Source organism: Salvelinus namaycush, chromosome 2 (genome assembly GCF_016432855.1).
Source record: "Salvelinus namaycush isolate Seneca chromosome 2, SaNama_1.0, whole genome shotgun sequence".
Taxonomy (NCBI): domain Eukaryota; kingdom Metazoa; phylum Chordata; class Actinopteri; order Salmoniformes; family Salmonidae; genus Salvelinus; species Salvelinus namaycush.
The window spans coordinates 21,359,596-21,431,684 of NC_052308.1; the positions used below are offsets into that span (position 1 = coordinate 21,359,596).

The following is a 72,089-nucleotide window of genomic DNA, read 5'->3' on the forward strand; positions in this document are numbered from 1 at the left end:
AGATATCGTAATATCTCCTTGGATCGGATTCTGCACCATTAGGTTTCTAAACGTCTTCTTCCCAAGGGGTGCTTTCGACAGATACCCCTCGTGAATGACTGCGTTGCAGCTAGCATTAGAGGAAGACAGTGTGGTCAGTGGAGAAGGCACTGTGGCCTGTGACCATACCTGGATGGTTTTCCAATCCATCAATGGGAGTAACCAATCCATCAAGTCTGCTCTAAGTAGCAGAGGTACAGTTTCGAGGCTGGTAAAATACACAGGGTGAACGAGCGATACGTCCTTGAAGTGTAGTTTCAGCATGACTCTCAATGTAAGAGGCGAGGTAGTCTGAGTGACCCCTCAAAGTGTAGTGTCGCATCGTTCCACTTTTAACCAACGTTTAGTTGGCTTCAAAGCTCTTTTGAGATCATCGAACAATGTTTGAGAGATGAGTGATATTGCCGCACCCGTATCAATTAGCGCATGACAAGTTAAGCAGTCCTCCAGGACTGTTTCCAGGTATGGTCGTTTCGGTTCGTGTTTAGTGGACACATTCCCGACAAATTGGAGTGGTCGTTCGCAACGACGTGATGTGTCATTTCTGTTCAAGGTGGAAGCAGATCGACTTTTCAGATTTTGAGTGGGCTTGGCTTTAACAAAGCATTTTACCTTTTTCTTCGCAACCTTTGTATCAGAGTCTATAGACAAAGCCTGTGGGCTTGTTTCTTGATCAAGCGGGCCCTGGATAGGGTCTCGAGTGAGAGTGGGAGAGATTTGAATTTTAACGTCCTTGCTATGGGTGTTAATTCCTGCGGACCTGGTGTCCGGTAATTCCCCGTCTAGTCCTTGTGACTTATCTTTTATCCTTTTCTCAAATGTTTCTCGCTTTAGTTCTTCGCGTAGTGGAACTTCTGGAGAACATTGGTCTACATTTTGATCGTCCTTCAACCCTTTGTTACCCTTGTGCTCTGACACTTTGTGTGTGTTGGGCGCAGGAACGTAGCGAACAGGTCGATTATAGCGGTAGTCGTTTTGATGGTGACGTACTTTACAGTTATGTCGACCGCGGTGGTTATTGGATTCGTGGTTTCGTGGTAGAAACCGTTGTTGTGCGTCATCTCTCAACGCTCCAATACCTGATAATGCACCCTCTAACTGGAGTGAGTGCTCCCGGTCAAACTTCAAAACCGAGTGGTCAGGGCTCTTAGCGTTGCGAGCTTTTGATGCCTCAAAAGCTGTGCTTGCAAGCTCTCTGAGTTGTAAGGTAGGCAAGCCAACGTGGGCTGCAGGGCCCAAGTAGGTAATGAAGGTGGGTACATGTTCGACAGAAACATTTGTTTGAATGGTAACAGCTCTTCCATTCCTGTTTCAGTGAGTAGGCGAAAGTAAGCTGAACGAAGCCTATGATAGTAAGCTTGTGGGTGTTCGTTCCGAGCTTGTTTGACCGTGTTTGCAAGTCACAGAACCATTGGATTCTAATTTCAATGCTGTGGCAAGTTTAGCGTAGTCATTTAGCACGTGTTGCTGTTGTAGGCGATTTAACCTCGTCACGTGTCTATTCGATGTTCGCTTCAACAGGTAAACCCTGTCAGAACCCGTAGCGTTCGGGTAGCCACCCAACGCGTCCTCTATGTCAGCTAGGAACGTCTCAGTATTGTTTGGCTGACCTGGAACGGGGTCAAAGGTGGGGAAATTCTTGACGAGTTTGTCAAGGTATTTCGCGTCAAGCGGGCGGAGAGGGTTGGCTTCATCCTGTGGGGAAAGTGGGGCCGAAAGGCCAAGAGGAGAAGCCAAGCGTTGGCTTTGTTGGCCAAGAGGTGCCATATTCCTCAGTGCCGAATGGCCAAGAGGAGAAGACTGAGGGACACATGGAGGCAATGTCTGAAACCTATCGTCTTCACTCCTTTGAGTACCGGACGCCGGTTGCTTGGATGGATAGTCATGCTGTAGAGCGTGACCATTCTGGACTTCCTCCAGATGGTATCTAAGGGTGGTATTCTGCTGCATTGCAGAGTCCACTTGAGCGCTTAGAGTACTGATTTTGGACATGTGAGTGTCGCACTTGCTCCTTTCGGTCTAAAACTTATCTGTCATGGTTTGCAGATAGAGGTCTTGAGTATGGAGCGAGAGATTCAGTGATGAGATTTCTTCTGCTTGCTTGGAAATCAATAATCAATTAATCTTGATCACCCGAGTTCTCTCAACATTCATTTGGTCAGCGACTTCAATGAGTTCTGCTGATTTGTCATCCAACTTAGTCATTGTGTTCATCAACTGATCGTCTTTGGTCTGCAGAATTTGGAGTAGAACATTGTTACCTTGAGTAACGTTCAACAAAACTGCCTGCATGTTATCAAATTGCGCACTCCTGTTTGTAGATAACTCGACAGATTTCTCTAGTTTGGAGTGGACTACATCGTATTTAGTCTTGGCTAAATAGAGTTGTTCCTGGAGACAACGATTTTGTTGAAGAGTTTGTGCTCGTTCATCGTCATGAGTATTTGCAATTACTTTTAATTGTTCAGATTTCAAACGCAGTTCCTCGACTAGCAGAATGTTTTAATTTCCTGCTTTTGTCAATAGTTGCTCAGTTCTCTCCACCTGTGCCCTCATGTTAGTCATGTCTTGCACGTGCTTCAGCTGTGCACTGTGGTATTGGACCGATGACAACCTTTGATGGCGATACATAAGTGCTAAAGTGGAGAGAACCGTCACAAAGCCTGTGTTTGATGGTTGAGTTTTTTCGCTAATGGCATAATTAGGGTTCGTATCGCTGCTGAGGTCAGAGATCAATCCTTTTATGGGTGGAGATTCGCTAATTAGCGGAGGAGTGGTGACCACCTCCTTTGATAGCTTGCACATTATTAGAAAAATTTAGAGGAAACGTGTTCCTATTTTTTTCCAAAGTTTTGGTTTGGAATTCATTGGAAGCTGTAAAGACAAGTTTAATCGATTTATAGATGTTGACGAACCATCAGTACCGTACCAGTAATGTGGAAGTTGGACGTGAATGAATTTGCAAAAGCAAATTGAATTAATTAATCAATGCCAATGATTAATCCTTCCTTGGTAGGCTATCTGGGTATTAAACTTTAATTAACCTGATATGTTGCTTTATCCAGGTTAATATGAGAAGTTTAAGTGTCTCATTTGATTGGAAGAACATTAAGGTATGTTCAACAATTTAATTTATTAAATTCCTGCTGGGGTGGGACTTCTGTCAGTACTGTATTACTGAATGGGTTTTGCAAAAACCAAATTTTACTGATTGATCAATTTAATGATAAATCAAACCTGTACAGGCTATTTGGGAATTAAACTTTAATTAACCTGAAAAGTTGCTTCATCTAGGTTAGTTTGGAAAAAGTTTACAATGTCTCATTTAGAAAACTCATCAATTTGGATATTATTTAAAAGATCCACTTGAGAATGTAAATCTGGCAATTTCACTTATTAGTTCAATTGAATAAGACATCGATATCCGTCTGGATATCATAAGTAATGACTTGAGTGTGACCTGAATAATTATTCTTGAAGGAATGTACTGGCACACTTCAGCGGTCACTGATTGCCCACGCTGAAATCAAGCGGAAGTACCCAGGGCGCGACTTCCGTTCCGCAATGCGGAGGAATTACAATGTGGCACCAAACAAAATGGCTGTTTTTCCCTTTGTTAGCTTAACATCTCGTGCAAGCTAATCCTACTTTTTACGCTTTCAGCACAACATAGGATGGGAAAGGTTTTACTTATAACTATTATGTTCAAACCCTTTTCGGCGTTATTTTGACGATGTTTTAACCGGAACACGCGGCAAACAACGAAATGCACCGTGGTCTACTCGCGTGGAACCGCGAGAGACAGAGAGATACTTATCGCTGGTCAAGCTAATATCTCCTGAATTTCAATCGGCTGGCCCTTTGTCCTCGCTCGAGAAATTAAATGACTGAGCCTACACGCGTCTGAAACGCGCGAGGCAGAAATAGCCCTGCGTTTGGCCAAACGCTCTATTTCTCAGATTTCTATCATTAGCTTTAACAGCCCTTATACAGAACTGTATAGCTTACGCTACCCACTGACAACGTCAGAGAACAACATGGAGGCGGGGAATCTTCAGCACACACACCACCAATAATTCCTGTCTCCAACTCCCATAATGTGTTTAATAAACTTGGTATATTATGTAATCTGCTTTTCAATTTTATACAGGCTAAATCAAAATGAAAGCGTCACCCATTTTAGATTCCTCACAGGGGGCACCATATGTGTCGTGTCTTTGGCTATGCCGGATTAAGTTATATGACATGCTATTCTATAAAATCCTTTCTCTGTAATTAATATTACCTGATTGAGCTAATCATGTAAATGTAATTAACTAGAAAGTCGGGGCACCACGAAATAATATTTATAGAGCTGTTATCTTCCGAATAAACTCTTAAAGACCTAGTAATATTTTACATCAATAGCAGTCAATATTAATCGTCAACCTTATTTCAGTCTTATCTGAAAGTTGTAAATTCTTGGTTATCTTCACGAACCCTGGCTAACAAGTTGAATCAGCAATACAAATTTGGGTTTAATTATTTATTTATCTAAATACCTAACTAATCACACAGAATTACATATACACAGAATGAACCATACATTGATTACAAATTACGTCATAAAGGAAAACGTCCCTAGCGGACGGAGCAGATATGACAGCTGGTTGCACAAAGAAAAGGGGGTAGGGTTTGAGTGAAAGAGCGGGAAGACTGAAGAACAAAGGGAGAAGCTATGTCTCTATCGGGCCGTAGGCAGCTACCCTATCGTAAATACAGAATCTTATGCATTCTAAATTACCGTCCATTTGGAAAAGGAAAATGCAATAAATATTTACTCTGAGCTGCGCTTCAATATGTTGATGGTAGATGGAAGGCCATGTTGCCCAACAGAGTCCTTTGTCCTTTGAAGAGTGTCTCTGGTGGTGAACGGGATACGTTGTAGTGTCGTCGTTGTGTGGTAGACGGGGTACTCTGTCTGTCCTCTCCTAGCCCACGTTTACAGCGGCCGCTGCTAACTCAACGGCTAGGAGGTATCACTTCTGTAGCAAATAAGAGTTCAAAGTTCATACCATTCGCAACCAAAGCTTACGCTGAGGTTGGCTTCATTCTGTAGTTATCATCTGAATCCTTCTGACATCGGACCGTCGTCCTAATGTACCAGGAACAGAAGGTTACATTTTCGTCAAGGGCTTATATAGTGGAGGGAGAGAAGGGTGTGTTTCATAGTTTATAACCCATGTCTCTTCACAGGGGCGGGCCACTGATTGAGCAGAGTTCTAATCTTATGAAAACCCAATTCTCTAATTTTAAGCTAAAATTACATTTAATCTTTTCACAAATAGTTTCATTTAAATTGCATTTAAATTGCACAACAATTCCATGTGAATCTGGAATTGAATAACTATAATGTGTAGACTTTCCCAGATACAGTTTATGTCGTCCTGTCATCAGTCATAATGTCTCAGATGACAACCGAACTGACATCATATTCATTAACTTCTTACGGCTGAGATCCCGTTAACGGGATCGATATGACAACAGCCAGTGAAAGTGCAGGGCGCCAAATTCAAAACAACAGAAATCTCATAATTTAAATTCCTCAGACATACAAGTATTTTACACCATTTTAAAGATAAACTTGTTGTTAATCCCACCACAGTGTTCGATTTCAAAAAGACTTTACGACGAAAGCACACCAAACGATTATGTTAGGTCTGCACCTAGTCACAGAAAAACCCAGCAATTTTTCCAGCCAAAGAGAGGAGTCACAAAAAGCAGAAATAGAGATAAAATTAATCACTAACCTTTGATGATCGTCATCAGATGACACTCATAGGACTTCATGTTACACAATACATGTATGTTTTGTTCGATAAAGTTCATATTTATATCCTAAAATCTTAGTTTACATTGGCGCGTTATGTTCAGTAATGTTTTGCCTCCAAAACATCCAGTGATTTTGCAGAGAGCCACATCAATTTACAGAAATACTCATAATAAACATTGATAAAAGATACAAGTATTACACATGGAACTTTAGATAAACTTCTCCTTAATGCAACCGCTGTGTCAGATTTCAAAAAAACTTTATGGAAAAAGCACACCATGCAATAATCTGAGCACAGTGCTCAGAGCCCAAATAAGCCATACAGATATCAGCCATGTTTTGGAGTCAACAGAAGTCATAGATAGCATTATAAATATTCACTTACCTTTGATGATCTTCATCAGAATGCACTCCCAGGAATCCCAGTTCCACAATAAATGTTTGTTTTGTTCGATATAGTCCATCATTTATGTCCAAATATCTCCATTTTGTTCGCGCGTTCAGTCCAGTTATCCAAATTCATGACGCGCAGGTCAGACGAAAAGTCAAACAATTCCATTACAGTTTGTAGAAACATGTCAAACGATGTATGGAATCAATCTTAAGGATGTTTTTAACATAAATCTTCAATAATGTTTCAACTGGAGAATTCCTTTGTCTTCAGAAATGCAATGGAAAGCAGGTCGCTCTCACATGAGCGCGCATGTTCAGCTCATGCCAGACACCTGACTCAAGAGCTCTCCTTCCCTCATTCTTCACAGTAGAAGCATCAAACAAGGTTCTAAAGACTGTTGACATCTAGTGGAAGCCTTAGGAAGTGCAATATGACCAATATCCCACTGTATATTGGATAGGCAAACCTACAAACCTCAGATTTCCCACTTCCTGGTTGGATTTTTTTCTCAGGTTTTTGCCTGCCATATGAGTTCTGTTATACTCACAGACATCATTCAAATGGTTTTAGAAACTTCAGAGTGTTTTCCATCCAAATCCACTAATAATATGCATACCTTAGCCTCTGAGCCTGAGTAGCAGGCAGTTTACTCTGGGCACCTTTTCATCCAAGCTACTCAATACTGCCAACCAGCCATAAGAAGTTTTAAGTACCAACGCATATTTTCCACTGGTTGGATTACCGAAATATGGTTCCTTTCCCCCCACCGTTTGATGGTCCCAGACTCTCTATGTTTAACAAAGGCTATTCAAGAGTCCTTCAGTAGAGTCAAGAGAGAGAGAGGGGAGAAAGGTATTTATGGGGGGTCATAAACCTTACCCACAGGCCAACGTCATGACACTGGCATATTATTTCTATACAGGTGATGCAGTTCTTCTTCTGCTGTTTTCTTCCTTACCAGTGCCTTGATATGTGCAATGATGAAAGAGTAGTGATAAGTCAGGGAAGAGCAGCACTCTGGAAGGATGCATGCCAAGTCATTTCACCTCCTGGCATTCAGTCAGTGTTGGCATTAAAAACAGTCTACCCTGCAGCTTAAACTTACTGCTGTCTCTGTGTTTGTCTCTCTCTCTCTCGCCCCTCCCTTGCTCTCACCAGCTATTACAGGACCAGTGGATCAAATCTCAAAGGTACATGTCAGCCATTCATGTGTTCACCTTGGTTGGTATTCCCCATTGAAGGACTGAAGAAAATGAGTTGGAAAATGCAGATGCTCTTGAGTGACAACCGTCGTTCATATTCTGCTGTATTCAGAGTCACACTGCTTCAAGAGAAGCCTGTCATAAATTAGAGTGCTATCCCACTCTAGACCTTTGGTCCTCATTCCCGAGGATGGGACCTTACTCTTGGCTTCCTGTGTGACTTAGTTAGCTGTGTCACTGTGGCTCTGTCAAGTCCTTACCAACTGATGATGGACAGTTCATCCACTGCAGCTGACTGGACTCATCAGCTGGTAACACTTGATGTCTCTATTCTGGAACAGATGCAAGCTAAACAATTACATTTATTTGATTGAAGCAGGAGAACACATTTTTTGTGTCATCATTCTTTTAAATCTAACAATTGAATTGACATTGCTCCTTTTGACGTGTCCCTGGGTAAAAATATTTTATAAAATCACCACCTTTCATGTTGGAGAGGAGACCTTGAGTTGTAGTCATGACAACCGTTCAAATAGCAGATTGACTATTGGCAGTTTACCCACACGTACAGTATGGCCTTGGTGCATAAAAAAGCATTAAACCCTGTACTCTCCTGTACTCATTCAGTTGGCATGAACATTTTCATTGGAGTGGCATTATTTTAGTGACGATATACATTTGTTTAAACTTATTGCACCAGAGCTACGGAGTGTGTGGCTTTTCTTTTCCCACCATATCATTTTAATACCTGGCTGTGTATTACTTGAAGAGTGGAAATTGATATTTTGGAAAAAATAAGATATAATGCTTCATCGTCTGCTTACTTGGTGCTTACGATAATATTTCAAACGGACGGTAAACTATTCAATACTACAGAGAAAGAAAATGTCGAGCTACATCTCTCGCGCGCAGGAACTAATCAAAGGACATCTGACACGTTTTGATAAATCTCGCTCATTTTTCTAAATAAAAGCTTGAAACTATGTCTAAAGCCTGGTCACAGCCTGAGGAAGCCATTGGAAAAGGAATATGGTTGATACCCCTTTAAATGGAGATTAGGCAGGCAATGAAACAGGGATTTTTCCAAATAAAAGGCACTTCCGGGTTGGATTTCCTCAGGTTTTCGCCTGCAAAATCAGTTCTGTTATACTCACAGACAATATTTTGACAGTTTTGGAAACTTTAGAGTGTTTTCTATCCTACTCTGTCAATTATATGCATATTCTAGCATCCGGACCTGAGAAATAGGCAGCTTACAATGGGAACGTTATTTTTCCAAACATAAAAATGCTGCCCCCTAGCTTCAAGAGGTGACAAAACAACAACAGGTTTGAGACCACTCAAAGGATGAGTATGGTAACGGTGGAGAAGAATGGGAAGAATTGGCGTCACCATAGAGAATGCCAGAGGGATATTGTCGTGTTGAGCCTTACCTTGGGGCTTCTCTTTTTTTCTCCTGAGGCAATGCTGGTGCTGAGTGACTCATTGAGACTGTGAATGGAAGGCTGGGTTTATAAACCTCTCTCTGCCCTCAACACAAGAGTTTGGAGGCCACCTCTCTTTCCAAGTCAATCTAACAAACACATACACACTCAGGTACACACAGCAGACACAGCATTTCTTTCACCCTGTAGAACACAGGAGCTGGAGAACTATTCTTCTTCACCATGCAGTCCAGCTGCTACCTACTATTCTGTCTACTGCTCGTGTCCCATGGCTCCTCAGCAGTCATCACAGAGGTAAATGGAAGCCAACAGGTTTTGGGAGCCAACTACACTCTTAGAATAAAAAGGTACTATCTGGACCTTAAAGGGTTCTTTGGCTGTCCCAATAGGAGAACCCTTTGAACCCTTTTTGGTTGCAGGTAGAACCCTTAGGTTTCAGGTAGGAACCTTTTGGGAGAACCCTCTGTATAAAAGGACAGCCGAAGAACCCTTTTGGAACCCTTTGTTCTAAGAGTGTAGTTATGAGTGAATGATAATATAGAAAATGTAATATTCTGTTATGGGAAGCTTGATTTGGATGAATATGAAATAATTATTATAATTTATCAAAATCTAAATGGGGGGGTGCACAAAATGTAATAGATTCTTAGTAGATTATCTCAGTGTAATGAGAAGCCTCTCATGAAGACACAATACAGTTATAGCCTGCCTTTATAACATCATGTTTGATTTACATACATCATTATAAACTCTAGGCTGGCTATACACAGAGAAGAACATTTGCATTATGTTGCAGCAAGTCTGCATATTTTTCTCTGTCAATGTGAGGCTAGCCAACTGTGAGATTGCCTTAGGAACTCATATTGAAGAGCACAATCATTTCGTTATTGCTGTAAAACAAATGTTGTTATCATGTTTTTTAAGTTAATATTTTACATTAACTGTGTAACCATAATAGTTCCTTCTGGTTGAAGTGTCAAATAATGTGTCAAATAAGGTTTTATTTCTCCAACATAGCTCTACCTATGTATAATGGAATAATTTTGTCAATTCATGTTCCTTGGAAAAGTTGAATGTGATGGCTTTAACAAGGAAACAGGTTTTAATATAATATTGGTACAACTTTATATAACTTAAAATAAGCTTTTGGAGTACGATGCAGGTACGTACGTACACATTGTTGCATAGTACCTATGGTACTTCAGGTACCATGCAACGTGTTTGCTATTTGTGTAGTTGCATTGTTTAATATATATACAGTACCAGTCAAAAGTTTGGACACACCTACTCATTCCAGGGTTTTTCTTTATTTGTACTATTTTATACATTGTAGAATAATAGTGAAGACATCAAAACAATGAAATAACACATATAGAATCATGTAGTAACCAAAAATGTGTTAAACAAATCAAATATATTTGAGATTTTTGATTCTTCAAAGTAGCCACCCTTTGCCTTGATGACAACTTTGCACACTCTACAATGTAGAAAATAGTAAAAAGAAAAGAAAAACCCTTGAATGAGTAGGTGTGTCAAAACTTTTGACTGGTACTGTATATATATAGTTTTAGCAGAATTTCCTAGGGGTTCCTAATATCTCTAGGTTTAAAAACCTGGGCAACCATTGTTTTATCAGTTTCAAAGGCGATTTGGTATCCAATTTGTGTATGGAATATAATAGATTTTTTTTAAATGCCAGAACAGTGCAGGCATAGGGATGCTAATATGAACTGAGATAGGTGCACGCAGCCATGAAACGGAAACAAATTTTCCTCAGAGACTGTCACAATAAATCAGCTCACTCCTCCCTCATCTCTCTCCTTCGTTTCATTCGAAGTGAGAGCAGTCACTCAAGTTGTTCATATCCTTCTGAGCAATTTCCGGATCGTTTTTTAGAATACTCATGATAGCCTTCATGTATTATACAGTGGGCTCCAAAATTACTGGCACCCCTGACTGGCAATGCACAAACAATGCTTTAACAAATATAAACAATATAATTATAGAGATAAACTCAAAATACAAACATGTGAGAAATGCTGTACTTTATTAATGTTTCAATGGGAACCAACCAAAATCATACAATTATTTAATACAAAATACATTTGACCAAAATCAAGGTTTCATAATTATTGGCACTCCTCATTTAGTACTTAGTGCAACCACCTCTGGCAAGGATAACAGCATGGAGTCTTTTCCTGTAATGTTTGACAAGGTTAAGGAAAACATTTGGAGGGAGTTTGGACCATTCCTCTATGCAGATCCTTTCAAGATCCTTCACATTCTTGGGTTTGCGCTTATCAACTGCCCTCTTCCACTCAGCCCACAGGTTTTCGATTGGATTGAGGTCCAGCGACTGAGATGGCCATGGCAGAACATTGATTTTGTTGTCACAGAACCGTTTCTGTGTGGATCTTGAGGTATGTTTTGGGTCATTGTCTTGTTGGAAAGTCCACCTACGGCCAAGTCCCAACCTTCTGGCAGAGGCAACCAGATTGTCAGCCAAAATTGCCTGATACTTGGTGGAATTCATTATGCCATCAATCTTAACCAGTGCTTCTGGACCTCTGGAATTAAAACAGCCCCAAAACATCACTGACCCCCCTCCATATTTCACCGTGGGTATGAGGTTCCTCACCTTGTATGCATCTCTGTTTCGACGTCAAACATGCCGATGCTGTATCTGACCAAAACGTTCAATTTTGGTCTCATCTGACCAGAGCGCTTTCTTCCAGTCATAATTTAAATGACATTTGGCAAACTCCAAGCGCTTGCGTCTGTGTCTTGGGGTCAGAAAGGGCTTTCTTCTGGAAACCCTTCCAAAGAGCCTGTGGTTGTGGAGGTGACGTCTGATGGTGCTTTTTGAAACCTGGTGACCCCAAGATGCCACCAAGGCCTGGAATTATTTCACAGTGATTCTTGGGGATTTTGTTGCTTCTCTCACCATCCTCCTCCCTATCCTGGGGGGAAAAATGCATTTGCGTCATCTATCCGTGAGGTTTTCAACTGTTCCATATCTTTAGAATTTTTTTATAATTGCCCTGACAGTGCTCAGTGGTATATTCAATTGTTTGTGGATCTTCTTGTAGCCATTACCAGATTTATGAAGGTCTACGACCATCTGTCTCTTTTGAACTGCCAGTTCTTTTGTTTTCTTCATGGTGTTGGATGACAGTGGGATATTGCATGTGTGTTACCTCATTTTTTATACCGTAGTGAAACAGGAAGTGATGTAATGGCTCAATATAGTTCCTTAAGACTTAGATACACTTAAATAAGTGGAATTTAATTTGTGGTTTAATTTTGGTAGATGTTATTTACAATAATATTTAAGGGTGCCATTAATTGTGAAACCTTGATTGGGGGGACATTTTGAGTTTAACTCAATAATTATGTTGTTTATATTTTAAGTATTGTAAGTATTGTTTGTGCATTGCCTGTCACGGCCGTCGAATGAAGAGGACCAAAGCGCAGCGTTGTGAGCGTACATATTCCTTGTTTATTAGGACGACGCCGACAAAAACAATAAACAATACAAAAAACGACATGAAGCTTAAGGCTATAGTGCCACAAACAAAGACAACTTCCCACACTGAAAGGAGGGAAAAGGGCTACCTAAGTATGGTTCCCAATCAGAGACAACGATAGACAGCTGTCCCTGATTGAGAACCATACCCGGCCAAAACATAGAAATACAAAATCATAGAATGCCCACCCCAAATCACACCCAGACCAAACCAAATAGAGACATAAAAAGGCTCTCTAAGGTCAGGGCGTGACATTGCCAGTCAGGGGTGCCAGTAATTTTGGAGCCCACTGTATAGTAGCCCAATCATTACCAACATAAATCAAGTGCTGTAGAAATGCTTTGGCTTCTAGCAATGTTCTCACTTTTAATGCCTCTCAGTTTTATTTAAAGTTTGTTTTTCTTCTTTCAACTCTATTATATTTTGTGTGATCTCTTCAGGCCTGTGAGAAGGACTCTCAGTGTGGAGGGGGGGATGTGCTGTGCGGTCAGCTTATGGATCCGAAGCCTGAGGATGTGTGCCCCTATGGGACAGGAGGGAGACGAGTGCCACTGCTTGAGTCACAAGGTGGGCCAGGTTCTGTACATCATATCTCACTAGTCAATCTCTCAGTCTCTACTGAAAGTTGTAACGACAGAAAGAGTCCAGATTTCCTTACAAAAGATGCCATATAACATATTCGTTCACCTACTGTATGTATTTCTGTCTCTGTTTCCAGGTTCCCTTCTTTGGCAAAAGACTACACCACACAAATCTGGCATGCATCACCACATCCGAGGGCAAATCAAAATGTCTTTCCCCGTACATGTACCAAGAATACTACCTCTGAGGACAACCACCAAAAATGCAGCTAGTGATTTACTATGCCTACATTAGCAGTTTGGAAAATAATGTTTTCAGGACATGTATTAAAGATACTTTTCAGGTTGACAATTTGTTTATCCTCCTTAAAGACATGCTCTGGAACTTTGACGACTACTAAGTACATTTTAAACCTCCCGCTTTGGGCTGGATGTGTCAATGTGTAGATCATACATGCATAATCTATGAGTAGAATTACTCAATTAGCCATGAAATCCCTCATTTGAAGCAACTGGTTTTCTGGAAGCTGTGCTATTTCATGGCTAATTGTGTAATTCAACTCATAGATTATGCATGTATGATCTACACACTGACACATCCAGCCCAAAGCGGGAGGTTTAAAAAGTATTTAGTAGTCGCCAAAGTTAAATTCTTTCTGGAAACTGACCTATGCCATTTCCCCCTATTGTGGACAGCCCCCTAGCAATTTGAGTTCAACCAATTAGCTTCAGCCCCTTGCCATATGAGTGACATGCACAAGAGAGAGAGAGAGAGAGAAAGAGAGAGAAAGAGAGAGAAATGATTTGGTGTACATGTCTGCACATAATACGCCATTTACGGGGACATATTCCTATATGGTATCCACAACCAGGGACTTCACTCTATACCATGTTTCTAGGGCCCACAGTTTTTACTGGTCAGGAAAAATCCTGGGCCCAAAGCATGTTGTACATTTGAAATAACTGACCCTACTTCACTACTATTGTACTATTTTAGTGAAGTCAGTTAACAACAAACTCTTACTTACAATGACAGCCTAGAAACAGTGGATTAACTACCTTGTTCAGGAGTAGAACAACAGAGTTTTACCTTGTCAGCTCAGGGATTTGATCTAGCAACCTTTTGGTTACTGGTTCAATACTCTAACCACTAGGCTACCTGCCACCCCAGGGTGGCTAACCCAGTGTTCCCCGGTAGGCCATCATTGTAAATAAGAATTTGTTCTTAACTGACTTGCCTAGTTAAATGAAGGTAAATTTCAGGGGCAGAACAACAGATTTTTACCTTGTCAGTTCAGGGATTCAATTCAGCAACCTTCCAGTTACTGGCCCAATGCTCTAACCACTAGGCTACCTGCCACCCCAACAAAGCAACAAAGTAGCATCTTAGCTTCCCAATAATTTGAAGAGTTTGGGCATTTAGAGGTTAAAACAGAAAGTGCTATTTGCCACTCACTTTAACAAAGAAAGAAAGAGCTTTCTCTGTTAATAAGAGGAAGCAGGTCTCCAGAAATCCGACAGCTCTGAAATTGTGTAATTTTCTGGCTACATTTTACAGGGCATTTATTTAAAGCTCAAAGCTATAATTAGATTTGTCCGATGTTCGTTGACTCATATTAATCTCATTCTTTATTCATGGAAAACTGTGTTATTCAGATCTAGTTACATTTCAGACTAGTTTCTCAATATTCATAAAGCTTGGCTTCTTAATGGAGCAATCTCCCAATGTCCCAAATATAGAGCGTACTCACAGATGGGGTGGGTATCTTCTGCATTTAATATAAATTCATTGGTCAAAGCTGACAGTATCTGACAGACCGTAAAATTTGTATCTCAATAAGTTGATAATCCGTTTATTAGGTCCAAGTAGTGTACAATAACATAATGTACAGAAGTTGTTCTCTAGATGGAAAAACAAAAAATATAACCAAGTTGCCTGTACAATGATGTTAAGCTGAGAGATGAGCTATGCCATAAATGAAGCTGTGGTGCAGTTTGTGTAATGCAAACACAGCCTATTTCAAAGCCGATAATCAAGTTTTACGAGCCAAACAGTCCCTCCCATGGTAATAGAACAGTATAAAATTATGACATTGGCTTGTATAAGCCACAACGTGGAGAGCCTTGCCATTTCAATGTAGGTATATTCAGACAATGGCACCATAAACTCTGCAATAACTCAGACTTCATCTGAACTGACTCTCGGGATGAAATGTTATATTGCATTTTGAACATATTTCAGGTGTGCAAAACTGCCTCTGAGAAACTAACAGCAAAAATGTTCAAGAGGCACTTATAAGCTAAACAAAGCAGCAGAGAGAGGTCTCCTGGGGCAGAGCTGTTGTATAAAAAATGCCTGATCTGAAATGATACTGCATGAGAGAATTCACAGGTGAGAACGTTTCAGTCGCTCAGAAGCAACAGAGAGTCATGCTGGGAGTAGAGCGGAGCAGGCATGTTGTGATGGTAATGGTTGTGAATGCAGTGATGCCGGGCCAGGCCAGGGAAGGGAGGGAGGGTGCACAGTAGGTATACTGTAGGTACACCGGGATGCTCTACCCAGAAACATCAGCTCAGCAGTTCCCACTCTATCCCACTTCCCCCTAGGGAAGTAAACCCGGGCTACAAAGATTAAGGACTCCAATTAGCTGACAAATGTTCATTTACATGGCTGTAACTGAGACGAGCAGTGATCAGAATAATGACTCTATTATACACTGTTGGATTTTTTACATACTTAAAGGTGCATGCTGGCTAGTTAAAGTCTTATGAGAAGAATGGAGTGTGTAAGCAGAGGAAAACTGGACTCTTGCTGCACTGCTTTTTCAGAAGCACAAACTTCCTAAATACTCAGGCACATGAATGATGGTAACATTTTACATTACAGTGCAGAATAAAGTGGTAATAACATGGTAATAGTATGGTAACAAGTTAGCTGATCACAATGAAACCCAGATTTTTGTAAAATTATATTATTGTAATACAACACCCCACATGTTGTGCTATAGAGGGGGTAATGATACAACAAAATATGGTAAATTGGAAGTTAGCATTTGAGGATGAGTGGTAGAAAATAGTATGTGTCTATATTGTTATTGTATTGAAACACAGAACAGATATTGTTCAGTTACCTGTATAACAGAATCAAATCAATACTAATCATTAATCTGTTGTTTATTTACTCAAACGTACAAACATTGCAAACATCTCTCTGCAGCACTGATGCTTTGCTTCTTTTAGAGTTCCATTGTCCTTGTCCATAGAAAAAAACATGTCATTTGTCTTTTTTACAGGGAATGTGCAAGGTATACATTTTTATCAACACATGTTAAAATCCAGGAAGAAAATGTATTTGCAAAAGACTGTAAAAGTTTGTTTTATCACCTTCTCCACACAAATAATTCCAAGAAGATTTTAGGAAAGCTACAACATATTTGATTTAAAAAAAAGTTCAGAATAAAGAAATAAACAGCTTTAGAGAATGTACAGAATTGTCTTATGTTCTTCTAACTGAATTGCCATAGGCCTACATTACTCAAATAATATACCAATGAGATTCTTCAAATATGCAACATTATTAGTAGGCCTATTCGAAATACAGATTGGCAACATTTTGCACTTTCTGTAAGTGCAAATCACAAAATATGGCCTTCAGCCTGTGTGGAAAAATTGGACAAGCATAGCAACAGAGTAATATCACACAAGGCTTCAAAACCAACATGACAGTTCTGTTCGTTTTCCCTTGTCTAAAACAGCAGTAGAACCTATCAGATGACACAGTATGGCTCCATAGACATAGGTGTCTGTGTGCTGAGACAACATGGGAAACTGGCTCTGAGGCGCGATCTCAGCTCCTTGTTGAATATGAAACAAATAATGGGATTCGCCCCCGCCTGAACGAACGTCATCCACACGGCCGCAGTCAGGTAGACCTGTGGAATTGTGCCTCCTTTGACAAACACTCGAATGTAGCAAGTAACAATGTACGGGGCCCAGAGGATAAGAAACGCCAGGGTTATCATGTAATACATTTTCCCTATGCGTTTCTCCATTTTAAATTCATCCAAGACAAGCAGCCTTCTGTTGCCAATATGCGAAGTTTGTCTGATTCCCACCAAAGTTGGTGGGGTGGGACCACGTCCAAACCCTGCTATCCAATTGGCGGCTGCCTGCCCAGTTGCACCTGGCCCGTGGAAGGTCCAGTTTTGGCTTATAGCTGGGACAAGCTGAGCGGGTTTCATCTTGCGATGGTCGTACACGAAACACAACATTTTTATGTAAACAACGTGTGTTGTTCCCACGATAACAGCCAGCATCAACATGAAACCCAGGGTGTCATTTGCTTTCACATATCGGTGCTCGAAAATGCATTGTTCCTCTTCATGGATGAATTTGTAGGTGCCAACGTCAAATACAGGGGGGAAAGCCATAGCGACAGAGAGGGTCCAGACCATGCAAATCACTGCCACACATGTCCACAATGTCATTCGTTTGGAATAAAACCTGTGGTGTGCAATCGCCATGTATCTGGTGACACTGACGCAGAAGAGCAGAAACGCTACATGGAAACAAGAAAGGACCGACAGGAACGCGATAATTTTGCAACGTATAATGCTGTACGTCCAGGTGGAACGGTTGTTGATTGATATCATCACAAAGGGCAAACACACGGCAGACCGTATTACATCTGCCAAGCACAGATCAAGTAGAAAATAATACGGAGCCTTGTGAAGGGAGATGTCTTTCAGCACTAGCAGGGACAACGCCACATTCCCGACAAGGCTGATGCAAATGATCAGACCGAGCGAGGCCAGTTTCACCGCAGAGGCGGTGATGGCATAATTATGTAGCGTGGGATTGCTTTCCCCAAACTCGCTTGAATTTGCCATCTATGTAACCAAGCTATTGTCAAAGGCGCGTGTATTCTATATTCCCACATTAAGTGGTCGTGCTTTCCCCGGTCGAAGTAGGCCTATCAATGATTGATAAAAATTGGCCAGCAAGAAATTAACATGATGCACGATTATGTTACACTACCTCACCGTGAACAGCATCTAGGTTTTAACCGTTTTAGAATATAATTCATTATTCTCCTGGGTTTGAAGCATTGCCTGATTTCAGAAGCGACTGAGATCCATCGAAATGTATTTTCTTGTTATCCTTCATCTCACAAGTTTCCGTTTCGAATATGAAATAGGCTACACCCATGTTCGTAGTTCCATTTTCTGCTGATAGCAAACATATTGCTCTGAAACATGCAGTCTTGGCACACACCATCTTAAATTGATCCGTTTAACTGCCAGACATTTCAAAAACACATCTCCATTTCCACTGATGCTGAGGTTCTCGTTCGTCTTGAGGAATAAATAAACATAAATCGGAGGACAGGCCGTCATCATCTCTTCAGCACGCAATTAATAGGGTTGGGTAGACTATAGCCAAACCAGTGTTCAGTCCACTCAATCGAAGGCATGGCGTATGAATACATCCAGCAATACAAACTAATGCATGTCTATAAACTACAACCGTTGGTTTGCATTTGAGGAAAAGCCTACACTTTACGTTTTCAAACGAGGTTGAATCGATTATGATAAAGTGGAGAGACACTGCCGGCTAATGTCGAGATAGATTAAATGTAGGCTAATCCACGTCCTCGGATCAGAAACAGTTGTCCGATCTCCTGTGCGCGTACATTAGTCTGCGGCGCTACATGGAATCACTCAATAATTGGATCCTGTCTCATGCATTCCCAAGGCATGATTTTCCATGTCTAGAAAGGCTTGTCAAATTCAATCGTTTCAGAGTGCTCAGTTCCTTTTACACTGAGGCAGCTTTAAAGGCACAGTCATGTGTTTACAACCAACCTAACCTAAAATCATAATTATGATCATCTCATTTGAAATATAAGTCATTGAGTGAATGCATAGACATACAGGTCATACAGGACAGCTGCATTATGAAGAATGCCACCACAGTAGCCTATATAAAGAGTTTCTATTCCGGTTTCTACTGTTTTAGTCACATATTTTCAAATGCAAACCCATTTTGACTGGTCAATATGCAGGGTAGGCTTACACAATTTTGCCAACATGATTGGTTGGCACCACCAAGTATGCTAGACCTATTAGACTATATTCCCACAATTGTTTTTAACCCACCATAATATGACAATTGAATAGTTATAAGACAGAAGCCCACATATTACTATCACCAATTATATGTGATGTGTTAGATAAATATCTATCTTATTTAACAAACTCTATGCACATACTGTAATATGGCACGATATAGGATATTTGACTACATTAAACATTAGCATGTTGGAGTTGAGTTGATAACACAAATCTGGCAGCTGTGATTCACTAGTGCCATCTGCAGCCTACTAGAGAGAGAGAGAGAGAGAGAGAGAGAGAGAGAAACAATTAGGCAACAACAAATCCAATCCCTTTTAGACAATTTCCTGGGTAAAACGTTCCACTGCAATAGTGAAGGTGTAAACTTGGCAGTAGAAAATCTTAACAGTATATTTGACCTCTCAGCTTCTCTATCAAATCTAAAAATCTCAAATAGAAAACCGAAGAAAATGAACAACAATGACAAATGGTTTGATGAAGAATGCAAAAATCTAAGAAAGAAATTGAGAAACCTGTCCAACCAAAAACATAGAGACCCGGAAAACCTGAGTCTACGCCTTCACTATGGTGAATCACTAAAACAATACAGAAATACACTACGGAAAAAGAAGGAACAGCACGTCAGAAATCAGCTCAATGTAATTGAAGAATCCATAGACTCTAACCAATTCTGGGAAAATTGGAAAACACTAAACAAACAACAACACGAAGAATTATCTATCCAAAATTGAGATGTATGGGTAAACCACTTCTCCAATCTTTTTGGCTCTATAACAAAGAATAAAGAGCAAAAACATATACATGATCAAATACAAATCCTAGAATCAACTATTAAAGACTACCAGAACCCACTGGATTCTCCAATTACCTTGAATGAGTTACAGGACAAAATAAAAACCCTCCAACCCAAAAAGGCCTGTGGTGTTGATGGTATCCTTAATGAAATGATCAAATATACAGACAACAAATTCCAATTGGCTATACTAAAACTCTTTAACATCGTCCTTAGCTCTGGCATCTTCCCCAATATTTGGAACCAAGGACTGATCACCCCAATCCACAAAAGTGGAGACAAATTTGACCCCAATAACTACCGTGGAATATGCGTCAACAGTAACCTTGGGAAAATACTCTGCATTATTATTAACAGCAGACTCGTACATTTCCTCAATGAAAACAATGTACTGAGCAAATGTCAAATTGGCTTTTTACCAAATTACCGTACAACAGACCATGTATTCACCCTACACACCCTAATTGACAACCAAACAAACCAAAACAAAGGCAAAGTCTTCTCATGCTTTGTTGATTTCAAAAAAGCCTTCGACTCAATTTGGCATGAGGGTCTGCTTTTCAAATTGATGGAAAGTGGTGTTGGGGGTAAAACATACGACATTATAAAATCCATGTACACAAACAACAAGTGTGCGGTTAAAATTGGCAAAAAACACACACATTTCTTCACACAGGGTCGTGGGGTGAGACAGGGATGCAGCTTAAGCCCCACCCTCTTCAACATATATATCAACGAATTGGCGCGGGCACTAGAACAGTCTGCAGCACCCGGCCTCACCCTACTAGACTCTGAAGTCAAATGTCTACTGTTTGCTGATGATCTGGTGCTTCTGTCACCAACCAAGGAGGGCCTACAGCAGCACCTAGATCTTCTGCACAGATTCTGTCAGACCTGGGCCCTGACAGTAAATCTCAGTAAGACCAAAATAATGGTATTCCAAAAAAGGTCCAGTCGCCAGGACCACAAATTCCATCTAGACACTGTTGCGCTAGAGCACACAAAAAACTATACATACCTCGGCCTAAACATCAGCGCCACAGGTAACTTCCACAAAGCTGTGAACGATCTGAGAGACAAGGCAAGAAGGGCATTCTATGCCATCAAAAGGAACATACATTTCAACATACCAATTAGGATCTGGCTAAAAATACTTGAATCAGTCATAGAGCCCATTGCCCTTTATGGTTGTGAGGTCTGGGGTCCGCTCACCAACCAAGACTTCACAAAATGGGACAAACACCAAATTGAGACTCTGCATGCAGAATCCTGCAAAAATATCCTCCGGGTACAACGTAGAACACCAAATAATGCATGCAGAGCAGAATTAGGCCGATACCCACTAATTATCAAAATCCAGAAAAGAGCCGTTAAATTCTACAACCACCTAAAAGGAAGCGATTCCCAAACCTTCCATAACAAAGCCATCACCTACAGAGAGATGAACCTGGAGAAGAGTCCCCTAAGCAAGCTGGTCCTAGGGCTCTGTTCACAAACACAAACACACCCCACAGAGCCCCAGGACAACAGCACAATTAGACCCAACCAAATCATGAGAAAACAAAAAGATAATTACTTGACACATTGGAAAGAATTAACAAAAAAACAGAGCAAACTAGAATGCTATTTGGCCCTAAACAGAGAGTACACAGCGGCAGAATACCTGACCACTGTGACTAACCCAAACTTAAGGAAAGCTTTGACTATGTACAGACTCAGTGAGCATAGCCTTGCTATTGAGAAAGGCCGCCGTAGGCAGACATGGCTCTCAAGAGAAGACAGGCTATGTGCTCACTGCCCACAAAATGAGGTGGAAACTGAGCTGCACTTCCTAACCTCCTGCCCAATGTATGACCATATTAGAGAGACATATTTCCCTCAGATTACACAGATCCACAAAGAATTCGAAAACAAATCCAATTTTGATAAACTCCCATATCTACTGGGTGAAGTTCCACAGTGTGTCATCACAGCAGCAAGATTTGTGACCTGTTGCCACAAGAAAAGGGCAACCAGTGAAGAACAAACACCATTGTAAATACAACCCATATTTATGGTTATTTATTTTCCCTTGTGTACTTTAACCATTTGTACATCGTTACAACACTGTATATATATAATATGACATTTGTAATGTCTTTATTGTTTTGAAACTTCTGTATGTGTAATGTTTACTGTTCATTTTTATTGTTTATTTCACTTTTGTATATTATTATTACCTCACTTGCTTTGGCAATGTTAACACGTTTCCCATGCCAATAAAGCCCCTTGAATTGAATTGAATTGAGAGAGAGAAGAGAGAGAAAGCAGAGAGAGAGCGGAGGAGAGAGAGAGAGCGTAGAGAGAGAGAGAGAGAAAGCGGAGAGAGAGAAAGCGAGAGAGAGAGAAAGCGGAGAGAGAGAAAGCAGAGAGAAAGAGAAAGCAGAGAGAGAGAGAGAAAGCAGAGAGAGAGAGAGAGAGAGAGAGAGAGAGGTCCATTAAGGGTCCATTTCCTTTAGCTCATAATTTGAAGGAAAAAAACCTTGCCTCTAGCCCCCTATCCTAAAAACCTAGATACAAAAGACTGAATAAGTCATGATCAATAAAAAGATAGGCAGTAACTTGGTGAATGGCAGGTGACTCTGGATCACAGGGAGAATAAGACATCAAACGTATGGGCTATGCCCAGGAAGTAGTGTTTAGTCTGGCCTAATATGTTGGCCTGCTGGTGCTTATTTGATTTAATGTGATGTATATTGTCTGTCTATGGATTTTGTACACTAGGGGAACTCTCACATGGGGTTATAGGTCACTGGTCACATGTACAGGTAGGTAGCCCATAGACCATATATAGTATATACAGTGCCTTCGGAAAGTATTCAAACCCCTCCACATTTGCTACATTACAGCCATATTCTAAAATTGATGAAATAGTTGTTTTCCTCATCAATTTACACACAATACATTACACACATTACACACAATGACAATGGAAAAACAGGTTTTTAGAATTTTTTGCAAATTTATAATAAAACATAAAACAAAAAATATGACATTTACATACAGTGGTGGAAAAAGTACCCAATTGTCATACTTGAGTAAAAGTAAAGATACCATAATAAAAAATGACTCAAGTAAAAGTGAAAGTCAACAAGTAAAATACTACTTGAGTAAAAGTTAAAGTATTTGGTTTTAAATATACTTAAGTATGAGAAGTAAAGGTAATTGTTAAGATATACTTAAGTATCAAAATTAAAAGTATAAATCATTTCACATTCATTATATTAAGTAAACCAGACGGCACACTTTTTTAAAATTTATTTTATTTACGGATAGCCAGGGGCTCACTCCAACACTCAGACATCATTTAAAAACGAAGCATTTGTGTTTAGTGAGTCTGCCAGATAAGAGGCAGTTGGGATGACCAGGGATGTTCTCTTAATAATTGTGTGAATTGGATAATTTTCCTGTCCTGCTAAGCATTCAAAATGTAACTAATACTTTTGGGTGTCAGGGAAAATGTATGGAGTAAAAAGTACATTATTTTCTTTAGGAATGTAATGGAGTAAAAGTAGAACTTGTCAAAAATATAAATAGTAAAGCAAAGTACAGATACCCCAAAAAACTACTTAAGTAGTACCTCAAAGTATTTTTACTTAAGTACTTTACACCACTGTACAGTACCAGTCAAAAGTTTGGACACACCTACTGATTCAAGGGTTTTTCATAATTTGTACTATTTTCTACATAGTAGAATAATAGTGAAGACATCAAAATGAAATAACACATATGGAATCATGTAGTAACCAAAAAAGTGTTAAATATATTTTAGATTCTTCAAGGTAGCCACCCTTTGTGTTGATGACAGCATTGCACAAGCTTGGCATTCTCTCAACCAGCTTCATCTGGAATGCTTTTCCAACAGTGTTGAAGGAGTTCCCACATCTGTTGAGCACTTGTTGGCTGCTTTTCCTTCACTCTGCAGTCCAACTCATACCAAACCATCTCAATTGGGTTGAGGTCGGGTGATTGTGGAGGCCAGGTCATCTGATGCAGCACTCCATCGCCCTCCTTCTTGGTCAAACAGCCCGTTCACAGCCTGGAGGTGTGTTAGGTCATTGCCCTGTTGAAAAAAAAAATGATAGTCCCACTAAGCGCAAACCAGATTGGATGGCGTATCGCTGCAGAATGCTTTGGTAGCCATGCTGGTTAAGTGTGCCTTGAATTCTAAATAAATCACTGACAGTGTCACCAGCAAAGCACCCCCACACCATCACACCTCCTCCTCCATGCTTCACGGTCGGAACCACACATGCGGAGATCATCCGTTCACCTACTCTGCGTCTCACAAAGACAACGGCGGTTGGAACAAAAAATCTCAAATTTGACCAAAGGACAGTTTTACACTGGTCCAATGTCCATTGCTCGTGTTTCTTGGCCCAAGTCTCTTCTTCTTATTGGTGTCCTTTAGTAGTGTTTATTTTGCAGCAATTCGACCATGAAGGCCTGATTCACACAGTCTCCTCTGAACAGTTGATGTTGAGATGTGTCTGTTACTTGAACTCTGTGAAGCATTGATTTGGGCCTCAATCTCAGGTGCAGTTAACTCTAACAAACTTATCCTCTGCAGCAGAGGTGATGGTTTATGCGACTGAAAAAAAAGCTGTTATTGCTATAATATGGACTTGGTATTTTCCCAAATAGGGCTTTCTTCTGTATACCAACTCAAATCAAATTTTATTTGTCACATACACATGGTTAGCAGATGTTAATGCGAGTGTAGCGAAATGCTTGTACTTCTAGTTCCGACAATGCAGTAATAACCAACGAGTAATCTAACCTAACAATTCCACAACAACTACATTATACACACAAGTGTAAAGGGATGAAGAATATGTACATACAAATATATGAATGAGTGATGGTACAGAACGGCATAGGCAAGATGCAGTAGATGGTATAGAGTACAGTATATACATATGAGAGGAGTAATGTAGGGTATGTAAACATTATATAAAGTGGCATTGTTTAAAGTGGCTAGTGATACATTTTTACATCCATTTTTCCATTATTAAAGTGGCTGGAGTTGAGTCAGTATGTTGGCAGCAGCCACTCAATGTTAGTGGTGGCTGTTTAACAGTCTGATGGCCTTGAGATAGAAGCTGTTTTTCAGTCTCTCGGTCCCTGCTTTGATGCACCTGTACTGACTTCGCCTTCTGGATGATAGCGGGGTGAACAGGCAGTGGCTCGGGTGGTTGTTGTCCTTGATGATCTTTATGGCCTTCCTGTGACATCGTGTGGTGTAGGTGTCCTGGAGGGCAGGTAGTTTGCCCCCGGTGATGCGTTGTGCAGACCTCACTACCCTCTGGAGAGCCTTACGGTTGTGGGCGGTAGTCGTTTAGCTCAGTTACCTTAGCTTTCTTGGGAACAGGAACAATGGTGGCCCTCCTGTTGGAACAGCAGACTGGAATAAGGATTGATTGAATATGTCCGTAAACACACCAGCCTGCTGGTCTGCGCATGCTCTGAGGACGCGGCTGGGGATGTCGTCTGGGCCTGCAGCCTTGCGAGGGTTAACACGTTTAAATGTTTTACTCACGTCGGCTGCAGTGAAGGAGAGTCCACAGGTTTTGGTAGCGGGCCGTATCAGTGGCACTGTATTGTCCTCAAAGCGAGCAAAGAAGTTGTTTAGTCTGTCTGGGAGCAAGACATCCTGGTCCGCGACGGGGCTGGTTTTCTTTTTGTAATCCGTGATTGACTGTAGACCCTGCCACATACCTCTTGTGTCTGAGCCGTTGAATTGCGACTCTACTTTGTCTCTATACTGACGCTTAGCTTGTTTGATTGCCTTGCGGAGGGAATAGCTACACTGTTTGTATTCGGTCATGTTTCCGGTCACCTTGCCCTGGTTAAAAGCAGTGGTTCGCGCTTTCAGTTTCGCGCGAATGCTGCCATCAATCCACGGTTTCTGGTTTGTGAATGTTTTAATGTTACCACCTGAATTTTACATTTTATTTGCCCATATAAGGTTTGTTATGACCGAGTATACTTTTTTAAAGAATGCCTTCGGTGGGGTAATTGGTATTTCTGAAAATAAATACAAAAACTTTGGGAGCCATGCCATTCTGAAGAGGTTCATTGTACCTGTAAGATTTATGGGAAATTGTTCAATTTAATTAGATCGGCTTTCATATTGTTCAGTAATGGAATAAACTTATCTTTATGTATTTGTTGTTTGTTGTCACTTGTTAAGAATCCTAAGTATTCAATATTTTTTGTGGTCCACTTAAAGGATTGCTTTAGATCGTAAGTTATTATTAAAAATGTTCCTATTGCCATACATTTTTTTTCCCACATTCATTTTATATCCTGAGATTTTAGAGTAATCTACAAATATTTTTAACAAAGGTAATCTCTGATCTCTTTCAACTGTCTTGTGCTTGTCTCCACCCCATCAGGTGTCTCCCATTTGTCCCCATTGTAATGATGTGCGCTGAGAGCCGGGAAGCAAGTTCACAGAGTGAGTGTTTTAATAAATAAACGCAACATAATCCAAAATAAGAAACACGAACAACGCACAGACATGAAACTGAAACAGAAACAATGACGCCTGGGGAAGGAACCAAGAGGAGTGACATATATAGGGCAAGTAATCAACGCAGTGATGGAGTCCAGGTGAGTTTCATATTGCGCTAATGCACGTAACGATGGTGACAGGTGTGCGCCTTAACGAGCAGCCTGGTGACCAAAGGCCGGAGAGGGAGCACCCGTGACACCCATTATCTCCTGTGTATTTATACCTGCATTTTCTGTTTGTCTGTTGCCAGTTTGTTTTGTCCTGTCAAGTCCTACCAGCGTGTTCCCGTATTTCCTGTGCTCTAGTTTTTGTTTTTCCCAGTCTACCCAGTTCTGACCTTTCTGCCTGTCCTAACCCTGATCCTGCCTACCATCCTGTACCTGCCTGACTCTGATTTGGATTACGACTCTTTGCCTGCCTTGACTTACCTTTTGCCTTCTTCGTTCCCCTCGGACTGCTCGAAGATAGAGAATTTGATAACACTGACGTCCGGGAGGGAACTCACCTGGGCTACGGTGGTGTGGGTGCAACAGTCCAACGTTTGCCTCAATCTGGAGGAGTTCATGGTGGTGGAGGTACGTAAAGTGTTTGATTCTCCATTGTCCAGGAGAGAGGCTGCTCATAAGCTGCTCCAACTACGCCAGGACTCCTGTAGTGTGGCAGACCACGTGGTGAATTATAGCACGTTGGCGGCTGAGAGTGCCTGGAACCCGGAAGCCCTGTTCGACACATTCCTTCACCGATTATCGGAGGTGATTGAAGATGAGCTTGCAGCCCGGGAGCTGCCCACGGAGCTCGACTCCCTCATAGCCTTGACCATCCGGGATCGATGGGCGGCTACGGGAATGTAGGAGGGAGAGGGAGTCTGTTCCCTGTCGGCCTCGCTCGTCCTCAATTTCTACCTCGCCTCCGAGGAATCCCGGAAATCCCCAAAGTCTACATTTCCGAGTGGATCGTTGTCACCCGAGTTCTCTCGTAAATCACAGAGGTTAGTAGGTATGGGGAGGTGCCTAGCTAACCGGATCTGTGTCAAGGATTCTACCCGTGCTCCGGTACTGGAATGGGCACATTCCTCGAGGCTCACCTGTCATCCTGGCTCCCGTCAGACCTTGGCTTTCGTACGACAACGTTTTGGTGGTCCACCATGGTTCCTGACGGCTCCGCATTCATGTACTGTGTGTGCAGAGAACAAGACTCTGCGGCATGCTCTGTCTGGCCTCCTTCAACCACTCCCTGTTCCTCACCTCCCCTGGTCCCATATATTCTTGGACTTCATGAAAGGTTTCCCTCCGTCAGATGGCAACACCACCTGTGGTGGATAGCCGCCCATTTTATCCCCCTTCCTAAGTTTCCCTCAGCTAAGGAGACGGCCCAGCTCATGGTATAGCACATCTTCTGGATCCATGGACTTCCGGTCAACATGGTCTCCGATCGCAGTCCTCAGTTCTACATCCTGGTTCTGGAAGGCGTTCTGTTCCCTCATTGGGTTGTCGGCCAGCCTGTTCTCTGGTTTTCATCCCCAGTCTAACGGCCAGTTGGAGCAAGCCAATTAGGACCTGGAGACAACTATTCATTGTCTCGTCTCCACCAATCCCACCACCTGGAGCCAGCAACTCGTGTGGGTGTAATATGCCTGCAACACCCTTTCCTGTTCTGCTACGACTATCTCGCCATTTGAGTGTTCCCTGGGATATCAGCCCCCACTCTTGTTAGGGTTGCGTCAATTCAATCTGGTATAAGGACAAGTATGACAATGAGTCACCGATTGTATGCTATGTATTTTTTATTAACTAAGCAATAAATGGTAAATGCAATTTTCGTATATACGGGTTCACTGCACCACCCCGCAGGGTGGAACAAGGAACTGACTTGTTCCTGACAAAGATATTATAATATACTCTGACAGAGATAGTTCCCGCTTCCGAGCCGGCCTGTCAGAGTAGAGACTGGGCGTGGTTTAGACTCACCCAGCCTATCGCCGGCGCTCAGGCTAGTCCTAGCCTCTTTGCGCTCTTTGGTGTCCCGGCGCTGTTGCTGTGTAGATTACGCTCCCTTACCCCAGAGACTGAGGTCAGACAGCTCTGCAACATTGTCTGAGCTATTTGCACCTGCATACAAAGCCCACTGTTCTCGCTCAAGGCTAACCACAGCTTCCCAGCACACTTATCTGGGGCTAACTGTTACTTCCAGCACACACACACAGACACCCAGGCGCCCAGGCCAACAGTTGCTAATATTCAATCACGTTGAGTATTCAATCACAATCACATATAGTATTGGGTTGTAGTGCATAATTCAGAACCTCACACTCTTCCCGTAACAAGAGGAAGAGGTCAGCATACCTTCTGCCCGGATGTTCATCAGTTGCTGTCGCCATACCTGGAAGAAAGGCCGGGCCTCTCTTCTCAAGACCACTTCCAGGTATCGACGACAGGAGGAACGCCACCGGACCCCTGCTCCCCGCTACTGTCTTGGGCAGAGGGTATGGATTTCCACTCGGGATCTGCCCCTCCAGGTGGAGTCCTGCCAACTTTCCCCCCATTTCATCGGTCCTTTCACCATCTCTAAGGTCCTTAGGCCCTCTGCTGTTCGCCTTCTGTTGCCCCGCACTCTCCATATACATCCCACTTTACATGTATCTAGAATTAAATGCCTGTCTCACAGCCCTATGTCTTCTGTTTCCCGTCAAGTCCTACCAGCGTGTTCCTGTGTTTCCTGTGTTTCCTGTGTTCTACTTTTTGTTTTTCCTAGTCTTCCCAGTTTGGACCTTTCTGCCTGTACTGACCCTGATCCTGTTAGCCGTCCTGTACCTGCCTGACTCTGATTTGGATTACGACTCTTTGCCTGCCCAATGTACTATAATAAACTCTGAGACTTGCACTATCCACCTCCTGTGTCTGCATCTGGGTCTTAGCCTGAGCCTTGATAGAAGGGGGAATTGAGTTTTCAATATTGTCCAGGTATATCAGGAAATCATCTCCAAATAAGTTTTGTTCATATTCATGTTTATCGATACTGATACCTGCTACGTTTCGGTCCTGTCTAAATCTTTCTTCAAGCGGTTCAAATGCCAGTGCAAACAAGAGGGGGAAGAGGGGACCTCCCTGTCTTGTGCCTCTTTTCTAAAGCAATTTAATCAGATAATGTATTATTTGTGTATATTCTTGCTTTAGGACATTTATGTAATATTTTTATATAATTTATTATTTTAGCTGGAAAGTTGAAAGCTTTCAATGTTTTAAATAGAAAAAGGCCATTTAAGATGGTCGAAAGCCTTTTCGGCATCAACAGCCATTATTGATAAATGTATATCTTGTTTTTTTTGTATTTTATTAAACTGAAACATGTTCTTGTACTTGTTTGTCTATTTTTAAGAAACCCTGTTTGATAAGTATCAAAACCGTTCTAGCGCAGGCGTTCCGCTAGCGGAACTCCGAAGACAACATTCCACTGAAAAGGCAGCGCGGGAAATTCAAAAATATTTTTTAGAAATATGTAACTTTCACACATTTAACAAGTCCAATACAGCAAATGAAAGATAAACATCTTGTTAACTTCTTGAGCCTATGGGGGCGCCATTTCGACTTTGTTAAAATGAGTTCCCAAATTAAACTGCCTCGTACTCAATTCTTGCTCGTACAATATGCATATTATTATTACTATTGGATAGAAAACACTCTCTAGTTTCTAAAACCGTTTGAATTATTTCTCTGAGTGAAACAGAACTCATTCTGCAGCACATTTCCTGTCAGGGAGTGAGATTTCAGAAATCGAGGTCCCTGTTCTGAGGCCAGTTTATAAGTCCCCATGTAAGCCATCGGGCTACATGCACTGCATACGTCTTCCTCTAGATGTCAGTAAGCGGGGAGAATTTGAATGGAGTGGATTGCGCAATCTGGGCCCTATATATAGACCGTGGAACGGAAGTACCGTCCTTTTCAACGGTGCGCTTGACGCATGAAGACATCACAATGGCGTCCTGCAAACGCTTTCGTTTTAGTAGTTCTATATCTCCGGTCATGTTTTTATTCATTATAGGTGTTAAAGACATCATAAGGTAGTTAATTTAAACCGACTTAGCAGTTTATAGCAGTTTATTGCGATTTTCTGGGATTTCTTTGCCATGCGCTTTCACGAGTTGGACACCACTCCAGTTGGCGGCTAACATTATTTCGACCGGACAAGAGGACATCTTTCAACCCAAAGACGATTGTTCTGGAGAAAGGACACCTTGCCCAAGATTCTGATGGAAGCTCAGCTAATAGTAAGCAGTCTTTATGCTGTTAATTCGTACTTATGTTGACAAATGTCAGATAATAATTCCGCCATGAATTATGGTGCGGTCTCGCTTTAGCGCACGCTGTATGCTTGAAGTAACGTTAATTTTAAAAATGTAACCCAGCGATTGCATTAAGAACTAATTTGTCTTTCAATTGCTGTCCAACCTGTATTTTTTAGTCAAGTTTTGGAATAGTTACTGATTAGAATAGGTGCCTCTTCAAAGATTTCTCCTGCCATTTTCTGGGCAGCTTTGCTACTTTTCTCATTGTATAACCACGATTTGTGCCGCTAAATATGCACATTTTCGAACAAACTCTATATGCATTGTGTAAAATGATGTTACAGGACTGTCATCTGAAGAATTCTGAGAAGGTTAGTGAAAAAATTAATATCTTTTGGTGGTTTATACGTAATCGCTATGTTTGGCTTGAATCAATGCGGTTGTGATGTTTGCTATTGTGGTATGCTAATATAACGCTATATTGTGTTTTCAATGGAAAACACTTAGAAAATCTGAAATATTGTCTGGATTCACAAGATCTGTGTCTTTCAATTGCTGTACGCTGTGTATTTTTAAGAAATGTTTTATGATGAGTAATTAGGTAATACACGTTGCTCTCTGTAGTTATTCTAGTCGAGTTGTGATGGTGGCTGCAATGGTAAACTATGATTTATACCTGAAATATGCACATTTTTCTAACAAAACATATGCTATACAATAAATATGTTATCAGACTGTCATCTGATGAAGTTGTTTCTTGGTTAGTGGCTATTTATATCTTTATTTGGTCGAATTTGTGATAGCTACTGATGCAGTAAAAAAATGGTGGAGTAAAAAAAGTGGTGTCTTTTGCTAACGTGGTTAGCTAATAGATTTACATATTGTGTCTTCCCTGTAAAACATTTTAAAAATCAGAAATGATGGCTGGATTCACAAGATGTGTATCTTTCATCTGGTGTCTTGGACTTGTGATTTAATGATATTTAGATGCTAGTATTTACTTGTGACGCTATGCTAGGCTATGCTAGTCAGCTTTTTTACTGATGGGGGTGCTCCCGGATCCGGGTTTGGGAGGAACTAGAAGATAACCAATTCAATTAAAACAATTCTGTCCATTTCTCACGGCCCGCCCGTGCACGGTTCTTGGCTTGTTACCTTCAGATGACAGGGACAGATATTTAGATCCGACTCGAAGGACCAATTGTTAGAGGAATTTAGTTCCTATATGTTCAATAACCAATTCAATTAAAACACTTCTGTCCATTTCTAAGAATTTGTAAGGTTCTTATTTACATAAAATAGACAGAAACCAGTCATCTACTTAGCCGTTAGCGTTTATTCTCGAGAGCTCTGCTTATCATTTCCGGTACATTGGTCTATATACCTCACATTTCGTCATAAATGTCCCTCTAATACAATGATAATATAGTTTACAAGTCCTTCTCATATTGCCTGCCACCTGTTATACAATCTACTACAAGCCCAAGGTTTCTCCCCTCCCTAGTTGGGGAGACTTCCTTCTCTGTTATCAGTTTCACAGTGGTCACAAGTTGTCTGCCACAGTTCCTTGCCTACTAACAGTCCCTCTTTCTTATGGACAAACATTCTTCATCAGACAGGATATAATTCTCTTAGTTATATTTCTAGTTAAATGTATACATCATTTAGTCATTATTCATAAAAATCCCATAACAGACACCTACTAAAATAAAGTTCCTGTTTGGATTTGATCGAAAAAAGAAAAAAGAAAATCAAATTTTATTGGTCACATACACATGGTTAGCAGATGCTAATGCGAGTGCAGCGAAATGCTTGTACTTCTAGTTCCGACCGTGCAGTAATATCTAAGAAGTAATCTAACAATTCATAACAATTTCACAACAACTACCTTATACACACACAAGTGTAAAGGAATGAATAAGAATATGTACATATAAAAATATGGATGAGCGATGGCCGAATGGCATAGGCAAGATGCAATAGATGGTATAGAGTACAGTATAGCCAGAAGAGGACTGCCCACCCCTCATGGCCTGGTTCCTCTCTAGGTTTCTTGAGGGAGAGGTTGTTGTCCTGGCACCACACGGCCAGGTCTCTGACCTCCTCCCTATAGGCTGTCTCATCGTTGTTGGTGATCAGGCCTACCACTGTTGTGTCATCGGCAAACTTGATGATGGTGTTGGAGTCGTGCCTGGCCATGCAGTCCTGAGTGAACAGGGAGTACAGGAGGGGACTGAGCACACACCCCAGAGGGGCCCCTGTGTTGATGATCAGCATGACGGATGTGTTGTTACCTACCCTTACCACCTGGGGGCGGCCCGTCAGGAAGTCCAGGATCCAGTTGCAGAGGGAGGTGTTTAGTCCCAGGCTCCTTAGCTTAGTGATGAGCTTTGAGGGCACTATGGTGTTGAACGCTGAGCTGTAGTCAATGAATAGCATTCTCACATAGGTGTTCCTTTTGTCCAGGTTGGAAAGGCAGTGTTGAGTGCAATAGAGATTGCATCATCTGTGGATCTGTTGGGGCGGGATAATGGTGTTGATGTGAGCCCTGACCAGCCTTTCAAAGCACTACATGGCCACAGACATGAGTGCTATGGGTCGGTAGTCATTTAGGCAGGTTACCTTAGTGTTATTGGGCACAGGGACTATGGTGGTCTGCTTGAAACATGTTGGTATTACAGATTCAGTCAGGAACAGGTTGAAAATATCAGTGAAGACACTTGCCAGTTGGTCAGCGCATGCTCGGAGCACACATCCTGGTAATCAGTCTGGGCCTGCAGCCTTGTGAATGTTGACCTGATTAAAGGTCTTACTCACATTGGCTACAGCGAGCGTGATCACACAGTCGTCCGGAACAGCTGATGCTCTTATGCCTGCTTCAGTGTTACTGTTGTGGAAAAATATTAAATCAAATAATTCTCAGATACCAGAGCTTGTGAATTCAATTAGACTTTTATTACAAAAGTAACAAAAGCCGAGCAGTTCCATGAAACAACTGAATCTTCATTCTTAGTGCTTGGATTTTATACAGTCTTACCCAACGTCATCACCCCACTTTACGAATCTTGTTTTCTTACATAGTTTCCATTCTCTTATTGGCTCAGATATTGGGGCATAGATTCTATTGGTGGCGTGACATGCATACCCCTTAACTAATGTTCCTGTCCAAAGGTCTTCACAAGTTCAGACCTTATTTGTCTATGTATGATTAACCCATGTGCGTGTCCAGTAGCCTTCACAAGATCAGACATGGCCCAGACCAGACAGGTCCTCTTGGTTTACCTTGCTTAATCCACACAGATTCTGCTTACGTTCTGTTTTTACATGTCCAATGGTCAATATAATATTGATCCATCTTTGTACACTCACATGGGCTTCAGCCTTAATTCTGCTTACACATGTCTAATATTTACACGTATATTGATTATTCTTTCTACTTCAAAGAGAACTGTATAGTTACTGAGAATCACCAGATGACTGGAAAATGCTACCACATTACCTGCCTCGAAGCGAGCATATAAGTAATTTAGCTCGTCTGGTAGGCTCGTGTCACTGGGCAGCTCGCGGCTGTGCTTCCCTTTGTAGTCTCTACCACATACGGTACCCTGAGTGGACAAAGCATTAGGATCACCTTCCTAATATTGAGTTGCACCCCCTTTTGCCCTCAGAACAGCCTCAATTCGTCGGGGCATGGACTCTACAAGGTGTCGAAAGTGTTACACAGGGATGCTGGCCCTTGTTGACTCCAATGCTTCCCACAGTTGTGTCAAGTTGGCTGGATGCCCTTTGGGTGGTGGACCATTCTTGATACACACGTGAAACTTTTGAGCGTGAAAAACCCAGCAGCGCTGCAGTTCTTGACACACTCAAACCGGTGCGCCTGACACCTACTACCATACCCCGTTCAAAGGCACTTCAATCTTTTGTCTTGGCCATTCATCCTCTAAATGGCACACTTGCACAATACATGTCTCAATTGTCTCAAGGCTTAAAAATCCTTCTTTAACCTGTCTCCTCCTCTTTTTCTACACTGATTGAAGTGGATTTAACAAGTGACATCAATAAGGGATCACAGCTTTCAACTGGTCCGTCTATATCAGGCATGGGAAACTGGCAGCCACGCGGCCCACGGCCCCCCTTTTGTAGGCCCACGGACCAATTTTTTATTTATTATTTGTTAAAGATCTCAGTCGGGGTCTCAATTTGCTGTTTAGAGTTAGAATAATAGACAAGGTGCAATTTCAAAATTTGATTTTGCATCAGTAGCCACTCAATTAGCCCATGTTAGCAATTTGTCTTAGATTAGTAAATTAGTCTAGGGCATAGCTATCTAAACTTGTAGTAAGCATGGTCGAATTACTGACCTGGGTTGGGCCCATAGATTATCAGTTATTATATTAAAAACTGCAAAGATTTGCCTCCACACTATACTGCCCTGCCAAGCAAAAAGGCTAATAGCATGGAACTGGTTTCACAGTGACTTTATGCAGTTACTGCTAACATGACCCCCATTATCTCCAAAACAGAATACAATAGAGGCAGGATAGTTGGCCACATGATTAAGCTTGTATTTAATGTAGCAAAAATGACATTAATTCATTCAACCAAATGAGCACTTACTGCTTTTTTGCTTGGTAGGGCAGTATAGCAAAATGTGTAGAATTGCAGGAAATTAGCTGTAAAATTGCACATTTTTCTCTCTGCCCCATGGCAAAATGTGTAGAATTGCAGGAAATAATCTTTAACCTCTCTGGCACAGGCATGCCGCTAGCGACCCTCCTCGACAACATCTGGTGAAATTGCAGAGCGCCAAATTCAAAATACAGAAATAGTCACAATAAACATTCATAAAAATACAAGTGTTATACATCGGTTTAAAGATTAACTTCTTGTTAATCCAGCCGCTTTGCCAGATTACAGAAAGGCTTTATGGCGAAAGCATACCATGCGATTACCTGAGGACAGCGCCCCGCTTATAAAAGCATACAAACATTTTCCAACCAAGTAGAGGAGTCACGAAAGTCAGAAATAGCGATAAAATGAATCACTTACCTTTGAAGATCTTCATCTGGTTGCAGTCACAAGAGACCCAGCTACACAATGAATGTTTGTTTTGTTCAATAAAGTCCCTCTTTATATCCCAAAAACTCTGTTTTGTAGGCGCGTTTTGTTCAGTAATCCACTGGCTCGAAGGCTGTCAAAACATGCAGACGAATACATCCTAATAGTACCGGTAAAGTTCGTCGAAACATGTCAAACGATGTTTATAATTAATCCTCAGGTTGTAAATTGTCGAAATAATCGATAATATTTTAACCGAACAATAGCGTATTCAATAGAAAGGAAAAAGGACGAAGGGCGCGCACACAGTCACACGCGCAAACCAGCACTGCATGCTTCCTCAATCCCCTGACAGAAAGGTCTCATTCTTCTTCATTTTTCATAAAACAAGTCTGAAACAATGTCTAAGGACTGTTGACATCTAGTGGAAGCCATAGGAACTGCAATCTGGGTCCTAACCCATTAGATACTCAATAGGCATTCCATTGAAAACCACCCACATCAAAAAAATCCCACTTCCTGGATGGATTTTCCTCAGGTTTTCGCCTGCCATATCAGTTCTGTTATACTCACACACATTATTTTAACAGTTTTGGAAACGTTAGAGTGTTTTCTATCCAAATCTACCAATTATATGCATATCCTAGCTTCTGGGCCTGAGTAACACGCAGTTCACTTTGGGCACGTCATTCATCCGAATTTCCGAATACTGCCCCGTCACTAAAAACTTAAATCTAAAAACATGTTCTCTTTGCTGTCACGAAGTGGGAACGCAGACCCACGAGCCACTGCAGCCCCTCATGATGAGTTCTGTTTTTTTTGTTGCTCCTACCCCATCAAAGTTGCCCATCCCTTTTCCTTCCCTATCTCCCTTTCCTCTCCTCATTCCCTATCTCACTTTCTTTATCTAATTTTCTTTCCTAGATTCCTTTCCTCCATTCCTAGCTCCCTTTATTTTCCTCCTTTCCTAGCTTCCTCTCACAGGTGGCTGGTGGCACCTTAGCCAAACTTTCATACCATAACCGCTAACCGCTACACACAGCCTACATCGTTGTCACCATATTAGCTAACGTCATAGTCAACATAGCTACTAGAACTAATGCATTAGTAAACCTGCTACAATCACGTAGTACAGTGTATAGCAAGCAGTTTGGTATTTGGTATTTTATTAGGAGCCCCATTAGCTGTTGCAAAAGCAGCACCTACTCTTTCAGGGGTCCACACAAAATATTAAACATGACATAACATTAATAGACAACAGCTCAAGGACAGAACTACATTTTTTCTTCTTTTTTTTTCTTTTTTTACAAAAGGCACATGTAGCCTACATATTAATACATACACACAAACTATCTAAGTCAAATAGGGGAGAGATGTTGTGCGGTGAGGTGTTGCTTCATCTGTTTTTTGAAACCAGGTTTGCTGTTCATTTGAGCAATATGAGATGGAACGAAGTTCCATGCAATAATGGCTCTATATAATACTGTACGCTTTCTTGGATTTGTTCTGAATTTGGGGACTGTGAAAAGGCATGGTGGCATGTCTGGTGCGGTAAGTGTGTGTCAGAGCTCTGTGTAAGTTGACTATGCTAACAATTTAGGATTTTCAACACATTAATGTTTATTATAAAAAGAAGAAGTGATGCAGTCAGTCTCTCCTCAACTCTTAACCAAGGAGAGACTGGCATAGATAGGATTTATATCAGCCCTCTGATTACAATGAAGAACAAGACGTGCAGCTCTGTTCTGGGCCAGCTGCAGCTTAACTAGGTCTTTCCTTGCAGCACTCGACCACACGACTGAACAATAATCAAGATAAGACAAAACTAGAGACTGCAGGACTTGCCTTTTGGAGTGTGGTGTCAAAAAAGAAATGCATCTCTTTTTTTCAGACAGACCTCTCCCCATCTTTACATCCATTGAATCTATATGTTTTGACCATGACAGTTTACGATCTAAGGTATAGACCAGGACAGTTTACAATCTAAGGTAAAGCCAAGTAATTTAGTCTCCTCAACTTGATCAACAGCCACACCATTCATTACCAGATTCAGCTGAGGTCTAAAACTTAGGCAGTGATTTGTACTAAATACAATGCTCTTAGTTTTAGAGATTTTCAGGACCAGTTTATTACTGGCCACCCATTCCAAAACAGACCGCAACTCGTTGTTTGTCCCACCGGGATCTGTTTCACCTGCCTTGTGCTTGTCTCCATCCCCCACTAGGTGTCACCTATTCTTCCCCATTATCCTCTGTGTATTTATACCTGCGTTTTCTGTTTGTTGCCAGTTTGTCTTGTTTTGTCAGGTCTTACCAGCGTGTTTCCCGTTTCTCCAATTCTCGTTTTCTTGTCTTCTGCTTGTCCTGAGCCTGCCTGCCGTTCTGACCCTTAATGACTCTGCCTTGGATTACGAACCTCTGCCTGCCCTCGATCTGCCCCTTGGTGTTAATAAATATTCAGAGAATCTAACTATCTGCCTCCTGTGTCTGCATCTGGGTCATATCCTGAGTCGTGATATTGTTAAGGGTTTCAGTGACTTCATTAGCTGTGGTTGCTGATGCGTATATGGTTGAATCATCAGCATACATGGACACACATGCTTTGTTAAATGCCAGTGGCAGGTCATTGGTAAAAATAGAAAAGAGTAGAGGGCCTAGAGATCTGCGCTGCGGTACACCACACTTTACATGTTTGACATTAGAGAAGCTTCCATTAAATAAAACCCTTCAAGTTCTTTAGATAGATAGCTCTGAATCCATGATATGGCAGAGGTTGAAAAGCCATAACACATACGTTTTTTCAACAACAGATTATGGTCAATAATATCAAAGGCTGCACTGAAATCTAACAGCACAGCTCCCACAATCTTCTTATCAATTTGTTTCAACCAATCATCAGTAATTTGTGTCAGTGCCCTTCTTTATAAGCATGCTGAAAGTCTGTTGTTAATTTGCTTACAGAGAAATAGCATTGTATTTGGTCAAACACCATTTTTTCCAACAGTTTGCTAATAGCTGGCAGCAAGCTCATAGGTCTGCCGTAGCAACCCGTAAATGCCACTTTACCACTCTTGGGTAGCGAATGACTTTGGCTTCCCTCCAGGCTTGAGGACAAAGACTTTCCTCTAGGCTTAGATTAAAGACATGACAGCTTTCCGTCTAAGTTGTCAATGCCAGGATGTTTGTCAATATTGATCGATAACAATTATTTTTTTCACCTCTCCCAAACTAACTTTACAAAATTTTTACTTACAAAGCTTTTCTTTCATTATTAGTTTTTTATCCATGAATACGATGGCTCACTGTTTGTTTGTTGTTGGCATTTCCTGCCTAAGTTTGCCCACTTTACCAATGAAGTAATCATTCAAATAATTGGCAACATCAAATGGTTTTGTGATGAATAAGCCATCTGATTCGATAAAAGGTGGAGTTGAATTGGTCTTTCTGCCCATAATTACAGTTAAAGTACTCAAGTTTTTTTTTCATCATTCTTTATGTTATTGATTTTGGCTTCATTATACGGTTTCTTCTTTTTTTGTTGTTGAGTTGAGTCACATAATTTCTCAACAATTTGCAGTAAGTCAGCCAGTCAGATGTGCAGCCAGACTTATTAGCCACTCTTTTTGCCCCATCTCTTTCAACCATACAGTTTTTCAATTCCTCATTAAGCCATGGAACCTTAACAGCTCTAACAGCCAGTTTCTTAACAGGCTCATGTTTATCAATAATTGGACAAATCAATTTCATAAATTCATCAAGTGCAGCGTCTGGATGCTCCTTATTAATCAGATTTGAGATTCTTCAAAGTAGCCACCCTTTGCCTTGATGACAGCTGAGCACACCCTTGATATTCTCTGAACCAGCTTCATGAGGCAGTCACCTGGAATGTATTTCAATTAACAGGTGTGACTTGTTAATAGTGAATTAGTGGAATTTCTACCCTTAATATGTTTAGCACAATCAGTTGTCTTGTGACAAGGCAGGAGTGGTACACAGAAGATAGCCCTAATTGGTAAAAGACCAAGTCCATATTATGGCAAAAACAGCTTAAATAAGCAAAGAGAAACGACAGTCCATCATTACTTTAAGACATGAAGGTCAGTCAATGCTGAAAATAACAAGAAGTTTGTAATGCGTCTGTGTGTAGCTGGTGAGATGAGTCAGGCGCAGGACAGCAGATATGGGTAATGAAAGTAATTTTACTCAATAATATAACAATACACGTCGTATAAATACAAGGCCACAAATACGGACCGCAATACAATAAACAATTACTCAGAAACAAACATGGGGGAACAGAGGGTTAAATAATGAACAAGTAATTGGGGAATTGAAACCAGGTGTGTAAGAAAAAGACAAAACAAAACAAATGGAAAATGAAAAGTGGATCGGCGATGGCTAGAAGGCCGGTGACGTCGACTGCTGAACGCTGCCCGAACAAGGAGAGGGACCGATTTCGGCTGAAGTCTATAGACAAAATTTCTTCAAGTGCAGTCGCAAAAACCATCAAGCGCTATGAGAAAACTGGCTCTCATGAGGTCCGCCACAAGAAAGGAAGACCCAAAGTTACCACTGCTGCAGAGGATAAGTTCATTAGAGTTACCAGCCTCAGAAATTGCAGCCCAAATTAAAACTTCAGAGTTCATGTAACAGACACATCTCAACATCTACCTTTCAGAGGAGAATGAGGACTTAATGGTTGAATTGTTGCAAAGAAACCACTACTAAAAGACACCAATAATAAGAAGAGACTTGCTTGGGCCAAGAAACACGAGCAATGGACATTTGTTTGATCTTAGCACTTTTTTCTTAGCTAGCTACATAGCCGTCTTTGTATCAAAGATAATTGTGTAGTTTAGATTATTATCGAATTATCGAATCTTCTAACGTTGTCAACACTGCTAGCTAGCCAGCTAGCCAACTTCTACCGAATCATTACAACGGAACGATTTGATTAGTGTAGTGTTAGCTAGCTACATAGTTGTCTTTGCATCTAGGATAATTGTGTAGTTTCGAGTAATCATCTAGCCAGTTATCGAGGTTACCTAGCCAGTTCCACTTTTAAACAAAGTCAGCTAGCCAGCTATTTTCGCCGTCAACACTGCTAGCTAGCCAGCTAGCCAGCTAGCCAACTTCTACCGAAACAGTACAACGGAACGATTTGATTAGTGTAGTGTTAGCTAGCTACATAGTTGTCTTCGCTGTCTTTGTATCTAAGATAATTGTGTAGTTTAGAGTAGTTATCTAGCCAGTTATCGAGGTTACCTAGCCAGCTCCACTTTTAAACAAAGTCAGCTAGCCAGCTATTTTCGCCCTCCTAACGTTGTCAACACTGCTAGCTAGCCAGCTAGCCAACTTCTACCGAAACAGTACAACGGAACGATTTGATTAGTGTAGTGTTAGCTAGCTACATAGTTGTCTTTGCTGTCCTTGTATCTAAGATAATTGTGTAGTTTAGAGTAATTATCTAGCCAGTTATCGAGGTTACCTAGCCAGTTATCGAGGCTACCTAGCCAGCAACACTTCCAAACATAGTCAACAACGCAGCCACTGCTAGCTAGCCTACTTCACCAGTCAGCAGTACTGCATCATTTTAATCATTTTAGTCAATAAGATTTTTGCTACGTAAGCTTAACTTTCTGAACATTCGAGACGTGTAGTCCACTTGTCATTCCAATCTCCTTTGCATTAGCGTAGCCTCTTCTGTAGCCTGTCAACTATGTGTCTGTCTATCCCTGTTCTCTCCTCTCTGCACAGACCATACAAACGCTTCACACCGCGTGGCCGCTGCCACCCTAACCTGGTGGTCCCAGCGCGCACGACCCACGTGGAGTTCCAGGTCTCCGGCAGCCTCTGGAACTGCCGATCTGCGGCCAACAAGGCAGAGTTCATCTCAGCCTATGCTTCCCTCCAGTCCCTCGACTTCTTGGCACTGACGGAAACATGGATTACCACAGATAACACTGCTACTCCTACTGCTCTCTCCTCGTCTGCCCACGTGTTCTCGCACACCCCGAGAGCTTCTGGTCAGCGGGGTGGTGGCACTGGGATCCTCATCTCTCCCAAGTGGACATTCTCTCTTTCTCCCCTGACCCATCTGTCTATCGCCTCCTTTGAATTCCATGCTGTCACAGTTACCAGCCCTTTCAAGCTTAACATCCTTATCATTTATCGCCCTCCAGGTTCCCTTGGAGAGTTCATCAATGAGCTTGACGCCTTGATAAGTTCCTTCCCTGAGGATGGCTCACCTCTCACAGTTCTGGGTGACTTTAACCTCCCCACGTCTACCTTTGACTCATTCCTCTCTGCCTCCCTCTTTCCACTCCTCTCCTCTTTTGACCTCACCCTCTCACCTTCCCCCCCCACTCACAAGGCAGGCAATACGCTTGACCTCATCTTTACTAGATGCTGTTCTTCCACTAATCTCATTGCAACTCCCCTCCAAGTCTCCGACCACTACCTTGTATCCTTTTCCCTCTCACTCTCATCCAACACTTCCCACTCTGCCCCTACTCGGATGGTATCGCGCCGTCCAAACCTTCGCTCTCTCTCCCCCGCTACTCTCTCCTCTTCCATCCTATCATCTCTTCCCTCTGCTCAAACCTTCTCCAACCTATCTCCTGATTCTGCCTCCTCAACCCTCCTCTCCTCCCTTTCTGCATCCTTTGACTCTCTATGTCCCCTATCCTCCAGGCCGGCTCGGTCCTCCCCTCCTGCCCCGTGGCTCGACGACTCATTGCGAGCTCACAGAACAGGGCTCCGGGCAGCCGAGCGGAAATGGAGGAGAACTCGCCTCCCTGCGGACCTGGCATCCTTTCACTCCCTCCTCTCTACATTTTCCTCTTCTGTCTCTGCTGCTAAAGCCACTTTCTACCACTCTAAATTCCAAGCATCTGCCTCTAACCCTAGGAAGCTCTTTGCCACCTTCTCCTCCCTCCTGAATCCTCCTCCCCCTCCCCCCCCCTCCTCCCTCTCTGCGGATGACTTCGTCAACCATTTTGAAAAGAAGGTTGACGACATCCGATTCTCGTTTGCTAAGTCAAACGACACCGCTGGTTCTGCTCACACTGCCCTACCCTGTGCTTTGACCTCTTTCTCCCCTCTCTCCCCAGATGAAATCTCGCGTCTTGTGACGGCCGGCCGCCCAACAACCTGCCCGCTTGACCCTATCCCCTCCTCTCTTCTCCAGACCATTTCCGGAGACCTTCTCCCTTACCTCACCTCGCTCATCAACTCATCCTTGACCACTGGCTACGTCCCTTCCGTCTTCAAGAGAGCGAGAGTTGCACCCCTTCTGAAAAAACCTACACTCGATCCCTCCGATGTCAACAACTACAGACCAGTATCCCTTCTTTCTTTTCTCTCCAAAACTCTTGAACGTGCCGTCCTTGGCCAGCTCTCCTGCTATCTCTCTCAGAATGACCTTCTCGATCCAAATCAGTCAGGTTTCAAGACTAGTCATTCAACTGAGACTGCTCTTCTCTGTGTCACGGAGGCGCTCCGCACTGCTAAAGCTAACTCTCTCTCCTCTGCTCTCATCCTTCTAGACCTATCGGCTGCCTTTGATACTGTGAACCATCAGATCCTCCTCTCCACCCTCTCCGAGTTGGGCATCTCCGGCGCGGCCCACGCTTGGATTGCGTCCTACCTGACAGGTCGCTCCTACCAGGTGGCGTGGCGAGAATCTGTCTCCTCACCACGTGCTCTCACCACTGGTGTCCCCCAGGGCTCTGTTCTAGGCCCTCTCCTATTCTCGCTATACACCAAGTCACTTGGCTCTGTCATAACCTCACATGGTCTCTCCTATCATTGCTATGCAGACGACACACAATTAATCTTCTCCTTTCCCCCTTCTGATAACCAGGTGGCGAATCGCATCTCTGCATGTCTGGCAGACATATCAGTGTGGATGACGGATCACCACCTCAAGCTGAACCTCGGCAAGACGGAGCTGCTCTTCCTCCCGGGGAAGGACTGCCCGTTCCATGATCTCGCCATCACGGTTGACAACTCCATTGTGTCCTCCTCCCAGAGCGCTAAGAACCTTGGCGTGATCCTGGACAACACCCTGTCGTTCTCAACTAACATCAAGGCGGTGGCCCGTTCCTGTAGGTTCATGCTCTACAACATCCGCAGAGTACGACCCTGCCTCACACAGGAAGCGGCGCAGGTCCTAATCCAGGCACTTGTCATCTCCCGTCTGGATTACTGCAACTCGCTGTTGGCTGGGCTCCCTGCCTGTGCCATTAAACCCCTACAACTCATCCAGAACGCCGCAGCCCGTCTGGTGTTCAACCTTCCCAAGTTCTCTCACGTCACCCCGCTCCTCCGCTCTCTCCACTGGCTTCCAGTTGAAGCTCGCATCCGCTACAAGACCATGGTGCTTGCTTACGGAGCTGTGAGGGGAACGGCACCTCCGTACCTTCAGGCTCTGATCAGGCCCTACACCCAAACAAGGGCACTGCGTTCATCCACCTCTGGCCTGCTCGCCTCCCTACCTCTGAGGAAGTACAGTTCCCGCTCAGCCCAGTCAAAACTGTTCGCTGCTCTGGCACCCCAATGGTGGAACAAACTCCCTCACGACGCCAGGACAGCGGAGTCAATCACCACCTTCCGGAGACACCTGAAACCCCACCTCTTTAAGGAATACCTAGGATAGGATAAAGTAATCTTTCTTAACCCCCCCCCCCCCCCCCCCCCCCCCCTTAAAAGATTTAGATGCACTATTGTAAAGTGGCTGTTCCACTGGATATCATAAGGTGAATGCACCAATTTGTAAGTCGCTCTGGATAAGAGCGTCTGCTAAATGACTTAAATGTAAATGTAAATTAGACCTGTGGAATTCTGTCCTTTCGTCTGATGAGTCCAAATTTGAGATTTTTGGTTCCAACTGCCGTGTCTTTGTGAGACGCAGAATAGGTGAACTCAGCATGTGTGGTTCCCACCCTGAAGCATGGAGGAGGAGGTTTGATGGTGAGGGTTGCTTTGCTGGTGACACTGTCAGTGATAAATTTAGAATGCAAGCCACACTCTACCAGCATGACTGGTTTGCGCTTAGTGGGACTATCATTTGTTTTCAATAGGACAATGACCAAATACACCTCCAGGCTGTGTAAGGGCTATTTGACCAAGAAGGAGAGTGATGGAGTGCTGCATCAGATGACCTGGCCTCCACAATCACCCGACTTCAACCCAATTGAGATGGTTTGGGATGAGTTGGACCAAGGAAAAGAAGCCAACAAGTGCTCAGCATATGTGGGAACTCCTTCAAGACTGTTGGAAAAGCATTCCAGGTGAAGCTGGTTGAGAGAATGCCAAGAGTGTGCAAAGCTGTCATCAATGCAAAGGGTGGCTACTTTGAAGAATCTCAAATACAAAATCACTTTTTTGGTTATTACAAGATTACATGTGTTATTTCATAGTTGATGTCTTCAACATTATTCTACAAAATAGTAAAATAAAGGAAAAACCCTGGAATGAGTAGGTGTGTCCAAACGTTTGACTGGTACTGTACATACATACATACATACATACATACATACATACATACATACATACATACATACATACATACATACATACATACATACATACATACATACATACATACATACATACATACATACAGTTGAAGTCGGAAGTTTACATACACTTAGGTTGGAGTCAATTAAACTCGTTTTTCAACTACTCTACAAATTTCTTGTTAACAAACTATAGTTTTGGCAAGTCGGTTAGGACATCTACTTTGTGCATGACACAAGTCATTTTTCCAACAATTGTTACCAGACAGATTATTTCATTTATAATTAATTCACTGTATCACAATTCCAGTGGGTCAGAAGTTTACATACACTAAGTTGACTTTAAACAGCCTCTTTAAACAGCCTGGAAAATTCAAGAAAATGATGTTATGGCTTTAGAAGCTTCTGATAGGCTAATTGACATAATTTGAGTCAATTGGAGGTGTACCTGTAGATGTATTTCAAAGCCTACCTTCAAATGCAGTGCCTCTTTGCTTGACATCATGGGAAAATCAAAAGAAAATCAGCCAAGACCTCAGAAAATAAATTTCAGACCTCCACATGTCTGGTTCATCCTTGGGAGCAATTTCCAAACGCCTGAAGGTACCACGTTCATCTGTACAGACAATAGTACGCAAGTATAAACACTATGGGACCATTCAGCCGTCATACCGCTCAGAAAGAAGACACGTTCTGTCTCCTAGAGATGAACGTACTTTGGTGAAAAGTGCAAATCAATAACTGAACAACAGCAAAGGACCTTGTGAAGATGCTGGAGGAAACAGGTACAAAAGTATCTATATCCACAGTAAAACGTGTCCTATTTTAACATAACCTGAAAGGTCGCTCAGCAAGGAAGAAGCCACTGCTCCAAAACCGCCATAAAAAAAGCCAGACTACGGTTTGCAACTGCACATGGGGACAAACTCATCCTTTATACACTCTCATAAAAAGGGGGCATTTCTGTCATGCTGACACACTCTCTGAGCTCCCTCGGGCATGGCTACTTACTGGGAAAAGTATCATCAAAACTATGATCTTGTTAGAAAACTGACATCACATTCCTATCTTAGTAAAAATATTATCTTCCTCCTTGATCTTTCCTACACAACGTAAAGGATGTAAACCTGACACACAGTGTGAAAACTCTTCAAGTTACAATATTTTCGTTATATAATTTTTATACCATGTTTAATGACATCACAAAATAGACATTACATTTCCCATATTCCATCTCTCATCATTCCCCACATCCGGATGTTAGAAATATTGTCCCAGTGTTCACTTTTGGACGTTAGAGTTTTTGGGCGGCAAAATGTCTCTGTAACAAAGAGATTCCAATCACCACTACTGAAGACCAAAAAGAATCCTACGCTGCATACAATTTATGACCGGGTGTGAGGTGTCATAAAACCCCACATTAATCCCTCCTCACCTCTGCGGGTGAGAGGGGTCTGGTGGAAGGCAGATCCATTGTAAACCTGATATTTGGATCCTTACAGGAGAGTCATGACACAACTGCTTGTAGAACTATTTTTGTTTGTTTAAAAAGAACCTTCACCTGTGATAGAGAGACACCACTGTCCTCAAGGTACTCCCGTCGGCTTTAGCCTTTGTCATGGTAGCTAGCAACGTAGGTTACGCTGTTACTCCTCGCAGTTCTAGACAGGGCAGGTTACAATGAAGATTTAAAACAACAAACAGCAGGGATCTAGACAACCACAAACCCGGAACAATCCGCGGTCCCAGCCACAAGGGCTAACCGCGTCGCGGGCTGCGTTCAAGCCCTCAAGAAACCCCGCTAGCTTGATAGGCAGATAGCAAGCAGCTAGGCTAGCTGCTACGCCAAATACCTCCTCAGACCCGGCCTTGGTTGGCAGGATCACTGGACAGAAAGTAGCAGTCCCAGCAACTGATGCCAACTGCAACTGATGCCAGGATGCAAACTAAAAAGTTAGCTAGCTACTAAGAAACTTTCCAATACACTTTTAAAACAAACTTTCCAAAACAACAAACCTTGGCTTGGAAGAGTTGCAGTGTTGGATAGCTTTTGCCAGCTAGCTAACATAAATAGCATTCCTTTCTGTTTGAGCCAGGTGTTTGAGTAGGCTAACTTAGCTAGCTGCATTAGCTAAAAAAATATATAAAAAATATATAATTATATAGCCATCTCTCTCTCTCTCTCTGCTGCTTCTCCTTAATTTTGGAAGAAATTACTTTATTAAAAACTCTTCAACTATTGTCTTTCTCTCTCTTTTAGTCAATGACTCAATTCTCTGATCCTTTGATTGGCTGGACAACATGTCAGTTCATGCTGCAAGAGCTCTGATAGGTTCAAGGACGTCCTCCAGATGTCATTATAATTAATGTGGAAGTCTATGGAAGGGGGTGAGAACCATGAGCCTCTTAGGTTTTGTATTGAAGTCAATGTACCCAAAGGAGGACGGAAAATAGCTGTCCTCTGGCTACAACATGGTGCTATCCAAGAGAGTGCTATTTAGGCTACTGTTGATCTGCATTGCAAAACAGTGTGTTTTTATCAGTTATTTGGTGACCTAAATATATTTAGTATAGTTTAATCTAAAAATTTGAACTTTTTCATGTTTCCCTATAAAAATAAAACAATTGTTCACTTATTAGGATGGTCCTCCCATTCCTCCTCTGAGGAGTCTACAGTGTCTAAAGTCTACAATGTATTTCTGATCAAATTTATATTATTTTAATGGACAAAAAAATTGCTTTTCTTTCAAAAACAAGGACATTTCTAAGTGACCCCATACTTTTGAACGGTAGTGTACATTTGCAAAAATGTCTAAAAAACAGATTTTGCTTTGTTATTATGAGGTATTGTTTGTAGATTGATGAGGATTTTTTAAATTCCATTTTAGAATAAGGCTGTAATGTAACAAAACGTGGAAAAAGTAAAGGGGTCTGAATTTTATCTTTATTTAACTAGGCAAGTCAGTTAAGAACAAATTCTTATTTTCAATGACGGCCTAGGAACAGTGGGTTAACTGCCTTGTTCAGGGGCAGAACGACAGATTTGTACTTTGTCAGCTCAGGATTTGAGGGGTTAGAGTCCAACACTCTAACCACTAGGCTACGCTGCCGGCCCAACACTTTCCGAATGCACTGTAAATACAGTACCAGTCAAAGGTTTGGACACACCTACGCATTCAAGGGTTTTTCTTTATTTTTACTATTTTCTACATTGTAGAATAATAGTGAAAACATCAAAACTAACACATATGGAATCATGTAGTAACCAAAAAAGTGTTAAACAAATGAAAATATCTTTGAGATTTGAGATTCTTCAAAGATTCTGATTACCCAACCTTTGCCTTGATGACAGCTTTGCACACTCTTGGCATTCTCCCAACCAGCTTAATGAGGAATGCTTTTCCAACAGTCTTGAAGGAGTTCCCAGATATGCTAAGCACTTGTTGGCTGCTTTTCCTTCACTCTATCACGAATCAGAATGAGACCCAGATGCAGACACAGGAGTTGGACAGTTCCAATCTCAGATTTATTATACAACAGGGGGCTGGCAAACGGCAGGTCAAGGGCAGGCAGAGGTCAGTAATCCAAGGCAGAGTCAATCAGGGACAGAACGGCAGACAGGCTCAGGGTCAGTGCAGGCAGAATGGTCAGAACCGGGAAGACTAGAAAACAAAACTTGAGAAACAGGGAAAATTTGAAAACATTCTGAAACGACCTGACAAGACGAACTGGCACAGACCAAAAGAAAACGCAGGTATATGTCACGTGTGCTCCCTCTCCGACCTCCAGGTCATCAGGCTGCTCATTATGGTGCACACCTGTCACCATCGTGACGCGCATCAGACTCACCTGGACTCCATCACTTCCCTGATTACCTTCCCTATATGTCACTATATGTCACTCCCTTTGGTTCCTTCCCCACGCGTCATTGTTTCTGTTTCAGTTTCCTGTCTGTGCGCTGTTCATGTTTCTTGTTTTGTATTATATTTCATTTATTTATTATATTATTCACTCCCTGAACTTGCTCCCCGATAGATACTCAGGAGATAATGGGGACAAATGGAAGACACCTGGTGGGGGGTGGAGACAAGCACAAGAGAGGTGAAACAGATCAGGGTTTGACACACTCTGCGGTCCAACTCATCCCAAACCATCTCAATTGGGTTGAGGTCGGGTGATTGTGGAGGCCAGGTCATCTGATGCAACACTCCATCACTTTCCTTGGTCAAATAGCCCTTACACAGCCTGGAGGTGTGATTTGGGTCAGTGTCCTATTGAAAACAAATTATAGTCCCACTAAGCACAAACCAGATGGGATGGCGTATCGCTGCAGAATGCTGTTGTTGCCATGCTGGTTATGTGGGGCTTGAATTCAAAATAAATCACTGACAGTGTCACCAGCAAAGCACCCCCACACCTCCTCCTCCATGCTTCACGGTGGGAACCACACATGCAGAGATCTCACAAAGACACGACGGTTAGAACCAAAAATCTCAAATATGGACTCATCAGACAAAAGGACAGATTTCCACAGGTCTAATGTCCATTGCTCGTATTTCCTGGCCCATTCAAGTCTCTTCTTCTTATTGGTGTCCTTTAGTAGTGGTTTCTTTGCAGCAATTTGACCATGAAGGCCTGATTCATGCAGTCTCCTCTGAACAGTTGATGTTGAGATGTCTGTTACTTGAATTCTGAAGCATTTATTTGGGCTGCAATCTGAGGTGCAGTTATGTCTAATGCACTTATCCTCTGCAGCAGAGGTAACTCTGGGTTTCATCATAACGCTTGATGGTTTTTGCGACTGCACTGGAAGAAACTTTCAAAGTTCTTGAAATGTTCCGTATGGACTGACCTTCATGTCTTAAAGTAATGATGGATTGTCATTTCCCTTTGCTTATTTGAGCTGTTCTTGCCATAATATGGACTTGGTCTTATACCAAATAGGGCTATCTTCTGTGTACCACCCCTACCTTGTATGGCATAAAATTACAAGACTTTGTTTTAATACTGTGTATGCATCAAATAAGGTCTCAGTGCTCTCTCATCTGTGTCTGTGGGAACTGAGTTGGGACTCTGGGACTTGGCGCTGGCAATTGATTTATGATGGCTTGGTGATAGATCCTACAGCCTGCATTCCATAGAATGAGTTGGTGTTTGCGTACTATGAGGTACCAGGGAGGAGATGGCTCTGGTATGGATAGCTGATAAGAAGAACCTTGTCTTCGGGACCAAACCCTGGTTTCTATACAATGAGAACAGTCTTCACAGCAGGTACTATCTGAGGTGAATTATTCATTTGTTTAGACAAGTCCTAAACTTTTGACCTATTCCAGACATGTTTTGTTTGTCCCGTATTCAGGAGGATGTGTGTTAACAATCTTTTATTTTTTTATTTCACCTTTATTTAACCAGGTAGGCTAGTTGAGAACAAGTTCTCATTTACAACTGCGACCTTGTTACGGCTCTCGAAAGGAGTGGACCAAAGCGCAGCGTGGAAATTGTTCAGGATTTTTATTATCAAAAAACACTCAAACAAAATAACAAAGGAAAAATGAAAGTGAACAGTTCTGTCAGGTAACAGACACTAAACAGAAAACAAGATCCCACATAACCCAAAAGGAAAATGACAACTTATGTATGATCCCCAATCAGAGACAACAATAGATAGCTGCTTCTGATTGGGAAACACACACGGCCAAAAACAAAGAAATAGAAAACAGACTTTCCCACCCGAGTCACACCCTGACCTAACCAAACATAGAGAATAATAGGGATCTCTAAGGTCAGGGCGTGACAGACCTGGCCAAGATAAAGCAAAGCAGTGCGACAAACAACACAGAGTTACACATGGAATAAACAAGCGTAGTCAATAACACAATAGAAAAAAAGAAAGTCTATATACAGTGTGTGCAAATGGTGTGAGGTGGTAAGGCAATAAATAGGCCATAGTAGCAAAGTAATTACATTTTAGTAAATTAACACTGGAGTGAAAGATGTGCAGATGATGATGTGCAAGTAGAAATACTGGTGTGCAAAAGAGCAGAAAAGTAAATAAAAACAATATGGGAATGAGGTAGGTAGATTGGATGGGCTATTTACAGATGGACTATGTACAGCTGCAGCGATCGGTTAGATCCTCAGATAGCTGATGTTTAAAGTTAGTGAGAGAAATATAAGTCTCCAGCTTCAGCGATTTTTGCAATTTGTTCCAGTCATTGGCAGCAGAGAACTGGAAGGAATGGTGGCCAAAGGAGGTGTTGGCTTCGGGGATGACCAGTGAGATATACCTGCTGGAGCGTGTGCTACGGGTGGGTGTTGTTATCGTGACCAGTGAGCTGAGATAAGGCTGAGCTTTACCTAGCATAGACTTAAACTTAAAATCCTGTGGCTCAGTTCTGCTCGTTGGGCTCTCAACGGTCACCTACGGGTGGCTGTTGACCAGCTCCATTATTGCAATAATTAAAAATAAAATGTGATTGTTTTGAAGAAATACAAAAATGTCTCTCTCCTTTGGTTAGAATAATTTCCACGACACTTGTCACAACACAACTGATTGGCTCAAACACATTAAGAAATTCCACAAATTAACTTTTAACAAGGCACACCTGTTAATTGAAATGCATTCCAGGTGACTACCTACCTACACATGGTTAGCAGATGTTAATGCGAGTGTAGCGAAATGATTGTGCTTCTAGTTCCGACCATGCAGTAATATCTAACAAGTAATCTAACCTAACAATTTCACAACAACTACCTTATACACAAAAGTGTAAATGAATGAATAAGAATATGTACTTAAAACTATATGAATGAGCGATGGCCGAACGGCATAGGCAAGATGCAGTAGATGGTATAGAGTACAGTATATACATATGAGATGAGTAATGTAGGGTATGTAAACATTATATAAAGTGGCATTGTTTAAAGTGGCTAGTGATACATATATTACATACATTTTTTCATTATTAAAGTGGCTAGAGATGAGTCAGTATGTTGGTAGCAGCCACTCAATGTTAGTGATGGCTGTTTAACAGTCTGATGGACTTGAGTTAGAAGCTGTTTTTCAGACTCTCGGTCCCCGCTTTGATGCACCTGTACTGACCTCACCTTCTGGATGATAGCGGGGTGAACAGGCAGTGGCTCGGGTCGTTGTTGTCCTTGATGATCTTTTTGGCCTTCCTGTGACATCGGATGGTGTAGGTGTCCTGGAGGGCAGGTAGTTTGCCCCCGGTGATGCGTTGTGCAGACCTCACTACCCTCTGGAGAGCCTTACGGTTGTGGGCGGAGCAGTTGCCGTACCAGGCCGTGATACAGCCCGACAGGATGCTCTCGATTGTGCATCTGTAAAAGTTTGTGAGCGCTGCTGCGCCTTCTTCACCACGTTGTCTGTGTGGATGGACCATTTCAGTTTGTTCGTGATGTGTGCGCCGAGGAACTTAACTTTCCACCTTCTCCACTAGTGTCACTACTAAAAAAAGTTCTGACGAGATGGCCTACAGGGAGGAGGTGAGGGCCCTCGGAGTGTGGTGTCAGGAAAATAACCTCACACTCAATGTCAACAAAACAAAGGAGATGATTGTGGACTTCAGGAAACAGCAGAGGGAGTAGCCCCCTATCCACATCGACGGGACAGTAGTGGAGAAGGTGGAAAGTTTTAAGTTCCTCGGCGTACACATCACGGACAAACTGAAATGGTCCACCCACACAGACAGCGTGGTGAAGAAGGCGCAGCAGTGCCTCTTCAACCTCAGGAGGCTGAAGAAATTCAGCCTGTCACCAAATACATTCACAAACTTTTACAGATGCATAATCGAGAGCATCCTGTCAGGCTGGGGGGCGAGGTCAGTACAGGTGCATCAAAGCTGGGACCGAGAGACTGAAGAACAGCTTCTATCTCAAGGCCATCAGACTGCTAAACAGCAATCACTAACTCAGAGAGGCTGCTGCCTACATGGAGACCCAATCACTTGCCACTAACAAATAGATCACTAGTCACTTTAAACAATGCCACTTGAATAATGTTTACATATCTTACATTACTCATATCATATGTATATACCGTATTTTATACCATCTATTGCACCTTGCCTATGCCGCTCGGCCATCGCTCATCCATATATTTATATGTACATATTCTCATTCACCCATTTTAGATTATGGTTTATTAGGTAGTTGTTGGGGAATTGTTAGATCACTTGTTAGATAATACTGCACTGTCGGGAACCAGAAGCACAAGCATTTCACTACACTCACATTAACATCTGCTAACCATGTGTATGTGACCAATAAAATTAGATTTGATTTAACACCATTTGCCATCTATTTTTCAACTGTGCTGTGATGTTCCACAAAAGTTCTGAACCTTTCTAATCTCATAGTTTCTACAGATTGTAAATTAAAGATACAATTTTCTGCTAAAATGATTATATTATTATTGATCGATTGACTATTACTTTTCAAATCACCCAATGGTGCTACCTGCAGAGTTAGCTCCAGGTAAATGTTGCAATTCTTCAGCCATTCCAAAACAAATGATCTAATGATTCTGTCACTTCACATATATACATATATACATATATATATATATATATATATATATATATAAATATATATATATATTTAACATTCTATTGGTTGCAAGAATTTTGTATAATGTAAATAGAAAAATTCTACGTTTTGAATCCGGCGTCGTTTTGCTTATCAGTTCATAAACCATGTGCCATGGAATCGGCACATCGAAAATATCTTCCCAACTACTTTGCAATCACTACCAAGAAGTGGGAGTTTGGCAACACTATCTGCAGTAACACATGGGGAGGGAGTCACACTCGGACAATCAGAGAGTGGGCAAATTATTTTGGCCCTGGTGGCACAAAATAATCAAAGGTCTGACTGCACAGAGATGCTTGGGAAAATGGTCACAACAGAGTACCAGCGTGTGTGTGTTTCAGGGGAAATGCGTATATCTGATCTCCATCAACTAGGACTTGACATTGGTGATCAAATCTCCCCATTTTTACCCATTTCTGCTCAATTTTGCCTGCCTTCTCAAACAGCTGCAACTGTATATGCCGTCTCACATCAAGTCTTTTCTTGAGTTGGGCTCGGGGATGGAACAACTGTTGAACATCTGAGATTATGAGTATGTATGTGTGTATGTGTGTGTGTGTGTGTGTGTGTGTGTGTGTGTGTGTGTGTGTGTGTGTGTGTGTGTGTGTGTGTGTGTGTGTGTGTGTGTGTGTGTGTGTGTGTATGTACAGTGGGGAGAACAAGTATTTGATACACTGCCGATTTTGCAGGTTTTCCTACTTACAAAGCATGTAGAGGTCTGTAATTTTTATCATAGGTACACTTCAACTGTGAGAAACGGAATCTAAAACAAAAATCCAGAAAATCGCATTGTATGATTTTTAAGTAATTCATTTGGATTTTATTGCATGACTTAAGTATTTGATTACCTACCAACCAGTAAGAATTCCAGCTCTCACAGACCTGTTAGTTGTTCTTTAAGAAGCCCTCCTGTTCTCCACTCATTACCTGTATTAACTGCACCTGTTTGAACTCGTTACCTGTATAAAAGACACCTGTCCACACACTCAATCAAACAGACTCCAACCTCTCCACAATGGCCAAGACCAGAGAGCTGTGTAAGGACATCAGGGATAAAATTGTAGACCTGCACAAGGCTGGGATGGGCTACAGGACAATAGGCAAGCAGCTTGGTGAGAAGGCAACAACTGTTGGCGCAATTATTAGAAAATGGAAGAAGTTCAAGATGACGGTCAATCACCCTCGGTCTGGGGCTCCATGCAAGATCTCACCTCGTGGGGCATCAATGATCATGAGGAAGGTGAGGGATAAGCCCAGAACTACACGGCAGGACCTGGTCAATGACCTGAAGAGAGCTGGGACCACAGTCTCAAAGAAAACCATTAGTAACACACTACGCCGTCATGGATTAAAATCCTGCAGCGCACGCAAGGTCCCCCTGCTCAAGCCAGCGCATGTCTAGGCCCGTCTGAAGTTTGCCAATGACCATCTGGATGATCCAGAGGAGGAATGGGAGAAGGTCATGTGGTCTGATGAGACAAAAATAGAGCTTTTTGGTCTAAACTCCACTCGCCGTGTTTGGAGGAAGAAGAAGGATGAGTACAACCCCAAGAACACCATCCCAACCGTGAAGCATGGAGGTGGAAACATCATTCTTTGGGGATGCTTTTCTGCAAAGGGGACAGGACGACTGCGCCTTATTGAGGGGAGGATGGATGGGGCCATGTATCGCAAGATCTTGGCCAACAACCTCCTTCCCTCAGTAAGAGCATTGAAGATGGGTCGTGGCTGGGTCTTCCAGCATGACAACGACCCAAAACACACAGCCAGGGCAACTAAGGAGTGGCTCCGTAAGAAGCATCTCAAGGTCCTGGAGTGGCCTAGCCAGTCTCCAGACCTGAACCCAATAGAAAATCTTTGGAGGGAGCTGAAAGTCCGTATTGCCCAGCGACAGCCCCGAGACCTGAAGGATCTGGAGAAGGTCTGTATGGAGGAGTGGGCCAAAATCGCTGCTGCAGTGTGTGCAAACCTGGTCAAGAACTACAGGAAACGTATGATCTCTGTAATTGCAAACAAAGGTTTCTGTACCAAATATTAAGTTCTGCTTTTCTGATGTATCAACTACTTATGTCATGCAATAAAATGCAAATTAATTACTTAAAAATCATACAATGTGATTTTCTGGATTTTTGTTTTAGATTCCGTCTCAGTTGAAGTGTACCTATGATAAAAATTACAGACCTCTACATGCTTTGTAAGTAGGAAAACCTGCAAAATCGGCAGTGTTTCAAATACTTGTTCTCCCCACTGTATACCACATCTGTTGCTATGGAGTAATGATGTTAGGGACAATATAGGGTTAATTACAAAAAATATTTGCTAAAATAATAATTGCTTGCCAAAAATGTAGTTTCGTAGGGCCTCCCGGGTGGCGCAGTGGTCTAGGGCACTGCATCGCAGCGCTAGCTGTGCCACCAGAGACTCTGGGTTCGCGCCCAGGCTCTGTTGCAGCCGGCTGCGCCCGGGAGGTCCGTGGGGCGATGCACAATTGGCCTAGCGTCGTCTGGGTTAGGGAGGGTTTGGCCGGTAGGGATATCCTTGTCTCATTGCGCACCAGTGACTCTTGTGGCGGGCCGGGCACAGTGCGCGCTAACCAAGGTGGCCAGGTGCACAGTGTTTCCTCCAACACATTGGTGCAGCTGGCTTCCGGGTTGGAGGCGCGCTGTGTTAAGAAGCAGTGCGGCTTGGTTGGGTTGTGTTTCGGAGGACGCATGGCTTTCGATCTTCGTCTCTCCCGAGCCCGTACGGGAGTTGTAGCGATGAGACAAGATAGTAATTACTAACAATTGGATACCACAAAATTGGGGAGAAAAGGGGGTCAAATAAATAAAATAAAAAATGTTTTTTTTGTAATGGCAATCCTGGTTATACAGTGCCTTTGGAAAATATTCAGACACCTTGACTTTTCCACATTTTGTTACGTTACAGCCTTATTCCAAAATTGATTAAATAAAAAAAATCCTCCTCAATCTACACACACCCTGTCAATCTACATCTACACCCTGTCATGAAAAAGCAAAAACAGGTTTTTATAAATGCAAATTTATACAACATTTTCAAATTGAAATACCTTATTTACATAAGTATTTAGACCCTTTGCTAGGAGTTGGGGCGGCAGGTAGCCTAGTGGTTAGAGCGTTGGACAAGTAACCGAAAGGTTGCAAGATAGAATTCCCGAGCTAACAAGGTGAAAATCTGTCGTTCTGCCCCTGAACAAGGCAGTTAACGCACTGTTCCTAGGTAATCATTGAAAATAAGAATTTGTTCTTAACTGACTTGCATAGTTAAATAAAGTTTTTTTTTAAATGAAATTGACCTCAGGTGCATCCTGTTTCTATTGATCATCCTTGAGGTGTTACTACAACTTGATTGGAGTCGACCTATGGCAAATTCAATTGATCAGACATGATTTGGAAAGGCACACACCTGTCTATATAAGGTCCCACAGTTGACAGTGCATGTCAGAGCAAAAACCAAGCCATGAAGGCGAAGGAATTGTCCGTAGAGCTCCGAGATAGGGTTGTATTAAGGCACAGATCTGGGGAAGGTTACCAAAACATTTCTGCAGCATTGAATAACACAGTGGCCTCCATCATTCTTAAATGGAAGAAGTTTGGAACCACCAAGACTCTTCCTAGAGCTGGCCGCCCAGCCAAACTGAGTAATTGAGGGAAAAAAGGCCTTGGTCTTGGTGACCAAGAACCCGATGGTCACTCTGACAGAGCTCCAGAGTTCCTCTGTGGAGATGGGAGAACCTTCCAGACGGACAACCATCTCTACAGCAGTCCACCAATCAGGCCTTTATGGTAGAGTGGCCAGACGGAAGCCACTGCTCAGTAAAAGGCAGCACGCTTGGAATTTGCAAAAAGGAACCTAAGGACTCTCAAACCATGAGAAACAAGATTCTCTGGTCTGATGAAACCAAGATTGAACTCTTTGGCCTGAATGCCAAGCTTGACATCTGGAGGGAACCTGGCACCATCCCTATGGTGAAGCATGGTGGTGGCAGCATTATGCTGTGTGGATGTTTTTCAGCGGCAGGGACTGGGAGATTAGTCAGGATCAAGGCAAAGATGAACGGAGCAGAGTACAGATAAATCCTTAATGAAAACCTGCTCTAGAGCACTCAGGACCACAGACTGGGGCGAAGGTTCACCTTCCTACAAGAAGACGACCCTAAGCACGCAGCCAAGACAACGCAGGAGTGGCTTCGGGACTCTGAATGTCCTTGAGTGGCCCAGCCAGATCGGACTTGATCGGACTTGAGCCCGATCGAACATCTCTGGAAAGACCTGAAAATAGCTGTGCAGCAACGCTCCCGCATCCAACATGAGAGAGCTTGAGAGAACCCGCAGAGAAGAATTGGAGAAACTCCCCAAATACAGATGTGCCAAGCTTGTAGCATCATACCAAAGAAGACTCGAGGCTGTAATCGCTGCTTCAACAAAGTACTGAGTAAAGGGTCTGAATACCTATGTAAATGTGATATATCCGTTCTTTTATATTTAATAAATTAGCCAAAATATTTTTTTAAACAGTTTTTGCTTTGTCATTATGGGTTACTGTGTGTAGATTGATGAGGGGGGAAATGATTGAATAAATTTCAAAATAAGGCTGTACCGTAACAAAATGTGTAAAAAGTCATGGGCCCTGAATACTTTTCGAAGGCACTGCATATAATACAAATCGAGGTGAGGGTGTTAGAAATGCTTTTGGCGGTTGATCTGCTTCTGTTCTGTGGGTGGCACTGTGTGCTATTTTCGAAGGATGGGATCCGGGGGGGGATCCCATATTTGCAATGCAAATATCATGGTACAGCTATATGGATACTCAATCACTATGGTACTTTTTGTGATATATTATGATAAATAGAATTGAAACTTGTATCTCATTATGGTAAATGGTGAAATAAGTATAGCAAGTTATAATTGTAATGGCTTAGCAGATAATAACAAAACTCGATCAGTATTTTCCTGCCTAAAAGCGAATTAATATAATATCTATTGCTGACAGGAAACTTATTCAACAATTTTAGATGAAGTTGTGTGGAAATATACTTCTGCCATGGGCAAAGAAACTCAAAAGGGTGATGATATTCATTAACAATCATTTTGATCCGAGCGTGCAAATTGTCCAAACAGATCCGCAAAGTCGATGGATGATTTTAAACATGTTATTGGACCATAAACAGATATGGCTCATTCATCTATATGGTCCAAATAATGATGATCCAAGCTTATTTGAAAATATATATAATACCATATCAAACCTACAAGCAATACAAGATTCTATTATTATGGAAGGAGATTATAATATGGTTTTAAATACCTCAATGGACCGTAAAGGAAATCACACTACAAACTATCACCCTCATGCACTTAAGAAAATCACCAAGGTCATGGATATATTAGAACAGGGGATATATGGAGTCTTAAATATCCTGACCTAGTGAGATTTAAACATGGCGGAGGCTCAATCAAGCTAGTCGTCTTGACTACTTTCTTATGTCATTCTCGCTGGCACCAAAAGTTTAAAAAAAGTGTTGATAGGGGACAGAATGTAGTCGGACCATCAAATAATTGGCATATACATTATTCTCACAGAATTTTCATGTAGATGAGGATATTGGAAATTTTATCAATGCCTATTGGATGATAAAAACAAGTTAACTAAGACAGAAGATTAAAACAGACTTTTCCCAACATAACATAGGTACAGCAGATCCCCTTATTGTATGGGACACTTTTAAATGCGCCTTTAGAGGCCATGCAATTCAGTAGTCATCTCTAAATCAAAAGCAATTTAGGTTAAAAGAGTCCATATTAACAGTAACAGTACAGATAGATAGATAGCAGTAAAAGCTGTACCATAGAGGGACAGAATAAGTCAGAGGAAAAACAAAAATAAATGGATTAACTTATTTTTGTGGTCTGATCAGCCACATTGGAAAGCCATTTGGATGGAGAATCTAAGGTCATTGGTAATACTGAGTTTAAGGTAATTTAATACAACAAGGCGGTGAAATTGATATTATAGTGTATTATATTTTCTTAGATGAATACGGTGAGAAAATTAGTTAGGATACGTTAAAAAAAAAGTAGACTCATGTTAAGTATTTAGGACATATTTTAAACCAACAGGGCAGGAAAAAATATGAAGGTAGGAACATAGTGATTTTATAAGCATTAAATTTAAGTATGAAAAGAAAAATGTTGCAGTTCTTAGGGATGGTAAATTACTGTAGATAATGGATCCCATACTATGCAATATATATTAAATTATAGATGAGACTGATTTAAGATTAACCCAGGTTATTGTTAGATAAAATACAGTGGACTCCCGAAGGAGAGATTTCATTAGTACAGAAAACATATGCTATGTTTAGCAGTATTTTGGCTTCATCAATTCAAGTGGAGATTTGTGTTTAAGTGCTAGAAGAATGACAAGGATATATGACATCTGTGGTGATTCAGGATTGTTGATAGGATTGAGATAACCTTATTTAACCTAGGTAAGGACTTTAGAAATTGCCACCATAGACATGTTTTTTAAATTCCATGAGTTCAGATAAAGCCAAATAGTGAGACACTTAGTTAATGTTTGGAAACAACACATAGTTGTTACTGACAGATATGAGACTAAGCTACAGACAGATAGGGGAAAGGGCAGACAGAGGGGCCCTCCCCGCACTGCTGAGACCTTGAAGGTTTGAGAGCAGAGAGGAGAAAGTAGCATTGACTAGGGCCTGTGAAATAAAAAAGGAGACCATACAAAGCAGCACAGATAACTCTTAAAAGTAGATAAGACACTTGACAGAGAATTGTTAGATTTGCGCCAGTATTGATACAAGGGCGGAGCCATGTATCAAAAGGGGGATGGAATAGGGCACTTTGTGGTGTGGCCTATTAGTTAATAATAATAATTTAAAATGTTTTATACATTTACATTTACATTTAAGTCATTTAGCAGACGCTCTTATCCAGAGCGACTTACAAATTGGTGCATTCACCTTATGATATCCAGTGGAACAGCCACTTTACAATAGTGCATCTAAATCTTTTAAGGGGGGGGGGGGGGGGGGGGGGGGGTTAGAAGGATTACTTTATCCTATCCTAGGTATTCCTTAAAGAGGTGGGGTTTCAGGTGTCTCCGGAAGGTGGTGATTGACTCCGCTGTCCTGGCGTCGTGAGGGAGTTTGTTCCACCATTGGGGTGCCAGAGCAGCGAACAGTTTTGACTGGGCTGAGCGGGAACTGTACTTCCTCAGAGGTAGGGAGGCGAGCAGGCCAGAGGTGGATGAACGCAGTGCCCTTGTTTGGGTGTAGGGCCTGATCAGAGCCTGAAGGTACGGAGGTGCCGTTCCCCTCACAGCTCCGTAAGCAAGCACCATGGTCTTGTAGCGGATGCGAGCTTCAACTGGAAGCCAGTGGAGAGAGCGGAGGAGCGGGGTGACGTGAGAGAACTTGGGAAGGTTGAACACCAGACGGGCTGCGGCGTTCTGGATGAGTTGTAGGGGTTTAATGGCACAGGCAGGGAGCCCAGCCAACAGCGAGTTGCAGTAATCCAGACGGGAGATGACAAGTGCCTGGATTAGGACCTGCGCCGCTTCCTGTGTGAGGCAGGGTCGTACTCTGCGGATGTTGTAGAGCATGAACCTACAGGAACGGGCCACCGCCTTGATGTTAGTTGAGAACGACAGGGTGTTGTCCAGGATCACGCCAAGGTTCTTAGCGCTCTGGGAGGAGGACACAATGGAGTTGTCAACCGTGATGGCGAGATCATGGAACGGGCAGTCCTTCCCCGGGAGGAAGAGCAGCTCCGTCTTGCCGAGGTTCAGCTTGAGGTGGTGATCCGTCATCCACACTGATATGTCTGCCAGACATGCAGAGATGCGATTCGCCACCTGGTTATCAAAAGGGGGAAAGGAGAAGAATAATTGTGTGTCGTCTGCATAGCAATGATAGGAGAGACCATGTGAGGTTATGACAGAGCCAAGTGACTTGGTGTATAGCGAGAATAGGAGAGGGCCTAGAACAGAGCCCTGGGGGACACCAGTGGTGAGAGCACGTGGTGAGGAGACAGATTCTCGCCACGCCACCTGGTAGGAGCGACCTGTCAGGTAGGACGCAATCCAAGCGTGGGCCGCGCCGGAGATGCCCAACTCGGAGAGGGTGGAGAGGAGGATCTGGTGGTTCACAGTATCAAAGGCAGCCGATAGGTCTAGAAGGATGAGAGCAGAGGAGAGAGAGTTAGCTTTAGCAGTGCGGAGCGCCTCCGTGACACAGAGAAGAGCAGTCTCAGTTGAATGACTAGTCTTGAAACCTGACTGATTTGGATCGAGAAGGTCATTCTGAGAGAGATAGCAGGAGAGCTGGCCAAGGACGGCACGTTCAAGAGTTTTGGAGAGAAAAGAAAGAAGGGATACTGGTCTGTAGTTGTTGACATCGGAGGGATCGAGTGTAGGTTTTTTCAGAAGGGGTGCAACTCTCGCTCTCTTGAAGACGGAAGGGACGTAGCCAGTGGTCAAGGATGAGTTGATGAGCGAGGTGAGGTAAGGGAGAAGGTCTCCGGAAATGGTCTGGAGAAGAGAGGAGGGGATAGGGTCAAGCGGGCAGGTTGTTGGGCGGCCGGCCGTCACAAGACGCGAGATTTCATCTGGGGAGAGAGGGGAGAAAGAGGTCAAAGCACAGGGTAGGGCAGTGTGAGCAGAACCAGCGGTGTCGTTTGACTTAGCAAACGAGGATCGGATGTCGTCAACCTTCTTTTCAAAATGGTTGACGAAGTCATCCGCAGAGAGGGAGGGGGGGGGGGGGGGAGGGGGAGGAGGATTCAGGAGGGAGGAGAAGGTGGCAAAGAGCTTCCTAGGGTTAGAGGCAGATGCTTGGAATTTAGAGTGGTAGAAAGTGGCTTTAGCAGCAGAGACAGAAGAGGAAAATGTAGAGAGGAGGGAGTGAAAGGATGCCAGGTCCGCAGGGAGGCGAGTTCTCCTCCATTTCCGCTCGGCTGCCCGGAGCCCTGTTCTGTGAGCTCGCAATGAGTCGTCGAGCCACGGGGCAGGAGGGGAGGACCGAGCCGGCCTGGAGGATAGGGGACATAGAGAGTCAAAGGATGCAGAAAGGGAGGAGAGGAGGGTTGAGGAGGCAGAATCAGGAGATAGGTTGGAGAAGGTTTGAGCAGAGGGAAGAGATGATAGGATGGAAGAGGAGAGAGTAGCGGGGGAGAGAGAGCGAAGGTTTGGACGGCGCGATACCATCCGAGTAGGGGCAGAGTGGGAAGTGTTGGATGAGAGTGAGAGGGAAAAGGATACAAGGTAGTGGTCGGAGACTTGGAGGGGAGTTGCAATGAGATTAGTGGAAGAACAGCATCTAGTAAAGATGAGGTCAAGCGTATTGCCTGCCTTGTGAGTAGGGGGGGAAGGTGAGAGGGTGAGGTCAAAAGAGGAGAGGAGTGGAAAGAGGGAGGCAGAGAGGAATGAGTCAAAGGTAGACGTGGGGAGGTTAAAGTCACCCAGAACTGTGAGAGGTGAGCCATCCTCAGGGAAGGAACTTATCAAGGCGTCAAGCTCATTGATGAACTCTCCAAGGGAACCTGGAGGGCGATAAATGATAAGGATGTTAAGCTTGAAAGGGCTGGTAACTGTGACAGCATGGAATTCAAAGGAGGCGATAGACAGATGGGTCAGGGGAGAAAGAGAGAATGTCCACTTGGGAGAGATGAGGATCCCAGTGCCACCACCCCGCTGACCAGAAGCTCTCGGGGTGTGCGAGAACACGTGGGCAGACGAGGAGAGAGCAGTAGGAGTAGCAGTGTTATCTGTGGTAATCCATGTTTCCGTCAGTGCCAAGAAGTCGAGGGACTGGAGGGAAGCATAGGCTGAGATGAACTCTGCCTTGTTGGCCGCAGATCGGCAGTTCCAGAGGCTGCCGGAGACCTGGAACTCCACGTGGGTCGTGCGCGCTGGGACCACCAGGTTAGGGTGGCAGCGGCCACGCGGTGTGAAGCGTTTGTATGGTCTGTGCAGAGAGGAGTGAACAGGGATAGACAGACACATAGTTGACAGGCTACAGAAGAGGCTACGCTAATGCAAAGGAGATTGGAATGACAAGTGGACTACACGTCTCGAATGTTCAGAAAGTTAAGCTTACGTAGCAAAAATCTTATTGACTAAAATGATTAAAATGATGCAGTACTGCTGACTGGTGAAGTAGGCTAGCTAGCAGTGGCTGCGTTGTTGACTATGTTTGGAAGTGTTGCTGGCTAGGTAGCCTCGATAACTGGCTAGGTAACCTCGATAACTGGCTAGATAATTACTCTAAACTACACAATTATCTTAGATACAAGGACAGCAAAGACAACTATGTAGCTAGCTAACACTACACTAATCAAATCGTTCCGTTGTACTGTTTCGGTAGAAGTTGGCTAGCTGGCTAGCTAGCAGTGTTGACAACGTTAGGAGGGCGAAAATAGCTGGCTGACTTTGTTTAAAAGTGGAGCTGGCTAGGTAACCTCGATAACTGGCTAGATAACTACTCTAAACTACACAATTATCTTAGATACAAAGACAGCGAAGACAACTATGTAGCTAGCTAACACTACACTAATCAAATCGTTCCGTTGTACTGTTTCGGTAGAAGTTGGCTAGCTGGCTAGCTAGCAGTGTTGACGGCGAAAATAGCTGGCTAGCTGACTTTGTTTAAAAGTGGAACTGGCTAGGTAACCTCGATAACTGGCTAGATGATTACTCGAAACTACACAATTATCCTAGATGCAAAGACAACTATGTAGCTAGCTAACACTACACTAATCAAATCGTTCCGTTGTAATGATTCGGTAGAAGTTGGCTAGCTGGCTAGCTAGCAGTGTTGACAACGTTAGAAGATTCGATAATTCGATAATAATCTAAACTACACAATTATCTTTGATACAAAGACGGCTATGTAGCTAGCTAAGAAAAAAGTGCTAAGATCAAACAAATCAAACCGTTGTACTGTAATGTAATTAAATTGAATGTAATTGTAATACTACCTGTGGAGCAATGCGAAATGCGACCACTCGCAGCTGGGTATATAAATGTTGTGTGTGTTATATATATATAGCGTTCCCAACTTACTTGGCGGACACGAGTATGGTAACTGAAATATTAGGTCAAGATATTATCCCTAGAGTTGGTTTACTAGGATAATAATGGAGGACATTCTAGCTAATCAGATAGAACAAATAGAATGACAGAGTTAGGGACCAGAACAAGTAGGCAAAGAAGAAGATATAATCAGATAGAATAAATGAGAAATTGTTTGTTAACCAAACCTGTATGTCCAAGATTTTATGCATTACAGGTGAATTACAGGAGAAGGTGATTCACTCAATCCAGTCCCTGAGGAGAATAGGTGGAATGCAGCCCCGTTGGGAGGGGCCATACCAAGTATTCCTGGTGACAGCCTTTGTGGTGAGAATAGCTGGAAGAGCTACCTGGGGGCATATCACACATTGTAGGAGGGTAAGACACACTGACACTGTCGAACAATCACAGGGGTAGGAGCAGAACCAGAACCAACAGGGTACTGGGGGCCAACTCTCTACTGAAGATTCCCTTATACCCGACCTTTCACCGCTGTGAGCGTTCATAGAAGTGAAAGTGTGGCTTGGCCTCTGGCTGATGATGTGTTCTCTGGGAGAGGGTGGGGCTTTACAGGAGTACTGGTTGTTCTGAGCTGTCTGATTGTGGGAGCCATATTCCTGATACACCATGAGCCCCCGAGAAGGCTAAAGAGGGTAACCTGACCCATAGTTTAGACGATGAGGATTTTGTATTAACCAAGCATGAAGGATCACTTAATCTGGATAAGCAGGGAAGAAATTGAGATATTTGTGGAACCAGGAGAATTGAGCCAAAATGTTTGGTTTTAACACCTGTGTATAGGAGGGTGCCAGTGTACCTGTGTAATGGGCATGGGTGTGCTTATTGGGATTACATGATTACAAATACGGGTCCTTATTGGGAATGGAGGAGGGGTTAACTGTACAGCATAGGGGACCCGACAAAAGTAGACAGGTTTTCCATTATCTGGGGAAGGGGTGAGGGGCAGTCTGATGTTTGAAAAGGTGATGAAATCCTACTAACCATCAAGGCTGTTAAGCTCACCGATGCAGGTACCTATACCCTGGGATTGGAAAGAACCGGGGCGGATACGATGGGAATGTTCACCATAACCGTGCTGCCAAAACCGCCACCAGCTCCCACTGGACAGGGACAGTCGAACTGCTCCACCACTCCAGGTCCAACTCTAAATCCACCAACTAAAATATTGAACCCGGTGCAGGTAATAAATGTTAAGGATATCGCAGACAGTGACCAATTAGGCACTGAAACTGGTTATGAGGGGAGGGAAAATATGTGGTTAGCCTACATGAGGTATACAGCTAAAACACTCAACAGAAAAGACTGTGTTATCTGTGGGCATGCTAGACCTGTTCTGGCAACACACCCTTTTGCTCTAGGCAGCGGGGAAGGTTGGATGTGCATATTGGAAAGATTTTATCATGTCAACCCAAAGTCTACCCTGTGTAAAGCTCTGAGCCTTATCTTCCCAGAGGTTCCTCCCCAAAAGGCCTCATGGGGTGTCAGGGCATATGGAGGGAATTACAGCTGTATCACTGGTACAGGTAGGGGGATGGACTATGGTCAATTGCCCGAGGCGGATTGTATCAGTAAAGTCACCATTAATGCTACCTGGCCAGTAGATGGGCTAAACCAAACGAGAGGTGTTGCTGACGTATGGTGGATATGTGGCCCCAACAGGCGGTTGACACCTATTCTTAAAGGTGAATGGCAAGGTACATGTGCCCTGGCTAGTCTTATAATACCATTAACCATTATTGAAGTTACAGCTAACCAACTCCTGGGATCCGCTCATGACACAGATGCTCGTGACCAACCCAGTAGGAGACAGAAACGTGATGCTCCTTGGTCCGAGGGGACAGATAACATCCACACCAACCTGTTGGGGGTCCCAATAGGGGTCCCCCACGAATTCCAGGCACTAAACCGGAATGATGGCCTGTGGTACTTATTGCCCATTATTGGCCCAGCCATTGTTGATGCTAAACAAACTGCCTGGATCAATTATATTTATTACAATCAGCAACGTTTTGTTAATTACACTTACACTGCACTTACAAGTATGGCTGAACAATTAGAGGCTACCTCTAGGACCGCTAGGCAGAATAGGCTTGCACTAGATATGATCCTGGCCAATCAAGGAGGGATCTGTAAAATGTTTGGTTAGCAATGCTGTACCTTCATCCCTAACAATACAAGCCCAGATGGAAGCATTTCAAAAGCTTTAAGTGGCCTTGACAAACTCTCGGTGGAAATGAAGGGTTTTGCTGGTGTGGAGGAGAGTGGACTGTTCTCCTGGTTGGGTGGCTGGTTCGAAATCTGTTACAGATGTAGCGCAGGCTTCAGGTATGATGCCATTGCTTGAGACTCCGGAAGAAGACGCTGACACTGAGTCTAACTTCCGGAGAAGAATGGGGCTGACTGAGGATGATCCTTGGTTCGCTGTGGGTGAGGTTGTGGGATGAAAAAGTTGATAATCAGTAGCTTAATGTAACTAACATACATGTAAGAACTTATGTGAAGGTTTAAAGTTCCTGGGTGGCAAGGAACCCACCTGGTACAAGATAGGTGTAGCAGGGAGGACCAGATGGTTTTAATGTTTTCTACAAATATACTCTGTGTGTTTTCTAATATCAATAATGTTGTTTTTGGTGAGTGACACCCTTGCGGGTGTCAAAAGGGGGAATCATAAAAACACCAATAAAAAAGAGCTGTGTTCTGAATAGTCTTTAAGGGTTTAAAGTTCCCAGGTTTAACTACAACCTGGTATGTGTGTCTCGATCATTGAACGTGATGGTATCTTTTTCTTAGTATTTACACCCGCAAGGGGTGTAAAAAGGGGGATTGTGAAGGATGGTTTTGTTCTCTTTTTAACAAAAATATATGCCTTATAGAAATAGGACATGTTAATCACAAAACATAGCGTGACTGCAGAAAAGTTGTTGTTGATCTAGGGTGTCGACTGTGCAAACCACAAGGTTGAGACAAGATGGAAAAATGCTGAATAACAAGAAAACAGGAACTGAGGAATGTGTAGGAAAAATGCTGAATAACAAGAAAACAGGAACTGAGGAATGTGTAGAAACCGACAACTCAGCTCAATCTTCACAAACACCATTCCGGACATCTGAATCCTGAGTGCTGTGGGGCTGGGACCAGCCTGGGCATCACCGATAGGCTAGCAAGTTTAAACCACGCTAAGCCTCTACTGTGACAGGCCAACTCTAAAGTTGGAACTACCTCTGTCACAGTATAACCTGTTGAGGACAGAGGGCGCTGTTTTCACTTTGGGGGAAAATCGTGCCCAATTTAAATGGCCTCGTACTCAATTCTTGCTCGTACAATATGCATATTATTATTACTATTGGATAGAAAACACTCTCTAGTTTCTAAAACCGTTTGAATTATATCTGTGAGTAAAACAGAACTCATTTTGCAGCAAACTTCCTGATAGGAAGTGGAAAATCTGAAATCGATGCTCTGTTCTAGGGCCTGCCTATAAATGTCCTTGATATTTATTAGTATAGATGCACTTCATACGTCTTCCACTAGATGTCGACAGGCAGTGAGAGAAGAAATGGAGTGTATAACTTGATCTGGGGTCGAATAAAAGCTCTTTGTATGACGTGTCACCAGTTTCCTGTTTTCTGGAGAGTACGTGAAGGGACCTGGTTTTGCCTTCTGAAAAGCTGCCGTTATAGACGACTAATATCTCCGGCTTTGATTTTATTTGATACATGTGACAATATCATCGTAAAGTATGTTTTTTCAATATAGTTTTATTAGATTATTGAAATTTATTCGGGACGTTAGGCGTGTTGCGTTGTGTGCCTTTGTTCAGGAAGGAGAGCTTCGTGCTACTTTGCTAGCTTTCCGTGCTAATTGACTGGAGAAGAGGACATTCTAAATCCAAACAACGATTGTTCTGGACAAAGGACCCCTTGTACAACATTCTGATGAAAGATCATCAAAAGTAGGACCCATTTTATGATGCTATTTCATATATCTGTCAAACATGTGAAATAGTCGTTTGCGCCCAGATTTTGGGTACTCTCTCGCTATAACTAAGCTGTATGTCGTAATGAAGTTATTTTTAGAATTCTAACACGGCGATTGCATTAAGAACTAGTGTATCTATCATTTCCTATACAACATGTATTTTCTAGTAACGTTTATGAATAGTTATTTGGTCAGAATAGTTGAGTGTCATAAAAATATCCGCACATTCTGGGAAAAAGATGCTACGTTAGCACAATGTATAACCACTGATTTCAGCTCTAAATATGCACATTTTCGAACAAAACATAAGTGTATGTATAACCTGATGTTATAGGACTGTCATCTGATGAAGGTTTATGAAGGTTAGTGAAAATTAATATCTTTTGCTGGTTTATTCCCTATCGCTAACGTGCCTATTGCTATCGCTAACGTGCCTTGATGAATGAATGCGGTAGTGTGGTAGGCTATTGTAGTAAGCTAATATAATGCTATATTGTGTTTTCGCTGTAAAACACTTAAAAAATCGGAAATATTGGCTGGATTCACAAGATGTTTGTCTTTAATTTGCTGTACACCATCGATTTTTCAGAAATGTTTTATGATGAGTATTTAGGTATTTGACGTTGGTGTCTGTAATTACTCTGGCTGCTTCGGTCCTATTTGTGACGGTAGCTGTGATGGTAGCTGCAATGTAAAACTGATTTATACCTCAAATATGCACATTTTTCGAACAAAACATAGATTTATTGTATAACATGTTATAAGACTGTCATCTGATGAAGTTGTTTCTTGGTTAGTTTGGTTGGTTCTTGGTTAGTTAGGTTGGCTTTGTGCATGCTACCTGTGCTGTGAAAAATGTCTGTCCTTTTTTGTATTTGGTGGTGAGCTAACATAAATATATGTGGTGTTTTCGCTGTAAAACATTTTAAAAATCGGACATGTTGACTGGATTCACAAGATGTGTATCTTTCATTTGCTGTATTGGACTTGTTAATGTGTGAAAGTTAAATATTTCTAAAAAATATCTTTTGAATTTCGCGCTCTGCCTTTTCAGTGGAATGTGGAAGGAGTTCCGCTAGCGGAACGCCGGTGCCAGACAGGATAAAAGAAGATGTCTGTACTATTTCAGTCAGTTCTCTGCTTTACCCTGCGTGGTGATACAGTGAACCCGTATATACGAAAATTGCATTTACCATTTATCACTTGTGTTAAATAAATATAATTAAAGTATATTCGGTGACTCTGAATCACATTTTATCCTGATACCAGATTCGATTGACGCAACCCTTTACACTAATCAAATTACCTGTGAAGTCAGTTATACATGGGATGGAAATTAAGCTAGCCTGAGGCTAGTACTTTTCAGACTGGGCTAGTAGACAGTGTGCCAAACTAGCCTGACACAGTAGTGAAATGGCTATTAGAAAACATCCTGTTGCAGTGTGATACAAGCACAAGAGTCCAGTTGTAGAGACTACAGCAGATTGAGCCTGTGAATGGACAGGTCAGTAACTCATCAAATGTGATAAAATATTGTGTACAACAATACATTTGTAGATAATAATGCACAGTATGTTTGTCATGTTTGTGTACAGTTCTCTTGACTTAAGATTGGTTGTTAAGGGACCACTTGTTTCACATTGTCCAGTGTTTGTGTTATGATAAACAATGTGTTTTCTGTCCAGATAAAGATGGTGATACAGCATTGAAAAATACCATAGACCAAATATCTCGTTGTTTTCCAGTCCAACAGGAGTGCATCCCTCAGGCCATCCGGTGCATGGACATCTCGAGCCAGTGTGGTCCGAGCACAAGCATCCAGTTGTTGAGACTATAGCACAACGAGCCTGTGGACGGACAGGGCAGTAACTTATCAAATATGATACAACTTTGTGTAAAACATTGAATTTGTAGATGCATCGAAATGTTGACTTTATATCCCCGTTTCCCCATGTTTTAGACATGAGGCGTGAGATGAAGTACATCAGGCTCACCCCACAAGAAGCAGTGCATGATCAACGCCACCCTCAGCAAGGAGATCTGCTAGAAGAGATGAATCTCCCATCCTCTCTTTCACTCTGTCTCTCTCTTGCTCTCTCTCTAGTTAAGCAGTCCAGATTATTTTCATAGGGTATGTCCTATCCAACTCTACTTACTTCTTATTTGGAGTTCAATGGAAACATTGAAGTTCCAAGCATGAGGGATGATGTCGGGATAGCAGGTAGCCATTTGCTTTGATGTTGCTTTGCTTTGATGTTGGCAGTTAATTTGAAATATTGTCAGTTCAATTTAAATGTTGTCATTTAATAATTCCACAAACTGGCTGGCTAGTTAGCTGACAAACTAACATACTGTGCAAAGATGAACTATTACTTTAGTTGACTGCTTTTACCAAAACTTGAATGTAAAATAACCTATTCTAGGAGCCTATTGTTTGTGTATGATATTTATTCATTGTTCACTTGTTTTTCAACCATGTCAAGTACAGGCAGGAATGCCTTGGGCCTTCAACAAGTAAGACACAGTTAAGAAATCATTTGAACATCACAGATATAAATTCCCACTGTTTCCATTATAAAGTAAATCACATTACTTTAGTTGGCTGCCTTGATCAAAACTTGTATGTAATATAACCTATTATGGGAGCCTAGTGTGTGTGTGTATGAACTATGTTGAATATTTTTGGATCATTGCCTTCCCTAAAAACAGGTACTGACAGGAGGCGTGATGAGAATGCTGATCCAGTGCCCCATCCCCAAAACGGATTGGAAAAAAACCTCAAGGTAAGATAAAAACTGATTTGTGTGCAAAAACTATTTAGATTATATTTACAGACGTTCACTGTTGCAGTGCCAACTTTGGGAGCATGTGGTCCTTGAAGAACTCTTCTAGTCCAGCAATTTGATTCTGCCTGAGGTTGTCACGATGGATGGCGATGGTGGCTTTGGTGGTCCCCACAACGAAGAAGAAAGTGTCCCTTCCAGTGATGTGGAGCTGCCCTTGGACCTGGTGCCGC

General features: G+C 42.4%; 1 protein-coding gene and 1 pseudogene across 1 annotated transcript; one reads left to right on the plus strand and one right to left on the minus strand.

Annotated features, from left to right (window-relative positions):
- Positions 1–9,114: 9,114 nt before the first annotated feature.
- Positions 9,115–13,248, plus strand: LOC120024815 (annotated as a pseudogene).
- A 2,808-nt stretch (positions 13,249–16,056) lies between these two features.
- On the minus strand, positions 16,057–18,724 carry LOC120024826 (probable G-protein coupled receptor 173). Its single transcript, XM_038969154.1, has one exon. The coding sequence runs from the start codon at positions 17,887–17,889 to the stop codon at positions 16,768–16,770; it is 1,122 nt and encodes a 373-aa protein (XP_038825082.1). The 5' UTR covers positions 17,890–18,724; the 3' UTR covers positions 16,057–16,767.
- Between the last annotated feature and the right edge of the window lie 53,365 nt (positions 18,725–72,089).

Excerpts from the sequence above, each read along its gene's own strand:
- LOC120024826 (XM_038969154.1), bottom strand. The coding sequence starts at position 17,889 with ATGGCAAATTCAAGCGAGTTTGGGGAAAGCAATCCCACGCTACATAAT.